Below are 72089 nucleotides of genomic sequence, written 5' to 3' on the forward strand. Positions count from 1 at the left end.
TTTGTATGGTCATGGTGATTTTGTATACTAAATTTGGCTATTATTAAAATTTTACAGCCACCACAAATCACTCTCCTACCTGGTTAGATTCCAAGAATGGGGCATTAGCTCACACATGTGGACCCTTACCTAATAAACACTAAAGAGATACTTTAATATTTATTATCTTTCACTGAAAACAATTCAAATTTCCATATATTTAATAATTAAAAATTTCAGTAGATACATGTAGAACAAATTTAAAATAAACACTCTTAACCAACATTTTATTAGTAGTATTTGGTCTATATTATAGTAATAATTGTATTCAGAAAGGTGAATGTTAGGTCCTGGGGGTTTCTGAAATTTATCCAATCAAAGGAAAGATAAGAGAGGGAGGTAGAGTAAAAGCAAGGCAGGGAGCGGGATATAGTTAGGTCAGTGTGATGATAATTATTTATTAAGCAGCGTACAAATCAGAGCTGTTAAAGGGAGACTTAAGATGTATATCAACAAAATGCAATATGTGGACCTTTTTTGATTTCTGATTCAAATAAATCAACTATAAGAAGACAGTTTTGAGACAGCTGAGGATGTTTGAGTGTGTCCTAGGTTACTAGATGATAGTAAGGAATTACTGTTGATTTTGTTAGTTGGATGATAATGTGTTACTTTCTTAAAAATGTATGTATTATAGGGAGATGGTGAAGTGTTTATGGCTTAAATATGTTGTCTGGGAATTCCTTCTCCCTTTCCTTCAAAAAACTTCGCAGGGAATGGATAAAAATATTGATAAATAAGGCAAAACATTAATAATTATTCCACATAAATTTGGGGTTCTTGCTTATTGGAAATTTTCCTTCATAAAAAAGTTTAAATAATTATAATTTATATGTAGAATTTCTAGTACCTGTAATAGGCATGGCACACAGAGAGGATACTCCATTCTCCTCTAATTGATAAGCATTTATGTTGAATTGCCTAAGAAAAAAACACTAGACCTCAAGTATTTACTATTCATAGAAATACTTTAACTCATTTTGTTCCATCTAATCTGTAGCATTCTTATATGCAGTGTCTGAAGTTGCCAGAACTGTTTATTGACTGCTCTTTGCATTATTTAGAAAGAATATTCCTTATCTCTTTAAATATTCAACCAGTGTTTCTTCGACCTAATAGGAAATGAAGTGTCTGATGAGGAGTGCTTGAAGAAAGTGGGCCTCAGCGGTGTTCCGGCTGACGCCTGTGCCGCTGCCCAGAAGGCTGTTGGATATATTTGCAAAAGCAGTGGAGGCCGTGGTGCCCTCCGAGAGTTTGCAGAGCACATTTTCCTACTCATGGAAAAGGTCATCAACTCATGCCAAAAGTAGAAAGTAGTGTTATGTTGGAAAAGAACATATGCAGCCTTCGTCAGCTGTTTTAACTTTTATTTTTGATTAACTATGATTCCATGCTGTAATGTTAACAGAGTGTGATTTAATTTGTGATCTATCTAATATCTTTTAAAGCACTCAAACTCTCACTCTGAAACCTTCTATGAAATAACTGTGCTCTACTTTTCCTCTTTATGCGGAATCATTTAGAGATTGATTACAGTCTTTCTCAGATTTTTAGTCAGTGCAAGTAAGAACATCATCAAAATTGACTTTGTATCGTACTCTGTAAAGTTGTGCATTTGTGTGCTTTTAATGATGCTGAAACTTTATTTATTTGGGGATAGTTTGTCTGGTAAGACATGCCCTTCTATTAATTAATAAAATTACATTTCACAAACTTGATGAAAACTGCCTTGTTGTTTTAGAAGAGATTTACCAAACATTGCCCCATTTCCTTTAGACACTGACAGGGCAATCGGTGTGAGAAACAAGCCACCAAATAGCAGCTGTGGAGCGCCCTGTTGTCCTCCATGGATACAGACAGCGCATACATACAAACAGAGGTGTCTGGGTAAATTTGTGTATTGTGAAGGTTATATATTGATCTGTAGTAAATCATTTGCAATTACCTCTGAGGTCATGGTGATTTTGTATACTAAATTTGGCTATTATTACAATTTTACAGCCACCACAAATCACTCTCCTACCTGGTTAGATTCCAAGAGTGGGGCGTTAGCTCACACATGTGGACCCTTAACTAATAAACACTAACCATTTCCTGTGGAACATTTTCATCTATTTCCACCATAAAAAGAGTTCAGGTAAAACTCTAGCAAGAAGCAGGCCACTCAGACTGTGCTATATAGGAAGTTGTTTCTCTGTCAGGGCTGAGTGAATCTGTATAGTCCAAAGACTGCCCTTATAGGCCAGACATAGAAAGTGAAGTCGCTCAGTCGTGTCCGACTCTTTGCAACCCCATGGACTGTAGCCTACCAAACTCCTGCCTACATGGGATCCTCCAGACAAGAGTACTAGAGTGGGTTGCCATTTCCTTCTCCAGGGGATCTTCCCAACTCAGGGATCAAACCGGGGTCTCCCACATTCCATGCAGACGCTTTAACCTCTGAGCCACCAGGGAAGCCCCATAGCGCAGACATAAGATAGAAGCAAAAAGGATCCTCTTCTACGTTAATCTCCTTTACATCTTGTCCTGGCTTTACTGCCATCTTTCTTGCTTTCCCACAGCAACTTCTTTTCTCCAGTCCCCTTAAATTTGCACATTCCCAAAGGTTCTTACCCCTATTCTTGTTCTTCCCAAAGACCACATCTCTATTCAAAATTTCAGCTATAGACTCCATGCAGATGACTCCAAAATGTAATGACTCTAAAATCTAATGTCCATTGTGAGTTCTGGTTGCATTTCAAATTCTTCATATTATAGGCCAGACACCTGTACCTTATCTCCCAAAGGTCTTTTTTTATCATTGGGACATATGATGTCCCAAACAAGCCTTCCTCAGTTTCTCCATTTCTAGTCAGACACTAAATCTTGAGCTTGACACTATAGCCCAGTGTCCTTTCAGTTTATCTAATACTATTTGCTAGGTTGATTATATATTTGCTGTTATCCTTTACAAAATGGATATCACAGAATGTGATCACACATGTCCTAGTCCAAATGTACTCTGGACATGTAATATTTCCAGCTTTGGTTCCTTCTAATCCTTATGGGTCCCCTCCACCCCAATCAAGCTATTCTATGTAATTCTCCAACAATACCTCTGTTAGCCTATTCTCAAACCCTACCTTCTAATCACCAAATGAGTTACTCGTTGCTACAGAAACTCCTGCCAAAATATCTCTCATAAATACCATGTGTGAGTATAGATGATACTGGAGTCCTTGCTTCATTTCCATTACCCAAAGCCAAATACGAGGACACCTTCAGTCCTCGTTGTGACTCTTACTTTCCGTGTGCCCAGTGGTAGGGAATCTTAGTCAAGAAGGTATATGTTCAGCACTGACATGTTAAAAAACTTAGAAGTTGCCAACCCCTTCCTTATAAGATGGGCTTCCCTGGTGGCTCAGATGGTAAAGAGTCTGCCTGCAATGCGGGTGACCTCATTCAATCCTTGGGAAGATCTCCTGGAGAAGGAAATGGCTATCCACTCCAGTATTCTTGCCTGGAGAATTCCATGGACAAAGGAGCCTGATGGGCTATAGTCCATGGGGTCGCAAAGAGTCAGACACTGAGCCACTAACACTTTCACTTCTTCATAAGACAAACTGCCCAAACAAAATCAATGCCTTTTCTTAGGCCTCTCAAGAGAACTGAGATAGGACAAACATCCAGAATCTGAAGAGGTATACACCTGATAGTGGTTTGCCTGGAGCAAAAGCGGCTGGATGCCATAAATGAACAGGAACAGTTAACTACTAATTTTGAAAGCTGTTGGAGGTTGTGTGAACCAATGTGAGACAGTAGTCATGGAGATTGTAATCATGATGGGTGGGAGTGTGGGACACACTTTCCCTGCAGAAATCACAGAACGGGCCTGAGGATTCAGGAAGAATCCCCATGTGGCCCTGATAGGAGAATAGCCATTGTGAAACCCTTTCTCCCTAGGAAAGGGCTATTCCAGTAGGAAGGACTTCTGCCCCAGAGAGCAATACTAAATGACAGGAAGAAGGGAACTCTGCTCCACTCCAACTTTTCTGTCTCATCGAAGGAGGGGAAACTCTCCCTTAGTCAACAGGGGAGATAACATCAAGGAAACGTAGTGAATGCTGCAGGCAGAAAGAAAGTAAGAGCAGGAGGAAGAAAGCTATATACCATGTAGGAGAGACAAACACTTGTGAAGGCCAAGAGAGAGAGCCAGTATTCCTGAGAGCCAACTAAAAGATCAAGACTTTGAAGATTTTTAGAATGTTCTCTGTCTTCCACACCCTATGCCACACACCAACATATTGCTAGCATAATAACAGTGGATTACACCTTTAAAAGGTACAAGACACAGACGTCCTCTGAGAAGCAATACAAAAGGAAGTCCCCAAACTAAATACAAGGATATCAGATGAATTTGAGGTCTCTGGTACCTCTTGCTACAAGAAACAGCCCAACTCCTAGCAAGATCAATGTGAATCTTCACACTAAAAACCTGTATGTATTAGCACCTATTACTCAATAACATATCTATCTTTACAAGGCATACCAAAAGATGAGAAAAAGCAGAATCTGAAGAGACAAAGCAATCATCAGATACAGACTCAGATATGACACAGATGTTAGTATTATCAGACAGGCAATTTAAATAGCTATGATTAATATGAAAGGCTGCAATGGGGAAAGGACACAATCTGAAAGACTAGCTGGGTAATGTCAGTAGAAAGATGGAAACATTAAGGGAATCAGAAAGAAATGCTAGCAATCAGTAACAGAAATGAATGAGAGTGGGTGAGTATGCTTGAAACAGATGAGGAAAGAATGGGTGAACTCTAACATTAGCCAATTTTATTTTTCTCTGTATACCTGAATTACATGTTTATTTTATTATGCTTTATGATTTTCCAGCTTTGTTGAGATTTCCTTATTGTTCAGTCACTCAGTTGTGTCCGACTCTTTGCGATCCCAAGGACTGCAGCACACCAGGTTTCCGTGTCCTCCACCATCTCCCAGAGCTTGCTCAAACTTATGTCCATTGAGTCAGTGATGCCATCCAACCATCTCATCCTCTGTCATCCCCTTCTCCCCCTGCCTTCAATCTTTCCCAGCCTCAGGGTGTTTTCGGCTCTTCACATCAAGTGACCAAATTATTGGATCTTCAGTTACAGCATCAGTCCTTCCAGTGAATATTCAGGACTGATTTCCCTTAGGATGGACTGGTTTGCTCTCCTTGCAGTCCAAAGGACTCTCAAGAGTCTTTTCCAACACCACAGTTCAAAAGCATCAATTTTTCAGTGCTCAGCCTTCTTTATGCTCCAGCTCTCATATCTGAACACGACTACCAGAAAAACCATAGCTTTGACCTGAGCTATACTTGACATATAACATTGTGTATGTTTAAGGTATTCGACATGATGATTTGAAATACGTATATATTGCAAAATGATTACCACAATAATGTTAGTCAACACATCCATTACCTCACACAGTTACCATCCTGTGTGTGTGTGTGTGTGTGTGTGTGTGTGCGCGCGTGTGTGTATGTGTGTGAATGTGTGTGTGGTGAGAACATTTAAGGCTTACTCTTTTAGCAACTTTCAAGTTTCAATACAATACAATTTCAATACAATACAGTATTGCTAACTACAGTCACCATGTTGTACATTAGGTCCCAGAAACTTAACGTATCTTATAACTAAAAGTTTGGACCCTTTGACCAACATCATCTATTTGCCTTACTCCCTAGCCCCTGGCAACCATCAATACACATTCTATTAATCCTTTTTGGTTGTTTATTTTATTTTAAGATTCCACGTGTAAGTGAAATCGTGTGGTATTTGTCTTTTTCTCTTGAGTGTATTTCATTTAGCATAATGCCGTTAAGTTTCATTCATGTGGTTGCAAATGGCAGGATTTCTTCCTACTTATGACTAAATAATATTCCACTGTATATATCTATGTAGGACTACCCCAGTGGCTCAGCAGCAAAGAACCTGCCTGTAATACAAGAGACACAGTAGGAGCCACAGGTTTGATTCCTGGGTCAGGAAGATCCCCTGCAGAAGGAATTACAACCCACTCTAGTATTCTTGCCTGGAAAATCCCATGGACAGCCCATAGAGTAGAAAAAGAATCAGACACAACTTAGTGACACACACACACACACATATACATTTTCTTCATTCATCACTGACAGGTTGTTGACATGTGTTATGAATTTGTCAAATTAACATTTATAAAGTGGATCACCTAGACATGCATGTGCATGCTCAGTCCTGTCCGACTCTTTGCAACCCCAGGGACTGTACCTCACCAGGTTCTTCTGTCTATGGGATTTTCCGAGCAAGAATAGTGGAGTGGGTTGTCATTTCCTCCTCCAGGGGATCTTCCCAACACAGTAATTGAACCTGCATCTCCAGTGTCTCCTGCATTGCAGGTGGATTCTTTACCACTGAACCACCAGGGAAGCCCATCACATAAGATGTGGAATCAACCAATATGGTAACACAAGATACTGCTGAACTCCACACAGACACAACAGATGTACAGCAATTTTCTTTAAAAGAAATTCAGAAACTATCTGAGTGATTCCTAAACATCGGACAAGTGGGAAAATACTCATGCTGAAACTGGTAGGAAAGGCTGAGACACACTTTCACTATAAACTCCACCTCCATCACAGTACCGAACAACCAAGAGGAAACTCGCAAATACCAGCTTCTTCCTGAAGAAGGAAAGGTTTGGACTTCACATTTAGCACCCCCTCTTTTAAGACTCCCGCCCAAGAAATGGGCCCCCAAAACACCCAACTCTGAGAGCCCATCGGGCTTGCATACCCAAAGACTGTAGCAAACAGAAAAGAAATTGTTAACGGGCAGGTGAGCACTTGCCAACCCCATTCCCTCAGGACCCAGTGCAGAGGAAGCTGGCAAAACAGCCTTCTCACAGTTTCTCCCTGGAAGCAGTTAAACTACTTTCTTTACCAGCTGCTGCTTGAGAGTCCAATCTTGGTAAGATATATGTTTCTAGGAATTTATCCACTTCTAGGCTATTCTATTCATTGGACTATAACTTTTCATAGCAGCTTCTTACAGTCCTTCGTATTTTTGTGGTGTCAGTTGTAATGCCTCCTATTTCATTTATAATTTTATTTGAGTCCTCTCAAATTTCTTGGTTAGTCAAAAGTTTTCCTGTTTTGCTTATTTTTTAAGAAATCAACTCCTGGTTTCACTGATATTTTCCCTGCTGTCTTTCTAGTCTCTTTCATTTATTTCTGTTTTAATATTTATTGTTTCCTTCTTTCTGTTATCTTAGGGCTTAGTTTGTTCATTTTTCTAATTCTTTGAATTTAGGTTGTTTGAGATCTTTCTCTTAATGTATATGTTTATCACTATAAAATTCCCTCTTAGAACTGCTTTTGCTATGTTCCATAAGTTTCAGTAAGTTGTGTTTCCATTTTCATTTGTCTTGACATATTTTTTATGTCCAGGGGTGTGTTAATTTCCACATATGTGTGAATTTTCCCATTTTCCTCCTGCTATTAACTTCTAGTTTTATACCACTGTGGAGAGAACAAATGCTTGACATGATATCAATATTCTTAAATTTGTTAAGGCTTGCTTTGTGACCCAGCATATCATCTCTGCTGGAGAATGTTCCATGTGTGCTTGAGAAGAATGTTTATTTTGGTGGTCTTGGGTGGAATATTCTATATTTTGTTAGGTCCATTTGGTCTACAGTGTTATTCAGGTATGCTCTTTCCTTATTGATTTTCTGTCTGATTGATCTATCTGGGGTGATTATAGCATATGGATAACTGAAATGACTGACAGCATTATCACAAGGGATGGCAAGGCTGACTTGAGAATATACTCTTATAAAGTGGAGCAGTATAGTGTTATTTGAAGGTGGACTTAGATTATTTTTAAATGTATATTATAATTCCTAGGGCAACAATGGAAAATGTGTTTTTTAAATATTGAGATCAAGAGGAAATAAAATGGAATCAATCAAAATTCTCAAACTCATGAAAATCAGAAAAAGATGGGTGGGATAACAATGAACAAATGTAATGAATAGAAAACAGTTACAAAGATGATATATTTTAATACAACTATATCAATAATCACTTTAAATATGAGTGGTCTACACACCAGTTCTGGAGAAGAAAATGGCAACCTACTCCAGTATTCTTGCCTGGGAAGCCCATGGACAGAGGGGCCTGGCAGGTTATAGTTCATGGGGTCACAAAGAGGTGGACATGACTGAGCACACATGCGCACATTTTAGTTAAAAAACAGAGACCTTCAGACTGGATTAAAGAAAACTAGACCTAACTTTATGCTGTCTACCAGAAACATACTTTAAATATGTGGTTTTTAGCAGCTAAGCCATGTCCAACACTTGTGACCCCATAGACTATAGCCCACCAAGCTCCTCTGTCCATGGGATTTCCCAGGCAAGAATACTGGAGTGGGTTGCCATTTTCTTCTCCAGGGGATCTTCCCAACCCAGGAATTGAATCCGGGTCTCCTGCATTGCAGGCGGACTCCTGCACCGTAGGCGGATTCTTTACCAACTGAGCTGCAAGGGAAGCCCCCACTCAAAATATAATGACTCAGAGAAGCTGAAAGTAATGAGATGGAAAAGAAACACCATGCTAACACTAATCTAATGATAATATCATATACTGTACCACTTGTCTATTGCTGTATTCTGAACTACTTCAAAATGTGTTTGCTTAAAGCAGCCACCATTTAATTTCTCACAGTTCTTTGGATCAGCAGCTTGAGCAGAGCACAGCATGGTTGCACTTCTGGTCTCTCCCGGGCTCACTCTTGTGGTTGCAGCCTGGTGGCTAGAATGACTGAATGATCCAAGCTAGTTTCACTCACATCTGGCTGTTGCCTAGGTCTTTCTCTTTCTGTAATCTTTCAGCTTCAAAGAGACTAACCTAGGCTTCTTAACATGGCAATCCCAGAGCAGCAAGATTGAAAGCCACAGCACCTCTCAAGGGCTCCCTTAGAAGTCATCCAATATCACTTCAGTCCCAATTCTACAGGAGAAAATGAGGCAGGTTGCTGACTACCCAGTCCAGATCAAGAAGTCAAGAGGAGAGAGTCTGTTTCCTAATGGAAGAAGTTTGATTTTTAGCCCATTATCTATGCTGATATGTTCACATTTGGGGAATTAAAGAAGCTGGAAAAAGAGAGATGTTTAAGGGCTTTTATTATAATTACTGGGTTTGTCAAAAAGTTAGGAAAAACCCAAATGATCATTTTGTCCAATTTAGTCAATTTCTATGTGCCCTACCTTCCTCTTAGAATAGTATCACCTCATAACATTGTGAAGATTAAATGAGATAGTATATTAGTAGCATCTTTACAGAAGTACCTGGTTCATGTAGGGCCCCTAAACATTGACAGTGATAATGATGATGATGGTGAGTGATGAACTGTTTTAGCAATTGTGACTTCTGGATTCTAGATTCAACTTTGGTACTAACTAGCTAGGTGGCATTTTTTAAAATCATTTGACACTCTCAAGTTAGTTTGACTACGAATTGAGGGGCTTATATAATAGACTACCTCTACAATCCCTTCTCATTCTATAGTTGCAAATGTACTGATGTTTAACTGAGAAGAAATGTTTCACATGGAAGAAATATATGCCAAATATATGGTAGGTATTTAGGGCTCTTGGATGACTGGACACAGAATTGCAGTGCAGAAGTCTTTTAAGTTTCTTTTTACAAAAATGATCCTGGAAAAGAAATACTCTTGATTAGATTCTGTGGTTCTTTGAGGGAGAGCAACTATCAGCAAAGTAACTTAATCTGTTAGGACTATTTACTTTTCTTCAATTCTACAATAGAGCATTTAACCTATTAAAGATATCGCTATAGTCCCTGAAGATAAAAAGACAAATAAGACATCAGTTCACCACCTAGGCTGGTTGATAGATACAGGAGAATGAAATGAGAGATGAGTCTGGAGTGGTAAATAAAGAGAACCAAATCATACATGGCCTTGTAAGTTACATTAAGGAATTTCTGTTTTTTTTTTTTTTTTCTAAGACTAAAGGTAGAGAGATGTCCTTAAAGATCTTGAAGTAGGAAAAACTTTTCAGGTGAAGGTGCAATTTGTCCTGGGCCTTAAAGACTATGGAAATGTATTAGATGTCAAAGGATAACATGAGAGAAATGGGATTTAGAGAAAAGAAGAGGCTCACTGTGTACATGACCTAGAGAATCTAGAAGGAAATGGTGAGAAATGAGACCAGAAATCTAGGATCAAATTGGGGGTGACCTTTAAAAGAAAATAGTTGAGGCTTGTGTTGACTTGGAAATGCCCAAAGTTATTCCAAGTCAATCTATTGTACTACCAGCTGTTTGTCTACTTAGCGCTTGTGGTTCTCTTTGTAAAAACTTACAGTGACTCAGGGGACTTCCCTGGTGGTCCAGTGGTTAAGAATCCACCCGCCAATGCAGGGGACACAGGTTTTAACTCTGGTCAGGGAAGATTCCACATGTTGAGGGGCAACTAAGCCCTTTTGCCACAACTGCTGAGCCCATGAGCTGCAGGTACTAAGCCCATGCATCCTAAGCCCATGCACTGTGCTTTGCAACAAATGAAGCCACCACAATGAGAAGCCCACGCACCACAACTAGAGAGTAACCCCACTTGCAGCAACTAGAGAAAGCCTGCACAACAACGAAGACAGAGCACAGCCAAAAATAAAAAGACTTACAGTGACTCACAGCTGCCCACAGGAATACTTCCCTGTCCAAGTGTGATAGTTCTCTATATCCTTGCTGCTCTTCTACTCTGATGCAGAATCGGCGGAGAGCCAAAATTAACCTTCCTCTCCTTACTCTACCTGTGCCCGTTATTCTCTTGAAGTTCATTCTTCCTTCATAGCCCTGAGTATTTATTTGGGTGTTCAGGGCTTCCCTGGTGGCTCAGATGGTAAAGAATCTGCCTACAATGCGGGAGACTCAGGTTTGGTTCCTGACTCAGAAAGATTCCCTGGAGAAGGAAATGGCTACCCACTCCACTATTCTTGCCTGGAGAATTCCATGAACAGAGGAGCCTGGTGGGCTCCAGTCCATGGGGTCACAAAGGGTCAGACAGGACTGAGCAACTAACAGTTATGTTTAAGGTCAGAAGGCCAATCTGTTCTGTGGGCATTGTATGATATCAGCTTGGTAATTCAGAGGATGTTGAGATGGGCCAAGCAGATCATCTTGAGAATGAAGGACTTATTGCTGGGAGTATTGTCAGCAGATGAACCTCAGTTGTCAGCCCTCTTAAGTGCTGCTTCAGCTTAAAAGAGAGTTGCTTCACCCAAGATCACCTCTTCTACAGGGTAGCCCATATCCAATGACTGGATGGACTCAGAGGATAAAAGGTCTCTCCCATCCCCCTTTCTCCAACAAAAGACAGCACTAGTGGGCCATGCTAGCTTCAGAGCTCCCTGCGGGGAAAGTGGATGTCTTTGTTGAGACTGCATAGCAGTCCATCTTCTCCCTCTGCCCAATCCTCTCAAGATCACTTCCCTGTAAGCCTCCTGGACACTCCTCTCCCTCTCAGAGCCTGCTCCTCAACTGGGACATTGGGAAATACTTCCTGAATGAGCAAATGAATGAATACACAGAAGGATAAACCCTATACCAATTAGGGAGGGGAACTAGATAGAGGGATTCCTGTTGCCCGAATTGTTAACTATTTCCTAATTATTTAAAGGGCTGTAGGTGAGTTCGATGGACAAGAACTTGGGCAAACTCCGGGAGATAATGAGGCACAGGGGGGCCTGCTGTCCTGCAGTCCATGGGGTCACAGAGTCAGACACGACTGAGCGCCTAACCAACAACAATATGAAGTCTAAATAACGCTGTTACAACTCTCCAGTGTCTGGTCTTTTATTTGTTTTCTACATACTGACCCAAATTGCTTTCTCCAAGTGGAAAAGTTTTCGTTAGGAATGTCACCTTTGATGATCTGCTGCTCTTGTTTGCCTGAACAGGTTAGAGAAGTTCTACCACTAAAAATATATGAAAGCATTCTGGTTTGTGTTCATTTCATTGATATTGTTCTGTTTTTTTTAATTGGGTAAATTTTTATTTTTTTAAAAAGTTTTATTGGAGTATAGTTGATTGATGATGTTGTGTTAGTTTCCGGTATACAGTAAAGTGAATCAGTTACACATATACGGGTATATGTGTTCAGTCACTCAGGAATATTCGACTCTTTGCAACCCTACGGACTGTAGTCCACCAGGCTCCTCTGTCCATGGGATTCTCCGGGCAAGAATACCAGAGGGGGTTGCCATTTCCTCCTCCAGGGGATGTTCCAGACCCAGGGGTAGAATCCGCACCTACTGCATTGCAGACAGATTCTTTACCGCTGAGCCACTGGGAAAGACCCACATAAACATATATCCACTCTTTTTTAGATTCTTTCCCCATATAGGTCATTACAGAGTATTGAGTAGAGTTCCCTGTGCTATACAGTAGGTCCTTATTAGTGATCTCTTTTATATATAGTAGTGTGTATATGTCAATCCCAATCTTCCAATTTATACTTCCCCCTATCCCTTGCCCCTGGTAACTATAAGATTGCTTTCTATATCTGTGACTCTATTTCTGTTTTATAAATAAGTTCATTTGTACCATTTTTTAAGATTCCACATACAAGTGATATTATTGATGATATACTTAATTCAGGATTATTTCATGCTGTATTACTAAATTTCTCCCAAAATATAAACACTAAGTAGATTCAATATTAAGTATTTGTATGCTGAGGAAACCCAATATTCAAAAAACTGAAATCACGGAACCCGGTCCCATCATTTCGTGGCAAATAGATGGAGAAACAATGGAAACAGTGACAGACTTTATTTTCTTGGGCTCCAAAACACTGCAGATGGTGACTGCAGCCATGAAATTAAAAGACGCTTACTCCTTGGAAGAAAAGTTAGACCAACCTAGACAACATTTTAAAAAGCAGAGACATTACTTTACCAACAAAGGTCCATCTAGTCAAAGCTATGGTTTTTCCAGTAGTCATGTATGGATGTGAGAGTTGGACAATAAAGAAGGCTGAGCACCGAAGAATTGATGCTTTTGAACTGTGGTGTTGGAGAAGACTCTTGAGAGTCCCTTGGACTGCAAGGAGATTCAACCAGTCCATCTTAAAGGAAATCAGTCCTGAATATTCATTGGAAGGACTGATGCTGAAGCTGAAACTCCAATACTTTGGCCACCTGATGTGAAGAACTGACTCATTGGAAAAGACCCTGATTGTAGGTGGGAGGAGAAGAGGACGACAGAGGATGAGATGGTTGGATGGTATCACCGATTCGATGGACGTGAGTTTGAGCAAGCTCTGGGAGTTGGTGATGGGCAGGGAAGCCTGGTGTGCTGCAGTGCATGGGGTCTCAAAGAGTCAGACACGACTGAGCGACTGAACTGAACTGACGCTGAGGAAAATGTACACATTTTTAAAATCTCAGTGATAGCTCAGTTGGTAAAGAATCTGCCTGTGATGCAGGAGACCTCAATTCGATTCCTGGATTGGGAAGATTCCCTGAAGAAGGGAAAGGCTGCCAACTCCAGTATTCTGGCCTGGAGAATTCAGTCCACGGAGTCGCAGAGTCAGACACGACCGAGCGACTTTCACTCACTAGTCAACATTTGGCCACTAGGTGTCATCACAGTTCTAGCTTTAAAAAAATATATTTTATATATATGATATATATGTGTGTGTGTATATATATAAATTATCTCCTTAATTTCTCTTCATGATGGTTCATTTTTAGTGTATAGAAATGCAAGAAATTTCTCTGTGTTAATTTCATATTCTGCAACTTAATCAGATTCATTTATGAGCTCTATCTAGTAGGTTTCTGGTAGCATCTTTAGGATTTTCATGTCATCTGCAAACAGGGAGAGTTGTTTTTTTTTTTTTTTTCCAACTTGGATTCCTTTTATTTCTTTGCTAGGACTTCCAAAACTATGTTGAATAAAAATCATGAGAGTGACATCTTTGTCTTGTTCCTGATCTTAAAGGAGATACTTTCAGCTTTTCACTGTTGAGTGTCATGCTAGCTGAAGGTTTGTCATATATGGACTTTATTAAGATTAAGGTAGTTTTCTTTTATGTTCACTTTCTGGAGAGTTTCTTTTTTCTTTTTATTTTTTTAGTATTATTTCTAATTATATTTGTGTTTTAAATGGATCATGTATTCAAAGGGTTCAAAATACAAAAGTTATTTAAAAGATACAGAAAGTCTCCCTCCCATTCAGTTACAAGATAATATTGTATCATTTAGCATCCTGTATTGCAAGTAAGTTTAAGGCCATTTTGATTCCTATTCCTCTGCAAATGGCTTATATATATATATATATATATTTTTTTTTTTTTCTTTCCTTTCTTTTTCTTTTCTCTCTGAAAGCTTTAGGATCTTTACTTTGTCTCTATTTTCTGGAATTTCATAATGCTATGCCTTCACGTGGGTCTATTTTCTTCCACTGTGGTAAATATTCAGTGGGCCCTTTCAATCTGGCAACTCATATCTTTCAGTACTGAGGTGTTTTCTTTTTAAGTAATTTCATTGATCATTTATCCCTTTCTGCTTTCTCTCTCATCTCTTTCAAGATCATCCACTATTCAGATTGGTCCTCAAAGTTTCTTGCCTTTTCTCTTTTTTCTTTCTACCTTTGTCTCTACTCTAATTTGGGGAAATTTCCCCCATCTTCATCTTCCAGTGCTTTTGTTGCCATTTTTCATTTCTGACTTCATATTTTTAATTTCTAAGAGGCTTTTATTTTCTTTGTATCCCCCAGTTCTTATACCATGGATGGAACATATTCTTTTTCAGCTGTGAGGATATTAATAATGCTTATTTGTTAAATCTTCTCCTTGCAGAGTTTTTGATTCTTCCAGATTAATTCTTTTCACTCCATTTTAGAGGATTTCCTCAAGTATCTGCTAATTCTTGGTTGAAAGTGAAAGTGAAGTCGCTCAGTTGTGTCCGACTCTTTGCGACCCCATGGACTGTAGCCTCCTCTGTCCATGGGATTTTCCAGGCAAAAGTACTGGAGTGGGTTGCCATTTCCTTCTCTGAGAGTTTCTTTTTTAATCCTAAATGAATGTTGAATTTTGTCAAGAGCTTTCTTCTGCATCTATTGAAATGATCATATGGTTTTTAATCCTTCAGTTTGTTGATGTGGTTACCACACTGATTGATTTGCGGATATTGAAAAGTCCTTGCATCCTTGGAATAAATCCTACTTGATCATTGCGTATGATCTTTTAAATGTATTTTTGGATTCAGGGTGCTAATTTTCATCACTTATATTGGACTGTAATTGTCTTCTTTTTGTGGTATCTTTAACTTGTTTTTATATCAGGGTGATGGTAGCCTCATAGAATAAGTATTCCTTCCTCTGAAAATTTTTGCAATAGTTTCAGAAGAATAGGTGTTAACTCTTCTCTAAATGTTTGCTAGAATTCATCTGTGAAGCCAACTCTTTCTGGACTTTTGTTGCATGGGATTTTTAAATCAAAATTTCAATTTCAGCTGTTCATATTTTCTATTTTTTCCTGGTTCAGTCTTTTACTTTTCTAGGAATTTGTCTGTTTCTTCCAGGTTATCCATTTTATTGGTATATATTTGCTTGTAGTAATTCTCTTATGAGGGCTTCCCAGGGTCTCAGTGATAAAGAATCTGCCTGCCAATGCAGGAGATGTGGATTAAATCCTGGGTCAGGAAGATCTCCTGGAGGAGGAAATGGCAACACACTCCAGTGTTCTTGCTTGGAGAATCCCATAAGCAGAGGAGCTTGGCAGACTACAGTCACGGTGTTGCAAAGAGTTGGACATAGCGACTGAGCATGCACACACTGTCTCTTATGATCCTTTGTATTTCTGTGGTGTCCATTGTAACTTCTCATTTTTCATTTCTAATTTTATGGACTTGAGCACTCTCTCCTTTTTTCTTGATCAGTCTGGCTAAATGTTTATCAATTTTGTTTATCTTTTCAAAGATAAATTGGGTTTTACATTTACATTACATTACAGTTTTACATTTTAAAAAGATGGAATTAACCAACTGACTGGAAGTAACTAATAAAGTATTTGTTCAGTTCAGTTCAGTCGCTCAGTTGTGTCCGACTCTTTGAGACCCCATGCACTGCAGCACACCAGGCTTCCCTGGCTCATCACCAACTCCCAGAGCCTGCTCAAACTCATGTCCATCGAGTCAGTGATGACATCCAACCATCTCACCCTCTGTTATCCCCTTCTCCTCCTGCCTTCAATCTTTCCCAGCATCATGGGCTTTTCCAATGAGTCAGTTCTTCACATCAAGTGGCCAAAGTAGTGGAGTTTCAGCTTCAGCATCAGTCCTTCCAATGAATATTCATGACTGATTTCCTTTAGGATTGACTGGTTAGATCACCTTGCAGTCCAAGGGGCTCTCAAGAGTCTTCTCCAGCGGCACAGTTCAAAAGCATCAATTCTTCAGTGCTCAGCTTTCTTTATTGTCCAATTCTCACATCCATATGTGACTACTAGAAAAACCATAGCTTTGACTAGACGGACCTTTGCTGGCAAAGTAATGTCTCTACTTTTTAATATGCTGTCTAGGTTGGTCTAACTTTTCTTCCAAGGGGCAAGCGTCTTTTCATTTCATGGCTGCAGTCACCAGCTGAGGTGACTTTGGAGCCCCCCCAAAATGAAGTCTCTCACTGTCTCCACTGTTTCCCCACCTATTTGCCATGAAGTGATCGGATCAGATGCCATGATCTTAGTTTTCTGAACGTTGAGCTTTAAGCCAACTTTCTCACTCTCATCTTTCACTTTCATCAAGAGGCTCTTTAGTTCTTCTTCGCTTTCTGCCATAAAGGTGGTGTCATCTGTGTATCTGAGGTTATTGATATTTCTCCCGGCAATCTTGACTCTAGTTTGTGCTTCCTCCAGCCCAGCGTTTCTCATGATGTACTCTGCATATAAGTTAAATAAGCAGGGTGACAATATGCAGCCTTGATGTACTCCTTTTCCTATTTGGAACCAGTCTGTTGTTGCATGTCCAGTTCTAACTGTTGCTTCCTGAGCTGCATACAGATTTCTCAAGAGGCAGGTCAGGTGGTCTGGTAGTCCCATCTCTGTAAGAATTTTCCAGAGTTTGTTGTGGCCCACACAGTCAAAGGCTTTGGCATAGTCAATAAACAGAAGTAGGTGTTTTTCTGGAACTCTCTTAATTAATAAGCAATTAATGTTAAATCTAATGAGTTTATTAAATCTCATGATTATTCATTTCATTAGAGATTTAATAATGTATTTTCATTGTTAAACTGTCATACATTAAGCATTAATATCAACTAGAGGAAATTCTTTGTAAAATACAATTTTAGGACATTTAGTTTTTCTTCACAGCAGATCACATGGAGAGGAAGTTTCTTCTAACCATGACTGGAGAATCTTGTGCTAAGTCACTTCAGTTGTGTCTGACTCTTTGTGACCCTATGGACCATAAGCCACCAGGCTCTGCTGTCCATGGGATTCTCCAGGCAAGAAATACTGGAGTGGGTTGCCATTTCCTTCTCCAGGGGATCTTCCTAACCTAGGGATTGAACCTACGAATCTTATGTCTCCTACCTTAGCATGTGGGTTCTTTACTACTAGTGCCACCTGGGAAGCCTTGGCAAATGGAATGGGAGGCTAAGGCTGAAAGAGGACACAAAAGCAGTTGAATTATTGCCTTTTTAGAGGCCTAGAGCCAACTATAGAGATTCCCAAGATTTGGATTTAGATATAGGATTCCCAAGAATCCCAAGGTCATTTTTATGACCTCTCTCTGTCTTAAATTCTTTTAATTCTCACAACTTCTATAAAGGAAGTACTTTTATTTCCTCCATTTTACAGATGGAGAAGCTGAGACACTGAGAGGTTAAAGCTACTCAAGATCATACATGAGCTGGCAGAACCAGAATTCAAGACAGAGCACATCCCCGAGGGTAGCATACTATATCTTTGATGAAAGCCTAGGCAGTGTTTTCAAAATGTCATGGTACCCTAATTCCTTCGTCAAAGTTGTTTATAATCTTTTTTTTTTTTTTTTAGTGAAAATCACTCAGTCAAGTCCGACCCTTTGTGACCATATGGACTGTGGCATGGACTGTAGCCTGCCAGGTTCCTCTGTCCATGGAATTCTCCAGGCAAGAATAGTGGAGTGGATAGCTGTTCCCTTCTCCAGGGGATCTTCCCAACCCAGAACCTGTGTCTCTTGCATCTCCTGCATTGGCAGGCAGGTTCTTTACCGCTGTGCCATCTAGGAAGCTCAGACAGTCTATGGGACCCCTTTAAGGACCCCATTCCTGAGCTCACACACAGAGATTCAGTCCTGCAGAGCTCTGCCACTGGGCTTTTTAATCATCACCCTCCATTTCTGGCCATAAGCACTGAAGAAGCAATATCTTCTGGCTTATTCACCTATACTTTCTAGCATAGCACCTGGAATTCATTCTAAGGGATTCTCGATCTTTCTTCCATCACCTGTAAAAATAAGAAAGCTGGAAGTAGTGGCAGGAAGAAAGCAACACAGACTGAAGTAGGAGTAAAGACACGACCGGATGTGGCTGGGGAAATGACAACACATTTCTGTCCTGCTTTTTCCACCCTCTATCCGCTGCTGGCACCCACATGCCTCATCCTTGCCATTCCTTAGGGGAGAAGGTGGGAAGAGAGAGGCCCTGAGGGGGATGGTTTAGGGCGTGAGGAAGATGCTGAGTTACATGGCCCCTCAGGGGTCTCTTTGTCTCATTTTATAGAAATAAATACCACTGCCCAAGTTCTCTTTCTTTGAATTTCAGATTTCTCATTTCATAGCAGGGACCCAGGCCTGGGCCAGACTTGAAGAGCCAACACCTCTACATCTGCATCTCTATTCCTACCCAACGGACCTGAGGACACAAAGCAGGAAGGAGACGGTGGGATGAATTGAGAGAGTCGCGCTGACATATATACACTATCGTCTGTAAAGTAGATAACTAGTGGGAAGCTGCTGCATAACACACGGAGCCCCACCCAGCTCTCTGTGACGATCTAGAGGGGTGGGGGGCAGGGGTGGGGAAGTGGTGGGGGAGGGGTGGGGGAGAGGTGGGAGGGAGGCTCAACAGGGGTGGGGGGTATATATATATATATCAGATATATATATTTATCAGCCAGAACAATATATATATACACATATGTATGATTTGTATTGTTGTACAGCAGAAATCAACTGCCCAGCTGGGCTTCCCAGGTGGCTCAGTGGGTAAAGAATTCACCTGCAATGCAGGAGGCACAAGAGACGTGGGTTTGATCCCTGGATCAGGAAAATCCCCTGGAGGAGGTCCTGGCAATCCACTCAAGTATTCTTGCCTGGAGAATCCCTTGGAGAGAGGAGTCAGACAAGCTACAGTCTGTGGGGTCACAAAGAGTCAAACAAGACTGAGCAACTAACGCGCACAGCAGAAGTCAACGCAACATTGTAAAGCAATTATCCTGGAATTTAAGAGAGAGAGAGAGCCAGCACTTCTGGCTGAAGCCAGGAGCTGAACAGTCTAGGTATCAAACAAGGCCTGGCCAGTGAGCTTGTCAGCTGTCCTTCCTGTGACCCTGGGCCCTTTGGTTTGATTGGCATCATAGAAAGAGCACTGTGACAGTCCTGTCACTGCGGCTCAGCTCCCTTGGGCCTTGATTTTATTTGCCCTCTAAAGAAGGCTCAAGGAATTCCTACATCAGCTTTGTGAACGTCAGGGTGGAAATGGTATTTTACCTATTATTGCCTACAGAAGCCTTATAACCTTAGTTGTGAAACAGAAGTTGAAATCTCACAAAACAGGATACAGTTGACCTTCACCATTTGAGAAAAAGAAGAATGAAACAAGACATTGATTGGACTGGTTTGAACTGACTTTTGGAGCAAATGTAATATTAACAGTATTGATTTGTGTGTTTACCAGATGGCTTTTAAATATTTGTCAGGAGTGAATAAACTTCTCTGTGTCATTTTTTAACTCAGCTATCTACTACCTGGTCAGATTTAGTTGCTCACATTTATTTTAGTTAAAATTTCCTTTGGGCCAATTACTTAGAAATATGCCCTCTCTCCCTAACCAGGCTGGTTATCGCAACTCTGTTCTCCCCCTCTGTGCCTGCCTGAACCTGTCATCAGGGTCCTTAGCACAGATCCTGGTGGACTATGAAATTCCACAAAATGAAGGTGCAGTCTAAATAACTGAGAACATTCAAAGACCTACATTTTCTCATTTCTATTAAATTTGATAATGTAAATTAATATAAGCCATTGAAATAAATAGCAAATCTGAATTGAGCAAAATCATACTTTTAGAAACGTATATATCCAAGTCTTTGATGTATATGCTCAGTTGCTCAGTTCAGTTCAGTTCAGTTCAGTCGCTCAGTCATGTCTGACTCTTTTCTACCCCATGGACTATAGCCTACCAGGCTACTCTGGCCATGGAATTTCTCAGACAAGAATACTGGAGTGAGTTGCCATTTCCTTCTCTAGGGGATCTTCCCAACCCAGGGATCGAACCCACATTTCCTGCATCTCCTGCTTTGGCAGGTGGATTCTTTACCTCTGTGCCACCTGGGAAACCCCACTATGATATATGATATTGATGATGAAATATCATCATCATATCTATATTCTGTAGACATAGACTGGCTCATATTTCTACTCCTGTTATTAATTACAGTTTGAGATCCTCCTTTACCATCCAGGGATAATGATCATAGAGCCAGTCAACAATTAAAGATTAGTAAACCCTCCCAGTTACATACCAACAGTCATGAAGATTTTGAACTACTAAATGATTGTATTGTAAATAAACTGGAAAAAAATGCCCAAGTTTATTTACCCAATTCTGTTATAGTGGTTATAGTGTAGATTACTTCACACTTTAGATGGGTAATAAAGAGAACTGTGCTTATCCAAATAGGACACAACCGCCAAGTAACCCTATAGGCTCTAATTAGTTTTCAGATTGGGTGCTGTTGGTGGGGAGGGGTGATTAGATGGATTGAAGACTCCTGAACTATTGATGTTTTATGTAGGTTTTCATCCAAAGTAACCACTGGGCCATTTCCTACTTCTTCCTCTGCTAACTCTTTAGAAAATTCCATCGAGGTCTGTACTTGTGCATTTAGATAAAGGATCAAGATTCTTTTAATAAATCAATGTCAATATTATAGTTAAAGGTTACAGAATTCCTCTTTGACACTGATTTTCAATTACCTGACTTTAATTGATATTTTATTAATGTGTAAAAGAGCTGCTAAAGACAAAAGTATTTCTTGTCTTACACATGACAAGGAAAAATTGCAAAAAAAAACAAGGAAATGCTAAAAGCACACACATTGTCTGTATCTCCACAGACCTCTCCAGGAGATTTAGTTACCCTGTAGGTGGTAAGCTGTTCTTATCATTTATAACTTATCTTTGTTTATTTAATGTTTGAGGGAAGATTGACAAAGTCTTTCATTGCATGCAGAATAGATTAAGAGAGACTGAAAAGCAAGAATCAATAGTATTTTTTGACTGGCTTGAGGTAGAAGGTGGTGGAAAAGCAAAGAATTAAATATGACTCTAAGCATTCATGCCTACTGCTGAGCAGGTAGATAGACAGGAATGTGTTTTCACTCCTTAAATCATTCATTCACTAATTCATTCAAACCACCCTTACTGAATAATTTCTGAGATCTACACTGCATCGGTTACTGAAGAAGCTTTTGACAAGCTCTTTGTAAGTCTACTATAAAATTGAGAAGGAAAGACTTACCTAATGTGAAACACTTAAGTAATAATTGAAGGAAATAGGTATAAACAAAATTGACTAATGCAAGCATGAAGTAATAGAAGAATACAAAAATAGGACCAAAGTGGATAACGGTACTGTAACTGAATTTCCCGGAAAATGTAAAACTAAACTGGTCCATAAACCCAATTGACAACCAACATTAGTTACACCTTTATGATGAGTGATGTCATGGGCTAGGTATGGTAGAGGATACAAAAATGGACAGGCCATGGACTCTAACTGGCAGGAACCTTATAAACTACAATATAATTTACCTAGTAATACAAAGCTTGAATTATTAAGTGTGGGGAGTAATATGTAAGTAAAGGGTCACTGAAGAGCCAATGAGGAAGAAAGCAAAAACAATGGGGCAGGAAAGGGGAATTTCAGAGAGAGTTTCTCAGAGCTGGTGTTAAACCAATAATAGAGTGAAAAGCCTTTAAGGCACAAACAAATACATGGAAATGAGACAGTGCCTCCTAATGAACCTCTTGTTGTTCAGTCGCTAGGTCATGTTCAACCCTTTGTGACCCCATGGGCTGCAGCAGGCCAGGCTTCCCTGTCCTTCACCATCTCCTGGAGCTTGCTCAAACTCATGTCCATTGAGTCAGTGATGACATCCAACTATCTCATCCTCTGTCTCCCCTTTCTCCTCCTGCCCTCTCAGTCTTTCCCAGCATCTTTCCCAGGGTCTTTTCCAATGAAACCTGAGAAAGATCATTAGGATCCAGCAGTGATGTGTTAACTACAGAGAAGAAAGGGTAGAGCAGAGAAATGGAGGAAAAAGAGAAAAAAATTAAAAACATAATAAAAGACAAAGGAATCCATAAGGGAGTAGTGGGGAGCAATTTGGATGAGGAAATGGATATAAGTTGTTTTGTCAGATTCAAGGAAGTAAAGAAGCAATGGGCTGTGGGTCAGAGTTCAGGGGGAGAGATCCAGAACTTATCTCTGAAATGGTGAAACCCCTAGTGGCAATTAGCCTACAGTCCATCTCCAGCAATATCCATCATCATGCAGACGCTCATTTACGAGATGCTCTGTATATCTTCTAAATGGGCCCAAACTTCCATGCCTCCCACCTTCTTTTTTTCTTTTTCTTTTTTTTACAATGCTTTTATTTTACAGTTTTGTCAGATAGAGCCTTTCACAAAGTATTTTGAGGGAGCGGCAGAAGAGGAGGAGGGACATGGGGGGCGCGGAAAGCTCAGCTCACTTGTCTGCTCCACTAGCACACGTTCAGTGGGACCAGGGTTTGGGTTTTATTTTCACATTCACTTAGATGGTGTATTTGAAACTGAAAGTGCTGTCACAGGACAGGCATTTGCCTTTGCATCTCCCACACAAATCTGGACGGTGGGATTTTTCCCCACCTTCTTAAATCACCCAATTGGCCCCTGGGAACAGCACCACAATCATCAGAGAGATTTTCTTTACTGTTGCTACTCAATCATGTCCAACTCATTGAGACCCCCATGGACTGCAGCATGCCAGGTTTCCCTGTCCTTCACCATCTCCCAGAGCTTGCTCAAACTCATGTCCATCGAGTCGGTTATACCATTCAACCATCTCATCCTCTGTCATCTGTTTCTCCTCCTGCCTTCAATCTTTCCCAGCATCAGGGTCTTTTCTAATGAGTCAGTTCTTTGCATCAGGTGGCCAAAGTATTGTAGCTTCAACTTCAGCATCAGTCTCTTCAATGAATATTCAGGACTGATTTTCTTTAGGATGGACAGGTTAGATTGCCTTGCAGTCCAAGGGACTCTCAAAGAGTCTTCTCCAACACCACACTTCAAAAGCATCAGTTCTTTGGTGCTCAGCCTTCTTTATGGTCCAACACTCACATCCATACATAACTACTGGAAAGACCATCGCTTTGACTAGATGGACCTTTGTCAGCAAAGTAATGTCTCTGCTTTTTAATAAGCTGTCTAGGTTTGTCATTGCTTTTCTTCCAAGGAGCAAGTGTCTTTTAATTTCATACCGTATCCTGCCAGTTACCTGGTATCTAATAGACATTTCCAATAGCATGGTCCAAGCAGAGGTCTTGATCCTTAGCTCCCCCATTGCCACCATCAAAATCATGCTGCTATCAAACCTTCATCTAAATAAAAAGTTCCTCATATACTCAGCTGGTTAGCCAAAAATCTAGGCTTCATCTTCTATTCCTTTCTTTTATTTCTATAACAGGTGAGCTATTTCAATATCCATGTTATGTCCTAAAATTGACCATATCTCACCATTCCCACTGCTACATTATCCATGAGTCCCTCTTCCCTGACCTACACCCCTACACCCCTACTAGGCGTTTGTGCCTGCCTCTTACCTTGACCCTAGTTCCATCCTCCATCTAGTCATCAGATTGATCTTGTGAAAGGGTCCATCAGGATGTTTCACTCCTCTATGGGAAATCTCCCATCTAGCACAAAATACAGTTCCCTGCCATGCCGCCAAGCCCAGGGAGCCCCACTCATCACTCGCATTGAATCTCCTACATCGCCTCCTAGGGGTCCTCAACCCAACATGCAGCTTAGGCCACTCTGCAGTTACTGTTTGCTACATTGCCTCATTTTATTGCCTTTAGAGAACATATTGGTACCTGGCATATCTCAAATGTTTACTTTTTTAAAAAAATTATATATTTATTATAACTAGAGTGTAAGCATCTTGAGAGCTTTTTCAAGTTCATCATGTGTCCCTATCATCTACAATAAGGCCTGGAACATAGAATATGCTCCAAAAACTTTTTTTTGCCTGACTGATAGTGATGAATGAATCAAGGCTCTTGGTTATAACTTTAAATAATTGATCTTAAACAATTTCCTACCAAAACTGGACTACAATGATCCCAAACATATCAAATAAAGTCCCATTTCAGTTCTTTCCATCTCAATGATGGTTTTTTTTGTTTTGTTTTGTTTTGCTTTTTTGATGTGGACCATTGTTAAAGTCTTTATTGAATTTGTTGCAATACTGCTTCTATTTTACATTTTTGTTTTTTTGGCTACAAGGCATATGGGATCTTAGCTTCCTGACCAGGGATCGAACCTGCACCTTCTGCATTGGAAGCTGAAGTCTTAATCAATGGACTTCCAGGGAAGTCCCCCAGTGACTATCTCAATGTGAGAAGATGATACAGCCTCATGGAATTTGGTGCCTTGAATACCACAGTCATTGTCTTCTCCTCTTGCCAGTCTCATTAGATTTTCTTTGCCTTATTCCGATGACTCAGTCATTCTCTGTACATTAACATCAGGGAAAAAGTTAAGTATGAATTTAGTTCCAACATGAAGATAAAGACTTGACCAAAATCATACCTGATTGCCTTTCTCATTCACTAACCTTATTTATTTAGGAAAGGGAGGTGTTGAAGTAGATTTCCGTGAGTGTTTAATTTTGAAAAAAAAAAAATCTGAATTGCATAAAGTCCAAAGGAATACATTTTATTCATAACAAGTATGTCTATAGAGAAGACTGATCAAAATCTAATGGTTACTGAATTGTGATAAACTTGCCACAAAGACTCCAAAAGTTACCAAAAATGATTAACAATACATTGAGATACACAATCAAAGTGTTTGAATTAACTAACTCAATTCCTGGCTTTGCATTTATAGCTAGTCATATACAGTACACAGTTTTGATTTTCCATTTAGCCTTGAATTAGATAATACGGCCAAGGTGTAAACAACATACCATAGATATTCAAAACTTGTCTTTTGTCATTTAGGTAATAATCCTAAAATAAGTTCACTGAAATTTCATTAGAATGTCCTCTAGGCTAAACCTACAGAATAATATTCATTACAGGAGAAAATTATGGAAATTGTATTAATGCTAGAAATGCTTCTGGGAGAAAGCCTACATATTCAAAATACTGTAAAAAATCATAAATAATTCAAGGAAACATACTTTTCAAAACTGAAAAGTAAGACATTTTGTAATTTGACTTTATTAAAGATAAAGAAAGTACTGGAATGTCAAGCCAGTGTGAATTTAAAGGTAAAGAATATTTCTTCATTCTTGATCCTCACTAATATACCAGACTATCATTTAATATAATCTATTAGGAGTTCTCTCCTTAATAAAATGATGTCTGTCATTGTATGACACTGGAGAATATTTTTACACAGACACTGGGGAATGTTGAAATAAAAAATGTTTGTCTAGAGGTCATGATGGTCTAAATAGGCAGAAAATAATTTCTTGTCAGACATTTGTTATTTTGGTTAACCCCACACCTCTTTTGCTGTACATTAATGCAGATTATAGGACACCCACAGTAATATTCTATCTCTAAATAAAAGTAATCTCCTTGTCTTATGAACAGCCTGAAAGCAGACATATAATTCAGCCATGCAAAAATTGTATGCTTCCTTTTATTAGTAATTATCTATCCCCAAATAGGCTAATAATTGTCTCTCACACATGACACTTTTTCATAAGGTGTCTGTTTTTTCACTGCAAGAAATATCTGCTTTCCACACTGGTGAAAAATATTTATGTATTCCCCAAGCACTGCCTTGCATAAAATGGAAATTGGTTTCATTTCCCATTTATATTAAGAGTAATCTCCAAAGTGTTTTGCTAGTTCACTATGCTTCATTTTCTCTGTGAATAGTTCATCAAATACTCTCTTCTGCTTTGAAGTGAAGTAGTTTATCCAATCACCCACTGCCCCTGAAAAAAATCAGAAAGAAATCAGACAAGAACCAATTTAAATGTATAGCATGTACAAAAGGAAGCTATCAGATTTACAAGAAAATGTGAATAATTTTATCTCTTGCTGCTAAGATGGTGGGGGAACTATTCTTTTCTTCACTTGCTTATCTGTTATTTCTAACTTCTTCAGTAATTGCATATTAATTTGTATAGCTTAAAAAGTTATTTTTTAGAAAGTAAAATAAAAATATATAAATATCCTAGGTTATACTATAGCAGGCAAAGAAGGATCTCACCTAAATTTAATACAAACAGAAAGCAGACAAAGTGGACACAATGATGTTTCATTTATTTTTCTACCTTTTCACCTCTGCAGTCATAACAGGGCTGATAACATACTATAGGGGTGGTTCACTGGTCTCATTTTAGGAAATTTTCTTTTACAAAATTGGTTACAGAGAGTTAAAAACACAAATACCAAGTTACTTGTATGACACCCTTACTTTCAATATAAGGTGTCCTGAAATTGAAATAAGACATACATGTCACATGGTCTTTCGGCCTATCCTGATTGTTGGAGTCACCCTCAAAGCCTTGGCCACCGCATCAACCCCATAAGACTGTCCTTCTCACCTCCATCACACACACTACACCAAACCTCCACCCTTGACCTGGTGGATCACGGTCCTTTGTCACTTTGGCCCCAGGCTTCATCCCTGGGGTCTAGTCTAGGTGCACTGGAGCTCAAAACACATCATTTTATCCCTTCATTACAGATTGTCTTGGGCTTCCCAGGTGGTGCTATTGGTAAAGAACCTGCCCGCCACTGCAGGTGAGATAAAAGACATGGGTTTGATCCCTGGGTTGGGAAGATCCCCTGGAGGAGGGCATGGAACCCACTCCAGTATTCTTGCCTGGAGAATCCCATGGACAGAGGAGCCTGGCAGGCTACAGTCCATAGGGCCACACAAACACAACTGAAGTGACTTAGCATGCCTGTACACAGACTGTCTTATACTATGCTCTATAATCTTTTCTCTCCAACTAGCTTATACACTCGGTCAAGTTAGGGACGGTAACGCACTGTCCATGTGTAATCCTGCAGTACTGATGTTGATCACATGGTGGGTGTCCAAAACCCACGGCTTGACTGAATGTCAGACAGTGTCACCTACAGCAAAGAAGCAGGTAACAACCTAAGGAATTTTTGGTGTTCTTCATTCCTGATTCAGAAGATTGAGTTTAAGAAGTAAAGCGGAACTCTTCTGTTTGGGGGAGAGGAAAAAGGAAAGAGAGTCGTATCAGAGATAGAAGATCCCAGAGTCAGGAAATGGTACTGCTTCTGAAACACATCATCAGTTGGGGCACAGGGTCAACTTCATGAGATCAAGGTGCCTGGCCCTTAGAAGAGCAGTGCTATCAATTTACTTAATATTCTTTCATCCTTCTTGGCTCTCCTTTCTGGCTTCTTATATTAATTCACCTGAACCATTATTGTCTTTCTTTTTACATTTGACCTGATTTCTGTGTGCTTAGTTTCTGATCTATTCTTTTACTCTTTCTTCTACTTTTTTAAATAAAAAATATTTAAAGAATAATATATAGGTTTCAGAAAATACATACCTATAAGCAAAAGAAGATGAAAATAAAGAAAATACACCCGCTCACATGGCTGATAGACTGGTTAGCATGCATTCTTCTAGATGCTTTTTTTGCAAACATATATAAGCATATAAACTGCATTTAAAATCATACAATTATAATCTACTTTTCTCATTATGCTTTGACCATCTTCCAATATTACTATTTGTACACCTACAATGAAAGCTTTCCTGAGTAGAAGAATACCGTTTGGATGCTAATCTTGACTCTGCCAAGCACTAGTGGTGTGATACTGGATAAGTTATTCAGATGCCTGGTGTCTCAATAAAATCACATGAACAGCATTCTAAAAGTCTGTTGCCAAGTTTTATATAAATCAAATAATGTTCCTGGCATAGAATAAGTGCTCAGTAAACACTGGCTATTCTTCATCTAGCATTTCTAGTTTTGGTGACTCCATCATAAAGCCCTCTATGAATGCAACTTAATAGATTTAAATTTTTGATTAAATATATTAAGTGCCATTTAAGTGCATCCAAGGTTTTCATTGTTATAAGCAATATTGCAACATGCATCCTGTCCATACATATTTCTATATTCCTGTAATAGTCCCCCTATGTTTTAGTTTGTATGGGCCTTTGGACTTCTGACACTTATGTGAATAACTCTGTACCCTTCCTTATCACCTTATCGCTGTGGCCACCATAGTAATTTTCTAGAATATCAGCTCCATTTCCGACTTCAAAGACAACTGCAGACACAAATTCTCCTCTGAAAAGTAAGGAATGGCTCTGTTAACCATGGAGTCTGAATCAATAACTTCAGTCATGTGGTTGAAATGATTATTTTCAGAGGATGGATTTCCCACTCACACCCACTCCATCCAGCCATTCAAGGAAAGAAGTGAGTGGTCTCTATTGACCCATCCTTGTGTATAATTCCTCATATAATCCTAGTTTACTAATTGGCCCTCAGGGGAACTAGTCTCAGAAAGGCTGTTTCCACTGTTACCTGTAGTTTTTTTTTTAGATATAAAATAAGGAAACCACTTTTAGGGAGAATTTAAAGGTGTTAGAATTACTGCTGCTAGCTACAGTTATGTTGATATGGTTTCACCTGGTGATATTTGCTAGGGTCACTAGTTGGCAAGTTAGAGATTAACTCATTAGAGTAAAATTTCTCAAGTTTTCAGGATAAGCCATGTGAATATTGAGTACTGCTAATCAGATCTCAAAGGGCAAAGATAAAAGACGTCAACAGAAGTACTGGACTAAGGATCAGAACTTCCTCATTTTTCAGCATTCTCTTTACCATGGTCCCTCCGAGTGATTTCCTGTTTCTCTCTACTCTTTTCTTCACGCATCCCTTTCTATCTTCTGTCTTCCCTTTATCATCTCTTCCTCTCTCCTTCTAACTCTTCTCCCCAACCTGCTTTGATATCTTACCAATACTGTTCTCCATTCTTCCACTTCTTAAGAGTGGTCCTTCACTTCTGCTCCTCTTGTTTAATCTCTTATTTCTTTAACCTCCACCTCAGTGTGGTTTGCATCTCCACTGCTATAGAAACTGCATTCTCAGAATTCACAAACGGTAAACAAATGGTCATGTTTGACCCTGGTTTTTCTTTCTACTAATTCTGGCTGATCTCTGTTCTTGGCTTGTCTTGGGCTGTTGATGTCAGGGTTCTTAGGATTTCCCCCTTCTACCCATTCTTCACTAGTTCCTCCCACTCACCCTGAACGATTTTTACCTAATTCCACAGTCTGGTGCTGGCTCCTAAGCTGACTTCTCAGCCGAGCAGCACCGATCAGTGGCTCACTGCCACCATCCAAATTGTGACCCTCAATGTCTCTTACCTGCACTATTACAACAACCTCTTAATTGCACTTTCTGCTTCTGCTTTCACTCTATTCTAATCAATTTACTACTCTGGTTCTATTTAATTTTCTAGCAAACAGGTCTGACTATGTCCGGTCCATCCTTAAAACAGCAAACAGACCTCATAGTGTCCATCAGAGATTTTACTCTCTGGCCATATTTCTCTCTCTCATTCTGCTTTATGTATCATCTACCACTTTAGAGTCCTTTGGACAGCAAGGAGATCAAACCAGTCAATCTTAAAGGAAATCTACCTGGAACTTTCGTTGGAAGGACTGATGCTGAAGCTGAAGCTCCAATACTTTTGCCACCTAATGCGAAGAGCCAACTCATTGGAAAAGACCCTGATGCTGGGAAAGATTGAAGGCAGAAGGAGAGGGGAATGACAGAGGATGAGATGGTTGGATGGCGTCACTGACTCAATGAACATAAGTTTGACCAAAGTCCGGGAGCAGATGAAGGACAGAGGAGTTTGGGTGCATGGGGTCGCAAAGAGAGGGACACCACTGAGCAACTGAACAACCACCCCCACTTTAGCACATGGCACTACCTGCTCCTTCTAGGAGATACCACCTAATTCCATGGTGGTTCTGAGCTTTTCTTCTGGCCATTAGCTCTTGATGCAATGTATTTCCTCCTGGCATTTTCCTCGTAAAATCTTGCATATGCTCCCAGTTTCAGATCTGATCTCTTCACCTACTCTGCTAGGCAAACACTTTCTTCTTTATCCATATAGATTCACATTTGCTGATATTTTACTAGCATAGTTGTCATTACCTTATATTACTATCTAGATTATGATCTACTGAATGACAGATCTGTATTTTATTCAATTTTTGAAACCTATTCAATTAATAAACCTAATAGTTTATTAATAAATATTGGGTAAAATTTTTAGAAAATAGTTTATTAATAAACATTTGGTAAACATTCGAACATAGTTTATAAGTAATAAATATTCCTTCCTCCTAACCCTCATTTTTGCAACTCTAAGGAAATTTTTAAATGAACCACCCAAGAGGACAAAAGTAATCTGCAAAGTTAAAACAATATCTGGTCTATCAACACATGAGTTGGCCAATATTTTCTTTGGGAGTAATTATAGGCTTGGTGGTAAAAGAATTTGCCTGCAATTCAGGAGACCCGGTTTCAATCTCTGGGTCAGGATGATCTTCTGGAGAAGGAAATGGCAACTCACTCAGTATTCTTGCCAGGGAAATCCCATGGACAGAGGAGCCTGGCAGGCTACATTCCAAGGGATTGCAAAGAGTCGGACATGACTTTAGCGACTAAACAACATACACAGTTGAGGCAAAGAACAAATAAATGTGTGTGTTTTAGTAAGAACCCTGAATATATAGATGCAAAGAATTTTGTTTTTGTAAGTTATGAAAAATATGAAAAATGTTAAAACATTTTCTTCCCAGATCTGGATTAAAACACACAAGGATTTCAAAACAATTCCATATCCAGATGTACCCAAACTGTTTCTAAGTAAAATGTTAGGAATTCACGGATGTTTATTTCTTTCTCTCTGTGTTTCTGGCTTCCCAGGTGGCTCAGTGGTAAAGAATCCACCTACCAATGCAGGAGACACAAGAGATGAGGGTTCGACTCCTGGGTCAAGGAGATCGCCTGGAGTAGAAATGGCAACCCACTCCAGTATTCTTGCCTGGAAAATTCCGTGGACAAAGGGGCCTAGTGGGCTACAGTCCATGGGGTCGCCAAGAATCAGACGCGACTGAGCGCATGTGCACTCTGTGTTTCCAGGCAGAGGAATGTCCCCAGATAATGATCCCAGCTTTTCTCTCCACCTCTTCCTTACTTCTGCAGGGCAAGTTGTTTGATTGGCGAGGTTGGAAAAATGCCCTGGCCACATCCATCAGCTCTTTTTTCTCTCCTGGAGAAAACATGTGTCCCGTACTGCTCTGTAGCACGCTCTGAGTATCCTGCACCAGCAGGGGTCAGGACTACCTTGGACTGGCTATGACTAAGTGAGCATGTTTGTAAAATTCAGGCTCCATCATGAGCAGTCACACTAGGCTGCAGACCTGAAGCACATTCTTCAAGTTGCTTTATCATTTCCATCTGTTTGACACCTATGTCTCTTTCTCTCAGTTGGTTCTTAACTGGGCCTGGGAATCTCAACATCTGGAAAGAATGTAACTCAAGAATTTCACTTAATAAACCTCCACTGAGGGATAACAATGCAAAATCCGCTGTGCAAGGTATGGGGTGAACAAAGGTGAAATGAGACATTAAAAATGGCAAAATGTAACTACTTCCAAATAGAAATCCAGGCAAAGCATCTCATCTCTGACTTACCTTTCCTAAATACCAGGTTCCTGTTAGAAGTGAGGGCGCAGATGGTGTGATTTGGATCACAGTTTTCTTTGGCTGTGTTATTTTTCATTTCAGTGAATGATGTTTTCCACACAATTTGATTAATCTCACTGTCAGTCACATTTAAACCGAGGAAAGTAGTTATTTTCTTTATGTTTTTAGAAGGATCCTGAGCAAATAGCAAATAAATAAGTATACACAAAGCGTAACTCATCAAAATATCAAATTCATTCTCTGAAATCTGAAAATGGAATTCATTGATTGATTTCCTGTTTCAATTTTACTTAAATTTTCATTGTTGAAATGGCAGAGAAGACTTACTTTCTTCATCTCTTCATAGGATATAATTAAAATGTTCTTAGCATTTTTGTGTTCTTCCCAGCTTAAAACGTGATCAAACCAGGATCCATATACAACTAGGAGAAAAGTGAGTTGTTGTGTTAATATTAAATGTGTTAAAAAGCTTTCATTAAACATTATAGCTTTGCATCCCTGAGTTCTTCTCACTTCGGTGAAGTAGTCAATGTAAGGTACACACATACTAGACTCTGGAATGAAAGAGTTTTCCTTCAGAGAGCTCAGTTTCACTATTTTAACTATTAATAAACACACTATTGTGAAATGAAGCTGGGTGGTTACCTATTTTAATTAGGCTGTGGTGTTTTTTGTTATTTCTAGTAAAAATTCTTTTATCATCAGAAGTGACAGCAGAACTAGAAAGATATTTATTTCCCCAAGAATTGTGTTCTGATACTTAATTTGGATCTTGGGAGAAATAGGGAAAAAAATGAGGATTTATCATTTTCTTCCTGTAAAGTGACATGCGTTTCATAATGATAAATTCTTAATACAAAAACTTTATAAACGTCCTCAAAAAATTCTATTCACAGTTCAAGGCTGAAAAATACAGTCTTAGGGATTTCTCTGTAGCTGATATGCTCTCTTTATTGTTTTGTTAAGTTGACAGCCTTAAAAATCTCTAAGGCTTGAAAGTAAAATATTATCATGCAAAATAAGCTCTAAGTGATGATGATTGAAAACAAACAGTGAGCAACTTTTCACCACAGAAAAGTTGACTAGCTTGACAATCTAAAGCATAAAATATAGTCATTTAAAATCCTACATATGGGACTTCCCTGGTGGTTCAGTAGTTAGCAATATGCCTTGCAATGCGGGGGGCAGGGCTTTGATCACTGGTTGGGGAACTAAGATTCCACATGCCTTGGAGCAATTAAACCTGCACACCACTCCTACTGAACCCACACTCCACCAGTAGAGAGTTTGGGTGGGGCAATGTAAGATCCTGCACGATGACACAACAAAGATTCCATGTACCTCAGCTAAACCTGATGCAGCCAAATAAATTAATAAATATTAAAAATAAGTGACTATGTGCTCAGTCATGTTCTACTCTTTGTAACCCCATGGACTGTAGCCCGCCAGGCTCCTCTCGTCCATGGACTATTTCAGGCAAGAATACTGGAGTGGATTGCCATTTCTTACTCTAGGGGATCTTCCCGACCCAGGGATAGAACCCACATCTCTTACGTCTTCTGCATTGACAAGAAGATTCTTTACTACTAGCACCACCAAATGAATATTTAAAATAAATAAATTGACAAAATACTACATATACATATTTCCATGCCTCTGATGAGATAAAATTCAGTTTTTATGACAAGACAAAAATTTTAACATAAAATGCTTTCTCTGTCCATTCGGCTCTCCTCCCTTCCCTTTAGAATATATTGTGCATATCCATTCACCCGGCCTCCTTAGGTGGTAACATTCCTTCTTAAACATAAAGGGTCACAACTCCTTAGGAAATAATTTTCCTCCTTAATCTTTTAAGGGGTTATGATGACTCATAACCCACCAGTCACGTTGTACCTGTAGATTTGGATCGTGTCAACTGTCAATAATACCTAATTTGACATATAATCCTTGATTTCAAAACTGTGCTTTGACCTCTAAGGGGCAGAATAGTCATCAGAGTTTTCTGAAATAACTGTCTCATCAGTGATAATCTTCAGGCTGGCTTGAATGAAAACTTCCACTTCTGAGATTGACTGATGATCAACATTTCATCAATATGCATGGTGTAGCTGGCAGGACACCAGAAAGTACCTGGAATCTACCTGAACCTGTACTTGGTATCGATGTGTATGCATTGAGCCCCTCTGGCTTCTTGGTACAGTTCAAACGTTCTGGTGAGAGCTATTCAGATCTCATTGCTTTTAAGTGGCAATCCTAAAAATGTTATTGGAGTTGTTTTTTGCTTCGTTGAGACTTGGAATCTTAAGGCATACCAGTGCATTTTTGGGGAAGGGACCAGAGGGGGCTTTGAGCAGGGAGCTCAGGAAAATGTAGGTGGCTGGGTTTTTGTTATATTTGATTTAAACTGATAAAAACAAAAACAAAGGTGGTGATGTATGTTTTCAACAAACCATTTGCTGGTAAAATGAGAGACAGAATTATTCAGCTCCGAAGAGCGAGGGACCTCTACTACAACCACTAAGTAAATATTACTCTTCCAGGGACACAGGACAAAAAGGTGGGTCATCTTGTAGATGGTGATTTTATACTATTGAAGAGAAAACTGAGACACATATAAAAGTTGAACTGACCCACTTTGGAGAGCTAGACTCAGAAGCAGCATGCATCCAATGCATCACACTGTCCTCAGAAAATTAACCAGATCATATGTCATAAATAAATTAGGGTATCAAGTTGATAACGGGAAATTGTGCCTCAAAAGCCAAACAGCTCCCAAATGGACAGCCACTTGTGGGGATACCAGCTTGCAAGTATTTATTTAATTGTGAGTTAAAGGAAAACCTGCCCTGAAATGGTCAAGATGGGGCTCTTTGTGTCATTCCAAAACTGAGTTTTGTGGGCACAATTAGGAAAAGCCTGTAGAACATCAGTTTTTATCATGTCAGTCAGTCTTCTGGATCCCTGCCTGCAAGGTTTACTTTCTCTTTTCTAAAAATTAGGTTAGCAGGGGGAAATATTTGTAGGGTTAGGGCTCATTTCTTGGATCCTCTGAACTGTAAAGACTTAGAGAGCTCCCATCTTATCCTTTGAATTGTAAGACCTCCCTTGGAGAAGAGCATGACAATCCACTCCTATATTCTTGCCTGGATAATCCCATAGTCTAGGATGGTCCCCTGGACAGAAGGGCCTGGCAGTCTGTAGTCCACAGGCTTGCAAAAAGTCAGACATTACTGAAGCAACTTAGCACAGAGAGCTCCCACCCTAAAATATCGCACCTATTTTAATTGATATGCAAAAGTCCCCAAAGGATTCACAATTCCAAAATAGCTTCAACTTGACATTCTTTATAAAGAGTTCTAGGAGAGTCACCTTAAAGGGACTTGTATGATCAATTACACTTATGTAAATAATCAGGCCAAGTTTATCAAAACAGACTTAGTTTGCAAATAATTGAGTCTTAATTTGGCTATGTTTGGTAGAAATGAGGTTAATTACTTTAGTAGAGATAAAAAATATCATGTTTAATGGGCCATTAATTTCTACTGTTGTTGTCATTAAGTTTTTTTTGTATTTACTACTTCTGAGATTTACTTCTCAGAGGGCTCCTTCTTGCTATATTACCATAAAGATTGTTTCTGAAACTTACTATCACAGTAATCCGTTTTAGGATGAAGAACAGATGCCCCATGACTTGTAACCAGGACATTATGCATACTGGAAAAGTCAGGTAAAGGAACATTGATAGTCATGATGGAAGGGGCCCAATCAGCCCTTCTCTCCCAAAAGAACTGCAGATCCTATTTCTGACACCTGCCTAAGACCATCACTACCAGACCAGGATGAGAAGACAACATCTGAAGTAGGCAGCTGAACCAAGATGCCACACCAGGTTGGTATACTAATTACTTTGATAGTTGTTCATACTTTTACTTATGAACCAAATATATTTCTTCCTTGGACTCAACTGTTTGCAAATTTCAAAGAAATCAATCCAGTTGCTGGGTTTGTGGCCAACTGCCTATGTCCAATACTCCTATTTACCCTGGTGGCTTTCTCTTCTCCAAGGTTCTACCTGGATGGCTCTTACAAATTTTACTTTAGGAGGAAGAGACTCTAGTACTATGCAAGCTAATGCTACTGCCAATATCACTGAGTGAGGCTCTCCTACCTGGCCAATTAATGACACTTGTTCTGAATCTGGTTGTAAGTACTCCTTTACACTAGATGTTAAATGTTGGGTAGCAGTGGATTTATGGAACACGTTTGGGCTTGGCCTTCCCCTGGTTGATTAGGAAGATGCACAGTTGATTTCCCCTGGGCTCAAGGTCACCTATAGGAAGCCTTGGAAATAGCCCCTGCCAATCTGCCTTTAATGTAAGCATGCTGGCATTAAAGCATCAGTCAGCTTTCCAATGGTATGACCATTTGGCTGTGATACTCTTTCCTTCACTTGGAAGGGAAGATATGATTAATCACATAGAGGCTTTAACGAAATTTACTCAGCAAGCTCTGAATGATAGTAATCAAATCATTAGCTTGCTCAGTTTGGAAGTTTCCACGATAAGAAAAGTGGTCTTACAGGATTGCATGGTCCTGGATATTCTAACTCCTTCTCAGGGGGAAATGTGCTATAATACTGAATATTGGGTTTATACCTGATGAGTCTTATGTGACTTGTCTTATGACACCTGAAGAATCAATTTTCCCCTATAAAAGATCCTTTTCCTGGTCTAAGGAAAATACTAGGAAAACGGTATGGTTTAGGAGGGTTTTGGCTTCAGTCTTTACTAATGACATTGTTACTCCTATTGGCAATTTTGACTACTGTTTGTGTAACTTATAAAGTTATCACCAGCTCTTATAAAGTTAATAATATCTAAACAACTTGAAACTGTTTTTCATATCTACAGCTCTTTATAAAGTAATGAACATACACATGGATGCACATGCAAGGCAAAAATTGGCATTAAGTACTATGGACAACTGGGAACTGACTATTACCCTTTGCCATTTATCTTACAAGTACAACCTCCTAAAAGGAAAAATAGGACCAGGCTATTAAGATTTGATATCAAGGGACACAGTGGACTCAGGCTAGGTAAGCAACTACCCTGGCATCAAGGGACCAAATATTTGGTCACCTAATGCTTTCTATAAAAAAATTAATGGTCAAGAGTCACAGACTTAGAGAATGAACTTATGGTGGTCAGGGGGAAGGGATAGTTAGGGAACTTGAGATGGTCACGTATACACAGCTATGTTTAAAATGGATAACCAGCAAGGGCCTACTGTATAATACATGGAACGCTGGTCTATGTTATGTGGCAGCCTGGATGGCAGGGGGTTTGGGGGAGAATGGATACATGTGTATGTATGGCTGAGTTCTCTCACTGTTCACTTCAAACTATCACAACATTAATTGGCTATATTACAAAATTTAGCAATACAAAATTTAAAAGTTCAAAGAAAAGAAAAAGATACATGTTCAGAGAATAGCCATAAAAAAATAACGATCAAAAGCAGGACATTGGTGAAATAAAGCTCATATTTTATGGTAAGACAAGAAAACTTTAAACACAAAAGTTTGCCTGTTTGGGCCTGCTCTCTCCCACTTAGAGGGTATTGTGCCTCTGTATTAACCAGACATCCTTAGGAGACACTGTTCCTTCTTAATCTCGTATGAAATCATGATGATTCATGACTCACTTTGTACATGTAGATCTGGACCATGTAAACTTTCTATTACACGTCATTTGACATATCAGTCCTTGTCTCAGAACTTATATAACTGTGCTTTGACCTCAAGCAGGTGGAACAGTCCTCAGAGCTTTCTGAAAGTCTGTCTCCTCGGATTTAATCCTCGGGTTGACTTAAGTAAAATTTTCCATTTTTTCTTAGGTAGACTATTGATTAATTTTTGTCAACATCTCCTTATCATCCAAAGATTTAAGACTAGCTCAGTCTTGGCTTCCCCAATGGCTCAGTGGGTAAAGAATCTACCTGCAATGCAGGATACACAGGAGATGCGGGTTTGATCCCTGGGTTGGGAAGATTCCCTGGAGGAGGAAATGGCAATCCACTTCAGTATTCTTGCCTGAAAAATCCCATGGACAGAGGATTCTGTGGGCTATATAGTCCATGGGGTCAAGGAGAGTCAGACATGACTGAGTGACTAAGCACGCACAATGCCTCAATCCTAAAAGAGCTATATTACTAGCAATTTCCTGAAGATTTGCTGACTGCTAATTTATTTAATCAACATTTATTAAGTTATTAGTGTCTGCCAGACATTGTGATATACATCTAGAACATTAAATCTTTGATTAAATTGAAGTACAACAAACTGTAAGCTAACTGCAATTTTTCATAGCTTCAGCTCATGAGGAAGCAAAGGGCAAAAAAAATAACTATAATCTATTTTTAAAACAAGAATTTCCAAGACTACAGTAGTATCATTAGAGTATCAGCCCAATTTTCTACTCTATGGGCCCTGAAGACTGTGTAATAATAATGGTGCTAAGAAGAGCTTCCCTGATACAATCTTCAGTTATTAGCAATCTCATTGCTATTTCAGTGACTTACATAATACTTTATCTTAGAATTACCCAAATTACCATATCAGTGATAATAGTTTATCTTCTGAGAATGGCCAACCTTTTCCTAGACACAAAACACATGTAGGAGGAAGACTGATTTTCTCTCAAACTTAGGAAGTCCCTGGAATCCTAGACTATGCTTATAGATTCAATCTGTTTCACCTCCTCTCCCCAGCAGCTACAAGCCCAGCCCTGGTGATAAATGTCACCTCCTAGAGTTGCTGGGGCTTCCCAGGTGGTTCAGAGGTTAACAATCTGCCTGCCAATGCAGGAGACATGGATTCAATCCCTGGGTCAGGAAGATCCCCTGGAGAAGGAAATGGCAACCCACTCCAGTATTCTTGCCTGGGAAATGCCATGGACAGAGGAGCCTGGCAGGCTTCAGTCTGGGGGTAGCAAAGAGTCAGACACAGTTTAGTGACTAAACAACAACAGCAGAGTTGCTGAGGCTATGAAAGCTCCCAATACTTTCAGGAGAGCCTATACTTCTATTACCAAGAAGCCGAGAAGGGACACAGACCCAGCGTCATACCCAGTGATTAGGTGTAATTGACCTTGTCCATTATGGTTTTTCTGTAGGAAGCGTATTCCAACATGCCCCAGATAGATTTAAGAATCAACTTTGCATAATAGCCTGATCATAATTTGAAAGCCAGCTATTCTACTATTGACTAATTAATTCATTCTTCACCTTGTTCCAAAAGGATGTAAGGCAGCCAAAAGAATCTAAAGAAATTGGCTGCCTGTGGCGTTGTTACTAATATAGGAAATTACAGTTTTAGTTTATATTTTAATCAGAATCCTCATTGTCTAGGTCATTAGCAGACCTCTGGCTTTAAAGAAAATACAGTTTCCAAAACACATTTGAAATCTTCCTTAATGGGAAATGTTTTTCTGCACATTCTTCACGTAATACAGAATTATTCTATCTCTTCCTGGCCTTAACATATGCCAGGATGGCACTTCTGCTATCCAAAATTACTCACTCTTCTAAAATGCTCCTGAATAGAAGTTGCTCTTTCTCAACCAATCCAAGTGTCTTAGGGTCTGGAGAGTGAGTCATAAACCTCACTGCTTCCTACCAACTTTTAGAACTTCTCTCTCCTAAAGAATCCGAGCTCCTCTGGGACTCATGTTTTTTAATATACTGTTCTTTCCATCCTTGTCTCGGTCAGAAATCAACCTTCCAATCTCTCTCCTACAGTTACTCAAGATTCTGATTTTAGAGCAAAACCTTAATGGGTAGTTTTACAATCCCCTACTCTGACCTTTTTCTTTTTCTCTTCATTTTCTTGCTTTTATTTATTCCCTCAACAACCGACTTGCCAATACCTTCAACTTTTTTGCCCCCTTACTGTTTATTTCAATCATCAAAAAACACCCAGTGTTAAAATGAAGCAATTCCTCCTATTGTCTTCTCTCTTTGCTGCTGAGTTCTGCTGGAAAATTTACACAACTCTGTTTATAGACTGCAAATTTATTTTTCCAGCCTTAAAGGCCCCAAGTTTGCCCAGCAAACCTATTTGTTCTGCATTAACACATTCTCTTATTCTTCACCCCAGCTATTTCAAACCTCCCACATTCCCGGCAAACCTTGTGCCCCACTCTCACATCCTGTTATAATGAGGCTCTTGGTTACTAGTTTCTAGAAAGCACTCTGATGACAGATAACTGTGGAAAATGAAACTTGCCTAGATGAAGTGGCCTAGGAAATATAAAGTTCTAATATAAAACTGGAGAAGGGAAAAAAAAAAAAAACTGGAGAAGGGGCTATAGCAGAAAAAAGTAAAATACTAATATTGCATTGAGATATTAATCTGTTGGGATATTGCCAGAACACAATTTATAGTTATTACATAATCTGAAAACCTAAAGCATATTTATAAACTGAAAGAGAAAATTTAATGATTAGACAAATGTGTAGTTATGTATATCTCCACTATCCTATCTGCTCATATCATGTGTATTTATATTTATGGTTTGGAGTTGGGTCCAGGGTATTTTGATGCCTCAGCTATAAATTAATCTTTCTAGGTAAATATCTACTTGTAACATTTCCACCCTAGTGTGAAACTATGTGAGTATTTGTGTGTTTAAATGTCTATGTCTAATAGAATCAGTGAATAGATTTCTACAACAAACTTTAGCCTCTAAATAATTCTACAAAATAGATAATTTTAAAAATCCTATTCTGTGTTAGGAGTCTGAACCTCAGAATAGCTAAGCTACTTGTGCAAAGTTATATATGGAATAAAATATAGTCAGGACTTGATCCCAGTTCTATTGTCTCCATAGCTTGTTTTTTCTACTACATCATGTCATTTGCAAGAGAAATAACCCTCTCCTCAAAAAGTAACTGAAGAACATCCTTGAAACTCACATACATATAACCACTGCAAAATGATAGAGATGTCGCCAAGTGAGCACTCATGTAATGGTGACAGAGGTGGAGAACCACAGTCTACAATAGTTGGAGATGAACACAGCTTTTCTTTTCTTAAAGAAATGCAGACTCAAGATCTGTTTTTCAAATATTATTTACGTATTTAAACTCTGCTTATTCCAAAAATAGAGTGGAGGCAGAGTGAGGCATGCTAACAATCTTCAAATATTTAGAGGACTATCAGGTGGAAGATAAATGAATGATCAGAGAGATAGTTTTTGTTTGTTTTTTTTTCCAGATGAGTTATGACTCAGTGGTCAGAGCAAAGATTTTTGGAGTTGACGCTTGACTTAAGTCTCTGCTCTCCTCCTTATTATTTATGCATCTGTGGGAAAGGTATTTGGCCTACCAAAGTCTTCATTCTCCTCATCTGTAAAGTGAGGGTAACAACATCTATCTCATGTTTTCTAGTGAGGATGACATGAGATTGTATTTGCAGAGTACCTAACCAAGTGTCTGCATCACATGGTATGTGCACAATCTATATCACATGGGAAAATTTTTAAAAACATCTTAGCAATACCAATATTGAATGTGCTGCTTTGGGGCCGTAGTAAGGGGTAAGAACTTATCAAGGTTAAGAAGTTCAAACTTATCCTCTACAATTTTGGGGGGTGTTGTAAAGGTGCTTCAAACATCAGGTGGGTTTTTAAACCAGATGACCTTTACTATACCTGTCATTTCTGAAATTTGATGATTCTACCAAATATGTGCCAATAGATAGGGAACAAAATAGAAAGAGTTGAAACAGTGTGAGCATAATATGTTCTTCCATAGCAATTATCACAAAACAAAATATTAAACCTTGGTGCTGGTGAGTTTCCTATGTCCTCATGTTAAGTTACTCTTGCTGTGGCCTCTCTTAAATTAACAAGCAAAAGCTTGACAATTCGCAAATAAAATTAGTAATTAAGCCAAGTGAGAGATAAGATCCTCAGGGACTATACCATTTCTAAATTGTGTCTCTTCTGGATTCTTCATCTTCTTACTATATTATTTTTGTTTAATCAAATCCCTGAGATGTTTTCAGAATAAATTACTTTCTTCCAAGTGTCAAGATGGCAAATTCTTTCACATGTATGATAGCTGGGGCGTTGGGAGTGTGTGTGTGTACTGTTTGACATGATTTATTTTCCATGCAGGTATATGTAAGGCATGTTTCAAGCTACCTGTCTAGATTTCAGCTGTAAATCACTATACTTCAATCAGTGAATAATTACTTCAGGGAACAGACTGAGGGTATATGAGGAAAAAATGCTTGATCAGAATTAATTTCTGTTTCTGAAGACATGAAAACCAGCTAATAAGTCATCGCTCATATGTTCTACCCCTTGGTAATAAGAAAAACTATGAAGAAACAAAGTGAGAAAGAATTTGCATAGAAGAAGCAGAAGAATAATCTATTCAAATATATTTCTGAAAGTAGGCTGTTAGGATTCACTTGAACTTTTGGAAAATGCTTTCATCTTGAGTGAAGATATTCTCTGTATATTATGAATAAAAATCACTGTTATATTTACCATCTCCTTTTAGGAACAGCTCAAAAAATTCATGCCAGGTTTCAGTGCTAGGGAGATTAGGGTTATCCCTGTAGTAGTGGAAGAATGAAACAGCTATATCTTTTGGATTCCTAACGATGTAGATAATCTGTTAAAAAAAAAAAAATCAATTTATTTTTGTATGGAAGTAGCCCCAAGACAAAGCATTTCCTAAAAGAAAGTAGCAGCCACACTGACCTATGCAAGTCACAACTTTTTGGTAGCTTCAGCTGATTATGAAATACAGACTTAGATACAAGAGTGTCTCAAAACTGAAGGTGCATAAAAATCATCAAGGGATCTTGTTAAAATGCAGATTCTCACTCAGAAGTTCCAGGATGAGGCCTGGCATTGTGCATTTGTAGCAAGCTCCCAGGAGATGTTGATGCTGCTGGCCCACTGACCAGACTTCTTGAATTTATGTGCCAAAATTTGATCCTATCTTTTCAGGGGTAGACTTGAGAAAGTCCTCCTCAGGTGAAGGACAAGATTAATATTTTAATATCCATGTATGGCAAAATATGATTTACATATAAGAAGATTTCTTACAAATTATCCATATTTATAGAAAGTAATGTTCTGGAATTCCTTTTTCTACAATTAAATCAGTTAAAGAGTAAGGAGTCTGAGATACCTTGCCAATTTATACAAATACTGCAACTGCACTTTAATTTGATTCAATAAATATTTATTTAATAACTGTTGTATGTCTGGCTCAGCTGGTGAAGGATCCGCCTACAATGCGGAAGACCTGGGTTTGATTCCTGGGTTGGGAAGATCCCCTGGAGGAGAGAACAGCTACCCACTCCAGTATTCCAGTCTGGAGAATTCCACGGACTGTACAGTCCATGGGGTCGCAAAGAGTCAGACACAACTGAGCAACTTTCACTATTGTATGTCAGCTAGTGTACAAAAACATTCCAGAGCCAAGGAATAGAATAATGAGCAAGACAGAAATGATTCCCGCCCTCTCAAAACTTGCAGTCAAGTGAGAGAGAGAGAGAGAGAGAGAGAGAGTGTGTGTGTGTGTGTGTGTGTGTGTGTGTTGCACACACTTGGTCATGTTTGACTCTTTGCGACCCCATGGACTGTAGCCCACCAGGCTCTTCTGTCCACAGAATTTTCCAGGCAAGAATACTGGGAGTGGGTTGCCATTTCCTCCTCTAGGGGATCTTCCTGACCCAGCCAAGTGAGGGAAACAGATAATTAAATCCACTTTTGACAGTGCAGTGTTATGAGGGTTACAATAGTGAAATACAGAGAACTATAGCAGCATATAAAAAAACCTCTGGAAGCCAATGTGAGAAGCCTGGAGATAAGAGGACTGTCCCCAGTCAAGGTCACCATTGCATGAGTGAGTACCAGATACTCTAACTTGCTTTTTAATTGAAAATCAGGGAGGACATATTTGACTTAGATAAGGAAGTGTTTACTGAGTCATTTTTTATACACAACTATCTTTCCCTACTGTGTTCATAGTCCAGGTATTGTGACCCTCATTAACAGCACCTGCTCCTCTTTACTTGAAAGATACACAAAGACCACGACAGGCAGGAATGAAGAGCCACCTTTACCCCCGCAGTTATCTTCTCTTCGTCCCAAGAGATAATCATGGAAGAACACAACAACTCAGGCTTCCTCTAACTACACAGGCTTCCCGGGCAGATTCACAGAACCCCAGGGCCCAGACACCACAGTTAAAAATTGACTGCCTTAGCAAGAAGGAATAAATGGCAGAATTTTAAGCCTTAGACATCCAGGTGGAGACTTTATTTCTTGGTAAAGAGAATAATTTTTTAGGGACTTTGGAGAACTCTTCCTTAAAGCTACATGTCAGCAGATCTAGTGGGAGGGACAGTGCAACCCATTAACACATATTTCCCCAAAAAAGATTAAAAGAAGGTGTTCATGTTCAATGAAGAATGTTAAACAGATAGTGCGGTGCATATACAAATATGAAATCACTATGTCATACATCTGAAACTAACATACTGTTATATGTCAATTACACTCAATAAACACACACACACATTATGAATGTATCCTAAGAAATTATAAAAATTATTGGGGGGGGTTAAGAAATATGAACAGAAGGTAGAATAGTACTCTGGAGAAAAAATTAAATACTAACTGAATATTTTAAAAATTAAATTTCCTTAAAAATTGAAAATCTACTTTAAAAAATTAAATATTAAGTAAATAGCATGTGACACAGTGGTAAAGAACTTGCCTGCCAATGCAGGAGACACAAGAGATGCAGGTTTGATCCCTGGTCCGACAAGATCTGTGGAGAAGGAAATGGCAACCCACTCCAGTATTCTTGCCTGGAGAATTCCAAGGACAGATGAGCCCCGGTGGGCTACAATCCATGGGGTCACAAAGAATCAGATACAGCTGAGCACACACATGGTGTGAAATGTGCTGAAAATATAAATTTCATGCAAGAAAGTTTGGAAACATTCAAAAGGAGAGTCAAATGTTAGGAAGAAAATATAGGAGGCCAAGTAAGGTTGAGAGCTGATAGAGAACAATGGGAGGAGGAACTTAACTATCTGTCCAGCCCTACAGGGGTACTTAAGACTTGCCCACCCTCCAAGCTCTTGGGGCTCAGTCATCAGCAACAGAAGACAGGTCATTGCCTTGGCATTCCAGGGACAACCAGACAGTCTCAGTCCCCATTAAAGGGTGGCAATGAAAGGATCATACCTTCAGGCTGTAGTGTTACTGTGGTGGTTTTAAATGCACCCAGTTATAATCCTGGAGAAGGGCATGGCCCCCCACTCCAGTATTCTTGCCTGGAGAATCCCATGGACAGAGGAGCTTGGCAGGCCACTGTCCATGGGGTGCAAACAGTCAGACACATCTTAAGCGACTGAGCATGCACACACACACACACACACCTTTTCTGAGTTTTGGCTTCTTTGCTTATAAGAGGAAAAATAGCTACTCTGTCACTGTTGTAACGTTTATAAAGCACAACTTAATCTCTGGTGGCATTTGTTATCAGTGTTATTGCATTGCCTTAAGGGTTGTTAAGTGTACCAGACTCCTTTTCTACCCAAATCTCTCTCTCTTAGATAGTCTGTTTGAAATGAAAATGCTCAATTCAGTCAAATTGTAATCAGCTTAGTATACTTTCACCTTTTCTGATAGATTTGCTTGGGATAAACACAAACTCCATGGCATTTACCTCTCCTTGTGTTACTTTTATTTGAACTGGAGAGTAGATGGTATACATGGAGACATTGTGGGCATAGAGTTATAATCATTGGAAGATCTGCTTTGATGTATGCACATTTGGTAGGTTTATTTATTTATTTAAGAATATGACTGACATTGTTTAAAAGGCATCATTACTGGGAAATTGTTTACAGTGGACACATGACCTTGCTTTACAAATTTTATCCTCTTTTTTTCTGATCCTGCATTTCTCCATGAAAACAAATTTTGATAAGAAATACATGAAAATAGAAAAAACCTTTTAGAATTAGAAGTAACTTAAAACAATAATGTGAGGACTTTAAAAATGGCTTGAGATAACTATTCTTCAGTGTTTTATATTACATTTTACTTTTTATTCTTTCCCATATAATCTTTTGCAAAAATGATAGATAGAATAATTAAAATAATATTATTAAGGCAGTTTTTCTTTCTCTAGACATCAATATTTAAAGAAAATGACTCCAACTAGATTCAGAACAGAATAAGACATTATCTAGCATAATTACAGTTGACATACTAATGTCATACTCAGATTTTTATGAGCCAGATACTGTGGTAATACCTATATACTCATTTTCTTGTTTAATGTTCATCACACTTTGTGAGATGAATACTATTATCCTTGTGTTAAATGAGGACACCAAAACTCAGAGAACATCAGCAATTTTCAAAGGTCACACAGCTTGAAAGTGACGCAGCAAGAATCCAAGTTCAGTTTTGTGTACTCCCGAGCCTCTGTCCGTAACCACTGAGCTTACCTTGCACTGTTTCTGTTTAATATTCATTGGTAGCATGCTGTAGCTCAAATGCGTTGGAATAACTCTCCTCTCACAGTATGTTTTTAGTTCTTCGAATTTAGAAATGTCTCCCAATTCAATAGGAGGTGTTAGGGTAAGTCTAGCATTGGGAATGTTCTCAATGACTTTTGCAATCCAGTGAGTGCCTTCATAAGAAAATAAAATGAAATGCATTTTTAATCAAATGATACTCAAAATGAATATAGAAAATGAACATGAGGTTATAAAAACAATGAATACATTAGTTTTACTATAAATAGTTATCACCTCGACACACAGATAAACCTGTTGGAACATTCGAGATGTTAGTTCCCTTTACAGGAAGAATCACATTTTAAAGATCGTGAAGAATGATGAAAACTGTATATGCTGTTTCCTCAGCCTGAAACACTCTTCCACGTTACCACTCACTTCTAGCACCTTCTCCAATTCGCAAACACGCAGATCTTTTCATTCATGATGCCTGCTGGTGCTGCAAGCTCATACATCTTGCTCTTCTAGAAACTGCCTTCTGAGTCCCCAGTTCCCTCTTCTAATTGCTCACCCTCTCTGCCTCTCAGAAGCAGCACACATCAAAATAGAGTTGCATTCATGTCTATCTCCCTAGCTCCCTGCTGAAAACAGACACGGGATCTTGTTTTTGTCTGCATGCAAATACACAGCAGTTGTGAAAACAAAACATTTGAACAATGAACGAATGCTATATCCAAACATCAAGGAGATGCAAATTTACTACCATGAAGTCTGGAAGAGATACCACTCTATCTTACCGAAAGCAAATGAGGATACGCTCCAGGGGTGTAGACTGTCGAAAACTAGAGCAGAGAGGTAAAAGTCTGGGTGGGGAGGATGTTTTGCTAATTTGAAAGCAATGTTCCAAATTGGTTTAAATGAGGCTTAGTTTCCATTTATCTCATAATTCCAGTTAAATACAAGATTAACAAATTTATAGTTCAATAAATATTTAAACAGTGCTCTAACATTATGTTTTAAATTTAAGACTACTTTAGATTATGATGTTAACAGTCTTAAATATGTATAACAGTCATATAAATGTAACTATATAGTAATGATATTTGCATTATTTTAATTAAATATACTGATTTATTCTGATAAGAAGAGAGAATACACAGTTTTGTGCTGCTGAAGGGGACCTCCTGGCAGCTAATGGGAAATGCCAATTTATAGGCAACAATAAGTCCAGGGACTTCCCTGGTGGTCCAGTGGTTAAGACTCTAGGCCCCCAGTGTAAGGGGCCCAAATTCCATCTGGAGATCTAACTCCCTCATGCTACAACTAGATCTAGCATCTGGGAACTAGATCCCTCATGCTACAACTAAAAATATTCCCTGTGCAGCAACTAAGATTCAGTGCAGCCAAATAAATACATATTTAAAAAATATGTCCAGTGGAAGTCTTATATATAGTTCTTTGTATATGGTATAAATTAGCCACTTGTTCTTATCAGCCCAGAAGAAAACAATTATTTATTTACAGATCAATCATTAAGTACAAATTGAACAAAAACTATTTATTTATCACTATGCCTGGCTCAAAGTATGAAGAGATCTTTATAATGTTACAGATATTATGCTTATTATATATTAATATCTGTAGGTCTTTGTGAATAAAGTCAAAACAAAGTGTATGAAAGCTCTAATTTCTCCAGTTGAATTTTCTCAAAGCACATTTTTTTTGACTTTCTAATATCAAATTTTTTCATGAAAATAAGCATTTAAGATACTTTAATTTCCAGTGTAAAAATTCTGAAAAGTAAATGTTTGATAAAACTTATTACATGTATTATCATTCTTGTATATCTACATTTTAAAGATACATTGAAATAAACTTTACCAGATTTTGGATAGGAAACCAGAAACACATCATCCTGTCTTGCCTCAAAAGAATCCAGGGAATTTAGAAGTTCTTCTGAAGACATAGTAGAAAAGATGACTCCCTTGAATTTATGAAGAACACTTGACTGGCTCTTGGATGACATCTTTCGTCAAATCAATTGAAAAGTATTTACTAAACACTAACTTTACACAAGGCACAGAGCAAGTGTGGTCCTTGATTTTAATCCCAGCTCACTAGCAATGTAATCACTGAGCTGACATCCCAATTAGAGGATCGTATATATACCTTTTGCAATTCTTGACAAGCGTAATTTTTAAATGATAACTGAGCCAAAGTCTACTGTGAAAATGATGTTATCGGAATGTTACTGATAACATGTGTTACAAAATATTCCCTCCAACTTGACTCAGACAGTTTACATACACAGCTACCAAGGTAAGAGTGTAATCATTACATTAAGGGACTAAGGTTCATCAAATCCTTGGGCCTAAGTAAGGTGAGACTTTTAGTGGCTATAATGGATTATATCATTGTGGTAATGTCTGGAAAAATTGAACTTCTTCTGGTTAATATTAGCACATAGTAGAGGAAGCAGCTGGTATTGCATTTCAGGAAGAAAAGAGGAATAGAGTAAGAAAATACAATTTTTTCGAGGAATTGGCAGATAAATCTGTGACGAAAGAGAAACCTTACAGGAACTATTTTACATAAAAAGTACTAAAGATACCGTGGGAATAAGGAAACCCAAGTTAAAAAAGTATCTTGAGTTTTGATGTACATAGGAAGTTTCGGTTAAACTAAATAAACTCTTGTCTGAGTCATTCTTAGCTTTTGTCACCAATATTGTTATATTCTGGATTCAGTTACACATGGCAATGAAATGCCCAGTTACTTCATTGAACCATAGTTGAATCTCTTTGCTTGTCTAAACTTTAAAAAGAAATGTACACAACAAGGAAATAATCAGCATTTTAGCTAAGCACAAAAAAAGTAGAAGTCAATTGTTGAAGAACTAATTGAAGAAGAAAGATATAAATAATAGTAGCAGAAATAAAAATTTAAATGATTATACACCTAAAAATTCCTCAAAAAAACACAAAACCTATAAATGATTAAAATGAATATGTAGGGGACTTCCCTGGTTGAGAATCCATCTTGTGATGCAAGGGGCACAGGTTAGATCCCTGGTCAGGGAACTGAGATCCCACATGCCATGGGGCAACTAAGCCCACAAGCCACAACTAAAGAAAAGGCCCACGTGCCCCAAGGAAAATCCCTGGTGCTGCAACAAAGACCCAGAACAGCCAAGATAAAAAAAAAGAAGAATATGTAAACTGATCATGCAATGCTGCTGCCGCTGCTAAGTCACTTCAGTCGTGTCCGACTCTGTGCGACCCCATAGACGGCAGCCCACCAGGCTCCCCCATCCCTGGGATTCTCCAGGCAAGAATACTGCAATACCTGGAAGCAAACTGTATTTGTGTATTGTAGCAACAACCAAGTCAAAAATAAAAACTGAAAACCAATACTATTTACAACATGAAAAACTAAATCTCTAGAAATAAATCTAATAAGACATAGAAAAGACATTGAAAACTGCAAAGCATTAATGAGACTAATTAAAGAAGACCTAAGTAAATGAAGAAATGTACAATGTCCATGGACTAGGTGACTCAATGTTATTAAAACGTCAAAATGAGGGGAGGGAGGTTCAAGAGGGAGGAGATATATATATGATTATGACGGATTTGCATTGTTGTATATACAGCAGAAACCAATACAACATTGTAAAGCAAATTTCCTCCAATTAAAAAATAAATACAATATAAAAGGTCAAAATTCTCTTAATTGGTCTATGAAGTCAATTTAGTTTGATCAAAATCCTAACAGGCTTGTGTATGTGTGTGTTTGTGTCTGTGTGTGTGTGTGTGTGCGCATGTGTGCAAAACTGACAAGCATTTGTATGGAAGTGCAAAGGGCCCAGGAAATCTCTTAAAGAACAAATCTATAAGACATATATGATTGGATTTCAAGAATTACCAGAAGACAGCACTAATGAAGATAATGTGGCCTGAGCCCAGTGCTGTAAAATAGTTCAATGGAACAAAGAGTACAGAAGATCCACACATAAATGTTCATTTGATTCATGACGAAGATGCAATTCAGTGAGGGGAAAATGGTCTTTTTTAGTGAATGGTGCTTATTCAGTGGGATCCATCTTGGGAGAAAGAATGAATCTTACCTCTTCACATATTACAAAGAAAAATTTAAGATGGATCATAGAATTAAAATGAAAAGAAAAACCTGTGAGGAAAAAAATGCAGGAGAATATCTTCATGATCTTTGGGAAGGCAGAGACTTTTTCATGACACAGAAAAGAACTATCCATTAAAGAGAAAAATTATAACTTGACTTCATTAAGAGCCTTTATGGATTATAAGTCATCATTAAGGAACTTCCTTGGTGGTCCAGTGGTTAAGAGCCCACCTTGCAATGCAGGGTACCCAGGTTCAATCCCTGGTCAGGGAACTAAGATCCCACATGCCACAGGGCAACTAAACCCAGGGCAGCACCTAAAACTTAAGAAGCCAAATAAATAAATACATAAAATTGCCACTTAGAGTGTAAAAAAGGCAAGGCTACAGACTGCAGGAAAATGTTGTTTTATATATATATATATATATATATATATTCAACACTGTACTCACTTTTAGACTCTTTAAAGAACTCCTACTAATCAATTAAAAGAAATCAAACAACTCAACAGCAAAAAGTGAGCAAAAGACCTGAATAAGCCTTTGAAAAAGCATTCAACATTATTAGTTGTTGAGGAAAAGAAAATTAAAATTAATACCAAAGGTGAGATTCACTTCCAGAATGTCAGTATGAAGGGTTTTGTGGATCCACTCCCTGAAAAAACCACCATGAATGGTGGCAATTATTTTTCAAAATAAATAAACATTTAAAATCTCTAGAAATTGCCCTAAAAGCATATAACAAATGAACAGTTATTCAAGAAAAATGCACTGAATCTTCATAAGAACAGTGAGACTTTATCACACTTGAGCAACAATCTGCTGCCTACTACCACTACCCCTTCCAGCTCAGCATCAAGGCTCTATTCCAAGGACATATGGCCAAGAGGATGGGATTTCCTCTCCCCTGGCTTCCAGGCAAGAATTTGAAAAAAATAAAATCTCTAGGTTACTTCCCAATACTTCCTTGGGATGAGCAAGCCACATTTCTCATTCTCCCCAACTCTGTTTTGCAGAGGCTAAATTCCAGATGACTGTAGCCAAGAGATTTAGGGCTTCCTTCCTCCATTCAGTTCCCACTCAGGGTGTGGAGACACTGCTGCTGGTGTGTCCGGCTAAAAGCACTGGAGCCCTGGTTGCCTTTGGCCCAGTTTGCTCCCAGGTCATAGGTTCCACATTAGGAGAAGAAAGCCAAGCAGTCCAGGGGACTTTCATTACTTACCAAGGGCCCTGCTCGCAAACACACACCCACACAAACTGTGTCACTCCAAGAGAAATGTCCTTGGAGTGTCCTCACACCCAACTCCAGATTAAATGGTTCAGATATTATTTTTGACCAGAGCATGAGCCTAGACATGAGGACAAAGAGCTCTGAAGCTCTCCCTGAAGAAACTGACTCTATTTAGGAAAGCATGAAGGGGAAATCAAGGATAAAATTGCTCTAGAAACCAATAGAGATTTTTGTGGCAAGAAACTAAGAGGAAGCTAGTAGCTCCACAAAAGCAATAAAATAAATTGTAGGCTAACTTGTTCACCTAGAGAAGACCAGAGCAAGAGGTTTAAAAATGTCTCCTGGATAACCTGGTCACATCCACAAGTGGCCCAAATTTAACTGGATTTGACTGTGGATCAATTCATATACTGAGGCACTGTTGAAAATAAACAAGCAATCAGTCCTGAAGTCTAATAGTTGGGTGTGACGCCAACAGAGGCAAAGAGCTTAACAGAAAGATCAAGAAAAGAGACAGTCAAAAAGAGCCCTTCCAAAACCACTGTCATTCCAGAGTCCACCATGCCTAAGCATGCACCCTCTGAGGAGTGACATCAGAGAATGTTCAAACAATACTATAAACCAACTTAACTAAATGCACACCTATATAGCACTTTACCCAATAACAGCAGGATACATGTTCTTCTCAAGTACACCTGGAACATCACCAGAGCAGTACAAAGTTTTCCTTATTGTAATGACAGCAAAGCAGAGTTTTCAAGTTGTCTCTTACATTTGGCAGTAGACTGGGTAGATAAATATTGAAGAAAATCTAGATGGTAGAACAACTTGTAATTCTGATGATTTTTGTTGTTTTCTCTCTGGAATGATGGGATATATTCTGATGAGACCAGAATTTCTTTGTGCACTGAGTTTAGATTTCAGTTTTATCTTTGTTGCAACCACACTGTCTTGAAAATATGAAGAATTCAGGAGCCCAGTTATATAGAGAGGGCATTTTTTAAATTACTTAGAGAAATCTGCAAGTCCATTTCATATTTTCAAAGAAAGCCAACATAGGAAGAATCTATTTTTAATTTTACAATGAATCTTACATGTTTAAAAACATAGAATATGCCTGAAAGAAAAACAACTCTTTTGTTTCCTAAATATAAGTAATATGTTTTTATCAGAGAAATTATAAAATGTTAAAAAATAAAATTATCTCATTATTTTATCACCCAAAGGTGACAGCTAAAAGTTGATGTACCCCTATGAGACTTTTTTCCTATTGATATTTGTAATATATGTATGTTTACAAAAATGTTACCATTCTTTTTTTTGGCAATCTGTTTGACCAAACTATAAATATATCACTATAAATATGAACAATATACAGCACATATAACACTATAAATATGAAAATTACAGTATCGGAGACTCAGTATTCTGTTGTATAATGATGTATTTAATCAATTCTTACTATAGAGTCTTCATTTCTAATTTTTTGTCATAACAAATTAAAAAATCTGAATAGACATTTCACAAAAGGTATACAAATGAATGATAACCACATGAAAAGTTGCTCAACATCATTAACCATCAGTGAAATACAACTCAAAAGCACAGTGAAGGATGGCTTCACACCACCAGGATGGCTATAATAAATAAGACATTAATAAATGATGACAACTTCTGGAGAGCATGGAACCCTCAGACACTGCTGGTGGGAATAAAAAATGGTAAATTGCTTTGGAAAATAGTTTGGCAGTTTTTTAAAATGGTAAACATACAGTTATTACATAATACAACAATCCCACTCCCAACTATATACCCCAAAATGAAAACATGTGTCCAAATGCAAGTTTGTAAACAAATGTTCACAGCAGCATTATCGACAATAGCCAAAAGTGAAAACCACTCAAATGCAGAGTTGTGTTTCTTTTGAGGGTTGTGGGGAGAAATTCCATTTCCTTGCCTTTTCAGCTTCTCTAGACTTAGCTCATGGCCCTGTATCTGAAACACTTTTCCCCTCTGTTTCTATTGTCACATCATTTTCTCTTTAACTTTGACCCCATAGCTTCCCTCTTATAAAGTTCCTGTGATTCTACAGGTGTACTCAGATACTTCAGAATAATTTCCTCACTTCAAGATTCATAATTTAATCATCTCTTCAGTCTCTTGTGCTACATAAGGTAATATATCCATAGGCTCTAGGGATTAGGATATGGACATCTTTGGGGGGCTATTATTCCATCTATTACATTATAAAGTGGAATGTTATTCAGCAATGAAAAGAAATTAAATACTGATACAGGCTTCACTGTGAGTAAACATTGAAAACGTTACATCAAGTGAAAGAAACCATTTGCAAAAGGCTACAGATCTTACAATTCCATTTATATAAAATGCCAATATTCAAATTTATAGAAACAAAAGTAGGTTAGTGGTTGCCTTCAATAGAACTTTAAGGGAAATGGGGAGTGACTACTAATATGTATGGGATTTCTTTTTTTGAGATGATAAAATGCTCCAAAATTGATTGTGACATGCTTGCACAACTTTGTGAATATACTATTAATATAAACTATTGAATTGTGCACTTCAATGGGTGGATTCCAGGATATGTGAGTATATAAATAAACCAGTCATATTAAGAACAACTAGTATTATAGAATCCTTCAGAATCTCTTGTCAGCAAAATATAAGAATCCTAATTGATTCATATCCTTGCCAGAATGTGATATTGTCATACTTCACTGGCAAGAGTATATAAATTGCCTATAGATACATTGGAAAAGTGTTTGGTAGTATTCCATTTGTCTATTGCTGGTAACAAACCACCATGAATTGTAGTGACATAAAAGCAACAGTCTGTTCTTTCCTAGGTCTACCGGTTGACCATGTTCAGTCACTCTCAGATGGTAGCTAAGTGCTGGATTTTTCTGAAGACCTGACTGAGCTTGACATAGAAAACAGTATGTTCACATGGCTGGCAGTTGATTCTGGCTGTCAGCTGTGAGTTTAGCTGGGGCTTTCTACCAGAGTGCTTGTATGTGGCTTTTCCATATGGTTTGGGCTTTTTACAGCATGGCAGCTGGATTTAAAGAGAGAGCATTCCAAGAGTGAGCCTTCCAAGAGACCAAAGCAGTAACTACAAGGCTTCTTATGATGGACTCTTGGGAGTCATGTGGCAGCACTTCAGCTACATTCTATAAGCTACACAGGGTCAGCCCAGACTCAGTGAGAAGAGGACCACAGGGCACTTGAATACTGGAAGACGAGCTCTTACCATCCTCTTCTGACCTCCGTGTCCATTTGAAAGCAGCAAAATGCTCTCAAAACCTCAAGATCTCCAAATCCTCATTCTATTAAGTCATCAGGGTCAAACTTGAACTCTATGATCTCATTACCTAAATCAGGTATAGACATGATTGGAGCTCTCCTGAAGGTTCTTGAGTATAGCACCTAGAACACAATTCTCACAATTCTGAAGACTTATGAATTAAAGAGACAGGTTATCTCCTTATACACACCCAACATACAGTGGAAAGACAGGGAGAACGTACCTGTAGGAGATGTTTCTACTTTAAAAGCACGTAACTGTCAGTGAGTAGAGAAATTCTGCTGAGTTTGGTACTCCTCTCTACGAGTGATTCTCTGGGGCTCTAGGCTCTGCCTTCTTCAGTTCAGTTCAGTCACTCAGTCATGTTCGACTCTTTGCGACCCCACGAACCACAGCATGCCAGGCCTCCCTGTCCATCACCAACTCCCAGAGTCCACCCAAACCCATGTCCATTGTGTCAGTGATGCCATCCAGCCATCTCATCCTCTGTCATCCCTTTCTCCTCCTGCCCCCTATCCCTCCCAGCATCAAGGTCTTTTCCAATGAGTCAACTCTTCGCATGAGGTGGCCAAAGTACTGGAGTTTCAGCTTCAGCATCAGTCCTTCCAATGAACACCCAGGACTGATCTCCTTTAGGATGGACTGGTTGGATCTCCTTGCAGTCCAAGGGATTCTCAAGAGTCTTCTCCAACACCACAGTTCAAAAGCATCAATTCTTTGGCACTCAGCTTTCTTTATAGTCCAACTCTCACATCCATACATGACCACTGGAAAAACCATAGCCTTGACTAGACAGACCTTTGTTGGCCAAGTAATGTCTCTGCTTTTTAATATGCTGTCTAGGTTGGTCATAACTTTGCTTCCAAGGAGTAAGTGTCTTTTAATTTCATGGCTGCAATCACCATCTGCGGTGATTTTGGAGCCCCCAAAAATAAAGTCTGACACTGTTTCCAGTGTTTCCCCATCTATTTGCCATGAAGTGATGGGACCAGATGCCATGATCTTAGTTTTCTGAATGTTGAATTTTAAGCCAACTTTTTCACTCTTTTCTTTCACTTTCATCAAGAGGCTCTTTAGTTCTTCTTCACTCTCTGCCATAAGGGTGGTGTCATCTGCATATCTGAGGTTATTGATATTTCTCCTGGCAATCTTGATTTCAGCTTATACTTCCTCCAGCCCAGCATTTCTCATGATGTACTCTGCATGCAAGTTAAATAAGCAGGGTGACAATATACAGCCTTGATGTACTCCTTTTCCTATTTGGAACCAGTCTGTTGTTCCATGTCACAGTTCTAACTGTTGCTTCCTGAGCTGCATACAGATTTCTCAAGAGGCAGGTCAGGTGGTCTGGTATTCCCATCTCTTTCAGAATTTCCCACAGTTTATTGTGATCCACACAGTCAAAGGCTTTGGCATAGTCAACAAAGCAGAAATAGATGTTTTTCTGGAACTCTCTTGCTTTTTTGATGATCCAGAGGATGTTGGCAATTTGATCTCTGGTTCCTCTGCCTTTTCTAAAACCAGCTTGAACATCTGGAATTTCATGGTTTATGTATTGCTGAAGCCTGGCTTGGGGAATTTTGAGCATTACTTTACTAACGTGTGAGATGAGTGCAATTGTGCAGTACTTTGAGCATTCTTTGGGATTGCCTTTCTTTGGGATTGGAATGAAAACTGACCTTTTCCAGTCCTGTGGCCACTGCTGAGTTTTCCAAATTTGCTGCCATACTGAGTGCAGCACTTTCACAGCATCATCTTTCAGGATTTGAAATAGCTTAACTGGAATTCCATCACCTCAACTAGCTTTGTTTGTAGTGATGCTTCCCAAGGCCCACTTGACTTCACACTCCAGGATGTCTGGCTCTAGGTGAGTGACCACACCATCATGATTATCTGGGTCATGAAGATCTTTTTTGTATAGTTCTTCTGTGTATTCTTTCCATCCCTTCTTAATATCTTCTGCTTCTGTTAGGTCCATACCATTTCTGTCCTTTATTGAGCCCATCTTTGCATGAAATGTTCCCTTGGTATCTCTAATTTTCTTGAAGAGATCTCTAGTCTTTCCCAATCTATTATTTTCCTCTATTTCTTTGCACTGATCACTGAGGAAGGCTTTCTTATCTCTCCTTGCTATTCTTTGGAACTCTGCATTCAAATAGGTATATCTTTCCTTTTCTCCTTTGTTTTTCCCTTCTCCTCTTTTCACAGCTATTTGTAAGGCCTCCTCAGACAGCCATTTTGCTTTTTTTGCATTTCTTTTCCATGGGGATGGTCTTGATCCCTGTCTCCTGTACAATGTCACGAACCTCTGTCCATAGTTCATCAGGCTCTCTGTCTATCAGCTCTAGTCCCATAAATCTATTTCTCACTTCCATTGTATAGTCATAAGGGATTTGATTTAGGTCATACCTGAACAGTCTAGTGGTTTTCCCTCTTTTCTTCAATTTAAGTCTGAATTTGGTGATAAGGAGTTCATGATCTTAGCCACAGTCAGCTCCTGGTATTGTTTTTGCTGACTGTATAGAGCTTCTCCATCTTTGGCTGCAAAGAATATAGTCAATCTGATTTTGGTGTTGACCATCTGGTGATGTCCATGCATAGAGTCTTCTCTTGTGTTGTTCTCAGTTCTTGGTTTTACACTCTGAGCTCTAAGAGCTGAGCATGTTTCTCAGGTTGACTCATTTTTGTAGGAGGTTGGAGGTTATAAGAGCTCTTTTTCTTTTGAACTGTCTCTGTTCCTGAAGTCCTAGTAGGTGGTTGTTTTTGTTTGTTTGTTATTTTATCTTTCCAATGCCATGCTCTTGGAAAATGGTGTAAGCTTTCTGTGATTTTTTTGTTGCTCTGCCTGTGAGACAAAAAGGCACACCCCAAAATATCTCCCAGATAGGTCACATTCTTCTTTGGAATGAGGAACGGAATGCTTTGAGATGATGTCTTTGAGATTCTTAGAAGACTTTTTATCTAGCAGATAAGGCCTGAGAGTCATGCTCTTAAGATTCACAAAAGTCCATTGTCTATGAGGTCTATGGGGCATGCAAACATTCTATCTTTCTGAGTTATCAGCAAAAGATCTTACAGTCACATCCTAGACTTCATCTTTACCCTGAGACCATATTTTGCTGATAGTGCCAAAGATGTGATCTTGTTCTGCGGTCATTTCTTATGCTGAGAACCTTTTGCTAGCTAGAAACACTGTCATGGGTCTTATTTCATAAATTCTGATTAAAAAAAAAAAAACTGGACAGTTCCTTCTTTACTTCAACTCTCTCCTGTTTTTACTATAGACACTAGAAGAAACCACTATCACTTTCAAATTTTGCCTGAAATTCTCCTTAGCAAAATTATATGTTTGTTAAGAACTCCTATTTTCCAAATTTATTCAGTGGATGGTATTCCTAGTATTTCTGCCATATATCCTCTCTCATCTGGACTCCAATAATAACTTCCTCACTGTCCCTCACAAAAGTTTGATAACTGTTTCCTTATGCTCTGTCAAGCTTCTTCTGTCTAGTCCCCAAATCAATGTTACATGTTTTAGGTGTTTGTTACAAAAACACCTCACATATAGGTATTTGTTTCTATTTCATTATATATTTCCTGACTAACAAACAACTACCAAAAAGTAGCATTTGAAAGTAACAGTGTAATCTCTCAGGGTTTTATGATGTTATGGGCTCAGCTGGGCAATTCAGATTTGGAGTCTTTCATGGAAGCTGGGACTAGAGTCACATGACGACTGAGTTGGTCATCCAAGATGGCTCCCTTACATGGGTAAGAATTAATGCTGTCTGTTGGCTGAGAGCTCATCTTAGACTGTCTACCAGATAAACTTACCTCCTTCCCACTTGCCTTCCTACTCTTGCTTCTCTTTATTTTCTTCTCTCTTTCCTTCCTTCTCCTGCCTCTCTTTTCTTTCTCTCTCTTCTTCCTTTTCTTTATTTCTTTCTTCCTTTCATTCTTTCTCCCTTCCTCTTTCTTTACTTCCTTTCTTTCTATTTGATACTTTGAGACTTTAGTCTTTTCGGTGAGGAAATCTGAGACAAGAGAGACCTCATCTTTGTGTCTTGACTAGATGTCAACAATTTGTCAGTAAATGTGTTTCTGGCCCACAGGTGCAAAGCATGGTACATCTCCCATCACTAGTAGGTTTGTGCCACATGGGGTCCCTAAAGCTTGGTTTGAGACCTAAGGCTATAAAACCACAAATAAGTGATGGGTAATTATAATCCATCAGCAAATAGCCAGAAAGAAGAAAAACAAGTAGAATACCCAGACTTGGAAGAACTTTGTGGATTAGAACTGCTGGAAGAGATAAGTGACAAATTTAGAAAATAAATAATCAGAGCATTTAAGGAGATTCTATTAAAACCTTTTTAAAAAGATCTTTAGAAATGATTCACAATCACAAAAGTTGGCAAGTGATTCAAAGGAGAGATTGGTTCTTTATGAATGCCCAACAGGTAACCTATAAGAGCCACTCAAAGGAAAATCACAAAACATAGAGCAAAACTTAAAAGAAATAAAGCAAAAATAATATAAATGGAGCATAGATACAGGGGGCATAACATTTTATTACGAGACATAAGAGAAAAAATAGACATATTTGCCTAGGTAGAAAATAAACGTTTAATGAGGAAAGATATTATAAAAATAAATCATGTAGGAAATCAATCCTGAATATTCATTGGAAGGACTGATGCCGAAGCTGAAACTCCAATACTTTGGCCACTTGATGCGAAGGACCAATTCATTGGAAAAGACTTTGATGCTGGGAAAGATTGGGGGCAGGATAAGAAGGTGGTGACAGAGGATGAGATGGTTGGATGGCATCACTACCTCAATGGACATGAGTGTTAGCAAACTCCAGGAGATAGTGAAGAACAGGGAACCCTGGCATGCTGCAGTCAGTAGGGTCGCAGAGTAGGACACAACTTAGCAAATGAACAATGACAATGGGAAAAGATATCATAAATTACATGATAAATTAAGATAATATAAACTATTTCCAACTGTAGGATGACACAACACCCCATTCCAGTATTCTTGCCTGGAGAATCCTATGGACAAAGAAGACTGGTGGGTTACAGTCCATAGGGTCACAATGAGTCAGATGTGACTGAAGTGACTCAACAAGCATGCACGCAAACTGTTTCCAAACATTATGGCAGATAGTGTTTTTATCTATAATAAAAGGACTTAAAATTGATTTTGAAAAAGAAAACTTGATAAAAATATGAGACAAACTACAGATCCAAATCAAAGTAAATATATAATAGGAGCCTTACTTTCATCAATAAGGAAATGGCTATATTAACTTGGATATAGTCATACAGTAAAAATATCATGATACCATTAAAAAGATACATCAAAGGTATAAGCATAAAAAGAAAAATCATAATATGATCCCATTTTTATAAAGCAAGCAGTTCCCCCAAAGCCTTACATTTCTATACATGTATTATGGGTGGGTACACATATGTATTTGTCTGTATATGATAATATGAGTTAGAGAAAGACACAAAAATTTATGACACATGGATGTTATGACTGCATAAGAAGAAAGAGGTAATAAAAAAGATCAAGAAGATTGTTTCTGAGAAAAACAGCAAACATGATATGGCACAAATTATGTAATTACATAGACATACACTTTGGCCACGTGATATTAAGGGCCTGATGCCGGTAAAGACTGAAGGCAAAAGGAGACATGGGAAGCAGAGGACGAGATGGTTAGACAGCATCACCGGCTCAATGGACCTGAATTTGAGCAAATTCCAGGAGATGGTGGAGGACAGGGACACCTAGCGCACCATAGTCCATGAGGTAGCAAAGAATCGGACATGACTTGGTGACTGCACAACAACAACAATAAATGTGTACCTATATGCAGAAAGATATATCTAAAAGGAGATGCATTAAATTTTATAGATAATTACCTCAGGCTGGAGGAATTTCAAGTATAATTTTCTTACATACATGTTAATAATCATTTGAATTTTATTTTTACGGACAATATCCTCACATCTTCAAAAATGTGGAGAGGAAGACTAGATAAAACTTTAATGAACACATCTGGAGATAGAAAAGGGCTGAAAGGATGTCTGGTTGACCATCAGCCAGAAATATGCTTTGATGTAGCACTGGATGGTCCTGCAAAAGAGCCTTGATAGCTCAAGAACTGAAAGTTGACTGAAAGAGATCTAATAGTATGGGAAGGAAAAGCCCTTCCAGCATCATACAGACAGGAGTGCTCTCCTCCTGCCTGAGAGAGGGTCAGGGCCCTTGTGGGTGTGACGACTGGGTATCAGTGTGTGTGACGGTGATGACCAAGAAATGACAACTGCCAATAGCAACACATGTGCAAACCCTTAACTCTGCCCTCATTCCCTCTCCTTCCTCCCATAATCCCTTGGGGCCAGAAGGGGGCAGAGCATCATCCATAGTCATCTTGTCTGGATATCTGAGGGACTTCTGAAGGAAGTCTGGGAAGGACTGGTTGGGAAAGTAAAGAAGCTAGTCTTGATAGGCTTTAAAAAAAAAAGGTGGGAGGAGAATATTAAGGAAAAGTTTACGTCTTCTTTCAAAATGATAAACTGTTCACTAGAATACATCTTAATGCATAATTCTGTTTTCAAGGTCAAATGTGGAAAATGATCTTTTATTTGCTTTCTCTTGTAACATTGCATAATTCCCTTTTCCTACCTCTAGGAATACTGAGGTAAAGTCCGTGCGCTTGGAACTTCAAAAGAGGAAAGTATAGTAATTATTTTAAAAAGTTACCAAATATTTCAAATATTTTGGTAATATTACCAAAATGTTACCCCATCACAGCAAGTTCCATTTACAGTGAACTTATTACATGTCAGACACTGCAGTGTTCTATATGCACATCCTTACAACAACACTATACAAGAAATATTGTTAAACTCAGGTATTTTCGTGAAAAGAAACAGACTCAAGGGAATTAAGTAATTTACTTAAGAACACACTTAGAATATCACAGTCAGTGGTAAATATGATTAGCTTGAAAACATCTGCTCTTAACCACACAGAATGTGTCTGTGTGTGTGCCCATGTCCTTCTGCTCTCACTTGCACGAGAGCATGTGCCTGTGTGTATGCGCACTAATGTATGAGTAAAATGTCTTCATTTGTCTGTAAATATTAGAAGTTTTTATCTGATATTTAATGTCCTAGTAAATCCCCTACATGTGAACCTTCAAATAGCAAACTTTCAAAGATGAGAATGTGCGTTTGCATGTCCAAACATGGAAGTTAAGTCATGTGTCTGGTATACACCGTCATGTGCATGCGTCCCCTCCAAGTGGTTGCACTTCTGTGTACTTCATTGTATAGTACTGTGTAGGGTACAGTAGTACAGTATCTTTATTTCAAGCCCAGGACATCTGGAAGCAGGCAAAAAATCAGTGGGGATGTAGCTGGTACCACTAAGAAGTGCCAAGTGATAACAAAATTTCAAAAGTGAAAATAATCAAAAGAGTGGATTGAGGTGAAAAGGTGGTAGAAGTCACTTGTTCTTATAACATTGAACTCCATGCTATACAGCACAGGGAACTTACTAATGAAGACCTGATGGAGTTAGAGGTCCAGAGGAAGGACAAAGAGAGACATGAAGAAGAAGAAGTAACTGAAGAACCAGAGAGATTTACAATGCAGGAAATGGCAAGGGAATTTTTCTTATTAGTTTCTTAACTAATATTTCTTATTAGTTCTTCCCTGGTGGCTCAGCTGGTAAAGAATCTGCCTGCAATGCAGGAGACCTGGATTTGACCCCTGGGTTGGGAAGATCACCGGGGAAGGGAATGGCTACCACTCCAGTATTCTTGCCTAGAGCATTCCATGGACAGAGGAGCCTGGCGGGCTACAGTCTGTGGAACTGCAGGGTTAGACACAACTGACTAACATTTTGGGCTTCCCAGGTAGTTCAATGGTAAAGAATCTGCCAGCAATGCAGATTCTTTGCAGATGTGCAATGCAGATCTTCCCAATCCAGGGTTCAATCCTGGATTGGGAAGATCCCCCGGAGAAGGAAATGGCAACCCACTGCAGTGTTCTTGCCTAGAAAATCCCACGGACAGAGAAGCCTGGCGGGCTACAGCCCATGAGGTTGCAACAAGTCAGACACGACTTAGCGACTAAACCTCCACTGTTAGGTTTTGAATCACAGGACCCGAACAAAGAATGGTACCCGAAGGTTGCATCAGCTGTTCAGAATGCAATCCAGTGCTACCATGGTACCTATGATGAGAAAAAAAGAGCTACTACCCAGGTTTCAGTGGATCATTTTTTCAAAAGGGTAGACAGAATTAAATTCAGCAAGGAACCAGAACCTGCGCCATCAACATCAGGCATGAATGAAATCAAAGTTTGCCTTTCATCTCCTTGATTCTTCAGCTCTACCATCTCCCACCTCCTCTCCCTTCTCCAGTCAGTAACTCTTCTTGCCTGTTCACTGGATGCCGGCCCGTGTATCCAGCTGTTGTACTGGAATACTGTGCTTTTCCAGCTACTGTATTATAAGATTAAAAATGCTTTATTTGTGTTTGTTTGCTTTTATGTATTATTTGTATGAAGAGTACTATAAACCTATTACAGTATAGTACTATATAGCTAATTAGTATTAGTTGGGTACCTAGGCTAAGCTTGTTGGACTTACAAATAAACTGGACCTAAGAATGTGCTCTCAGAACTCACTTTAATGTAGGGGACTTATTGTAAATAAACTCTCTTCATTCCCTCCATTTCTAAAAGCAAGATTTGCATATCTGGGGCCTTCCAGAAGCTTAGGCATAATCCTCAGTAGGGAACTAAACCCAGGAGCTGATCCAGGCTCTGTGAAGGAGAAACATGGTGCTCTGACAGCTGAGTGAAGGGAGACAGCATCTAATAAACAGTTAGTAATGGGTCCTGGAGAGGGTGGACTTTGACCAGGGCCTCAAAGATGGGAAGATTTTCACAGTGTAGGTGGGTAAAAAAAGCAGAGACATTACTTTGCCAACAAAGGTCCATCTAGTCAAAGCTATGGTTTTTCCAGTAATCATGTATGGATGTGAGAGTTGCACTACAAAGAAAGCTGAGCACCAAAGAATTGATGCTTTTGAACTGTGGTGTTGGAGAAGACTCTTGAGAGTCACCTGGACTGCAAGGAGATCCAACCAGTCCATCCTAAAGGAGATCAGTCCTGAATATCATTGGAAGGACTGATGCTGAAACTCCAATACTTTGGCCACCTGATGTGAAGGACTGATTCTTTGGAAAAGACCCTGATGCTGGGAAAGATTGAAGGCAGGAGGAGAAGGGGAAGACAGAGGATGAGATGGTTGAATGACTTCACTGACTCAATGGACATGAGTTTGAGCAAGCTCCGGGAGTTGGTGATGGATAGGGAAGCCTGGCATGCTGCAGTTCATGGGGTCTCAAAGAGTTGGACATGATTGAGTGAATGAGCTGAGCTGAACTGATGTGGGTAAGGGTTTTATTTGGAAAGGAGTTGTGGGGGCACTGAAGGAGGGAGATTTAGGCCTAGAGGACAGTAGCTGAGAAGTGCAGCTACAACAACTTGGGTTGGAGATAGAATAGGAGCAGCAGAAGATGAGGTTAAAAAGTCAGACTAGTTCTCTGCCCTGACAGTATTGGACCAAGTGAGGAGTGTGTTCTCACTCTGAAATAGGACAGGGTCACAAATTCTCACCGCAACAGAGGCCAGGCAAGTAACGTAAGTGGGTGAAGAGGGCCAAGTATAAGACACAGACATACACTTAATTTATATTAAACACTTAGAAATTATCTTTACTTCCCTAAGCAAATATGTTGCTTTTCAATTATAATTTAAACATATAGCTTCTCAGGCTATCTTTTATCTTCTTATCTTTGAAAGTTACATGAGAAAAGAGAATATTTCTCCACTCTAAGAAAAACAACAGCACAAGCACACACGTAAGTAACAAATCAGTCCCAGCATCAGGAATCAAAAAGGACAGTTGAGGACTTGGACAAACTGGAGTGGACCTGTTTTGTCTTTAGGTGGTACTCAACACTCAGCTCTTTATTGCCTCATGACAGCTTTGGCCAAGGACTTGCAGATCTTTAAGGTTTTCATGAAAAATCAGAAGTTCTGGTTTTGATGTAAAGTCATTTGATTGCTTAACAAAGGCTGAAAAATTTAAAAACTGAGTAAGCCAAATAAGCAAAATATATATTCCATCTACTTTAGAACTATAGGCTCATAATTTGCACCCTTGCTTAGGAAATAATGCTTTTTGAATAGAAGGATAACACACTTTAGGAACATATCTGCTGGTCATATATGAAATGAACTAAAGCAAAAGGAGAACTCAAAGCAGGTAACCAGTTAAGGCATCTTTCAAAAAGCTTGGCTTGAAATGAGTAGGATGCTAAGGAAATGGAAAGGTGTTTCCAGGTATAGGACTGTGAAAGAGAGTTAGGATTTGGTAGCAGGATGTGGGGAGAAAGAAAAAAGGATTTCTTTTTTTCTTCCTCCCATGATGTTGATACCAAGGGAGGGTATGACAGTGACCTCAAGACCTCAAGTGTTCCTGAACAGGAAATGTGAAGCAACAGGAACAGTAACAGACAGAAAAAAATCAGACAAGAAGATTTCAGGAAAGGTTCAGAGGTAATACAAGAAAGGAAGTAAAAAGGAGTTTGGATGTCAGTGAATACGGAGCTGCCTTGTGACACCAACTTTTTTTTTAATGTTTCCTTTTCTTTAAGGACACTTTTTTTTTTTTTTTTAATTAATAAAGCAACAGCTGCTCCAAGGCCAGAGGCAGAAAATACTCTTCTGACATATTTTACCAAGCACTTCTAATGCACTAGACAATATTCTGACTACAGTAAATAGAATCTGAATATGATTATAAAGTTTGTACTTTTGTGAAGAGATTTCTAGTTCAGGAGACAGATAATTTTTTAAAAAAACAGAAAATATCAAGTTATGGTAAGTAATATACAAAGAGAAAACCACAGTGACGCAGTACAGAATAACTAGGGGGTACTTTGATTTGGGTAGTCAGGAGAGGTTTCTCTATGAGGGGCCAGTTTCCATTTTCTACATTCAAGAGGAGGTCCTCATCTAGAATCTAAACATGTACTGTTATATGAGTAAGTGAAAAGAAAATCACCCTAAGCCAAGGAGAACAGAGCCTGAGGAATTCGCTAAGAGAGCCCTGACACTGTTAAACTGCCTTCACTGGTAGGGAAAATTCTCAGCTGAACACAGATACAGCCATTATTCCAATGCAGTATTGGCAAGTGAAAATTGGTTTTTAATTTATTTGCTTACTTCATTGTTTTATTTTTCTCTCATGGAGTGTTTTCTTGCCTTTAATATAAATTGAGAGAGGTTTCTGGCAAAGATGGAGTACCTGGGAGTTGGCTTACTTTCCAACTTGAAACAAAACAGGCATAAAAGAACAAAATAGGAGATCTAAGAAGCAATAGGGCTTCCCTGGTGGCTCAGTTGGTAAAAGAATCTGCCTGCAAAGAAGGAGACCAGGGTCTGATTCCTGGGTCAGGAAGATCCCCTGGAGAGGGAAATGGCTACCCAATCCAGTATTCTTGCCTGGAAAGTCCCATGGACAAAGGAGCCTGGCAGGCTACAGTTTACAGGGTCACAAGAGTTGGACACCAAGAAGCAACAGATTTTTAAGACATTGGAAACAGGGGATGAGTAGTTTATCCTTCCCATATTACTGCATATTTCTTATTAAATGACTAAATTTAATTGACTGAACTAGGTCTCTAGTGAGAACGTAAAATTTTGTTATTACCATGTTGTAAACAGTTTAGTCGTTTCTTAGGAAGTTAAACCTATCTGGGCTATCATGTAGCCCAGGCATCTCACACGTAGGGTATAAGAATTGAAAACAAACATCCACACAAAGATGTGTACATACAGATCATAGCAATTTGGTCTCTGATAGCCAAAGACTGAGAAACGAAGACAAAACAAAACAACACATGTCCATCAGGAAGTAAATGGAAAACATGGGCGAGCCATAGGAAGGAATAAACAATTGATACATGGGGCTTCCCAGTCAGTGGTGAGGAATCTGCCTGCTGATGCAGAAAACATGGGTTGATCTCTGGGTCGGGAAGATCCCCTGAAGTAGGAAACGGTAATCTGTTCCAGTATTCTTGCCTACCAAAATTCCATGGACAGAGAAGTCTGGTGGGCTACTGTCCATGGGGTTGCAAAGAATCAAATACAACTGAGCAACTGAGCATGCACACATACATGCAACTACATGGATAAATCTCAAAGTAGTTTTGCTAGATAAAAAGCTAGAAAACAAAGAGTATACATTGTGTGATCTTGTTTATAGAAAATTCTAAAAAATGTAAATTCTTCTATAATAACAGAATATAGATCAGTGTTTGCCAGGGGTTGGAAGGAGGTGGGGATAGGCAGGAAGCAGAAGTACAAAGGTGTGCAAGGAATCTTTCGGGTATGATCAATATACTCATTATGTTGATTGTGGTGATGTTTTTCATAGGTGTGTACATATGCCAACTGTATACTTTACATATGTGCAATTTATTATATACAAATTGTACCTCAATGAAGCTGTTAAAATTATCAAGGAAAATATTTCAATATGCAGAACCTGACAATCAAAGATTACTGCAGACTCTTTCTTATTTAATGGGTGTGTGTAGTCAATATGAGGTTGGTCTTTACCAATGCTACTGAAATTATTTGATAAATCATTTATCTTTACAAATTGTTTAGAAGTTTTTTATTTAGAAATTTGATTAGCAGTTTTAAAGTTAACAATGCCAAACTATTAGAAATATCATGTAATTGTGTTGGTGTCTTTCTTATCAGAGTTACTAGTTTTGCACAGCTAAAAATTATTTAATAAATGATGAGTATGCACTATAGTATTTCTGGGGGATAAAAGTATATCTGAAAATAAAACACAACAAATTTTTGTGGAATTTGAACCACAGTGGTTCTCTCTGGGGAAGAAATAGGAGTAAATTACATGGTTGATTTAACATATATCCCTATTGTTTTGATTTTTTTAAAAAATTAACATTGCTTTATAATCGCCAAAAAATGGATCTTTCCATTTTAAGAGAAGGCAAAAATCTTCAGGTAAAGTTCCTGACACAGTGTTTGGTACAAGATACTACTGAACTGTAGTTATAAGCTATACCTCAGGTAACTGGCATCCTACCTGAGAACCCTGGAGCATCCTCAAAGAAACCCCACTCTAGTTCTTAGGAAGGACCCAGAGACAAGAAACGATGAACAGCCATTTCTTCAACAGCTACCTTGAAGACAGAGCCTTCATAGTCTGAGCGGATGTCTTTCTCCTATTTCTACTTCAGCCCTTTTCCACAAGTTTCTGTCCTTTGCAAGCTACACTTGTCTTCTCCACCGCCCCCGCCCAAAGGCAGTTGTCATAGATATACACAACCTTTGAGGGCACAGTTTGGAGAGGCACAGGACATTTGTAAAAGTGGGACAGTGTCTCACCATAACCCACAAGGAAGTAGAACTTGTGTGGCCGGGCTCAGGTCACAGAATTCTACCTGATCTGGTTGTTGCTGTTCAGTCGCTAGGTCGTTGTCTGATTCTTTGCCAACCCATGGCCTGCAGCACGGCCAGGTTCCTCTGTCGTCCACTATCTCCCAGAGTTGAGCAAACCTGATTAGCCCTGAGCTTTAGAATAAGCTGATTGGCCAGACAGGCTGGGAAGATGCCCATCAGAAATTGGCGAAGGAAAACATCTTCCACCGTTCACTCTGCAGTGTGGTCCTCCCCATCCAAGTTACCTGTGTTCAGGGATGGCCAGTTTTCCCGGTGGGTGATGTAGCGAGGCACGTGCCTCCTCGCAGCCCACTGGCTTGTCCCTCTCTCTCTCTTGCCCACCAGAACTTGCCGCCTCGCGGTTCTTGGCGTCGGCCACGCGGGTGTGCAGGGCAGGCCAGAGACACGGCAGCTTCCACTTCCGAAACACACATGGGCGCTGCCATCTTGGGCCTTAAAGTTACTGGGTTTTTTACGTTTGTATTTTCAGTGGTTTAACATGCCCTTATTTTCTCTACCCTCCCAGCCTGCCACTCTCCCCTCCTCCCTGTGTGTCATTTTCTATCAACTTCCCTCCCCGCCCCCCAAAAGTACCATCTGAAAAGCAAAGCAAACCATAGCATCACTGACTTGAAATATCAGGGCTTTATTTCCTCATTTAGCTGTTGAATCAGAGACACACTTTATGCAGACGAGGTTCAGTTTTGGGAAGTATTTTACACCAGAACAGTGCATATTTCTTTCTGGTATTGAAGATTAATTGCTTTTCTTCTTTTGAACTCACACAGGTATTGATTCATAGCTACCAAGAAGCTTAGTTATGAATACAAGTATGGTAGGGATTGATTTCCGAGGCGGTTATCAGATGTTTCAATCAAGTGGATCTTCCTTTATTGCATCAGCTCGGTTTGTTCACCGTGCTCACCCACGTACTTAGATTGCTAAAAGCAGCACTAACACCCAGTGAAGTCAGTGCTAAATGAAGTATCAAAGATGCAAAGTTCCTTTTTTTCTCCTAAACCCCAGAAGAGACGCCTATGACACAATGAAAAGTTAAGATGGTATGGAATCAACGCTTCAATAAAATCATTAGTGCAATGTGCCCCTTGACAAACTGAGGACCTTTCGAGAAAAGACAGTTTTATAAATGAGAGCACTTATATCCCCCCTCCCCCCTCATATACCCTTGCAACACTTGTTCAGAATGCATTTATTTGGAAAGGTAGAATTAAACTCACTCTTTTTCCTTTTCCAGAAATAACCACTGATCTCAATATAGCATCCCAAGGGCAAAGAAGGTTATTTTAAATGGAAATTAATTTCTTTGGAAGATACAGAATCCTTGTCACAGAAGGTTTACAAAAAGTTATTCCAGAGTAAGGGTAGAACTTATAAAAATGATGTCTTAAGTTTCCTACAGATAGTAAAATTCTGCCATCCTTTGTAGCTTATTATATTGGTATAGTAGGAAGACCAACTAAAACATTTAGAATAGAAAGTGTATTTTATTTAAAATTAGAATAATTCAGTTTTACTTATAATCTATATATTTAAGGTCATCTAGCCTGAATTCAGTCACACTAAAAATAAATCTCATTTTCTTTGTGTAATCTACCATAGGGATACCACCAGTATTTTCTTCCTTACAGACACAAATGTGTCCATATGATTCCATTTGTGTGAAATTCTACAGTACAAAAACCTAACCTATAATGTCAGAAAGCAGACAGTGGTTTTCTGGGGCCAGTATTGGGAGAATTTACTGAAAAGGAGAACAAGAAACTTTTTAGAGTGATGGACATGTCTATCCCTTACATCATTTGCCAAAAACTCATCACACTGTGCACTTAAAATGTATTCATGTTATTCCTTTTAAATTCTACTTCAATAAAGATTTTTAAAAACTATATTAAGATACCATTTTTTTTTTTAACCTATCGCATTAGCAAAAAATTCAAAAGCTAGACAGCACACTTTTTTTGGTGAGGTTGGGTTTAATGAATACTTATATCACTTAGGGAGGAAAAAATCTTTCGGGCCCTAAGGAGAGGAATCATATGTCTCTTGATATAATATTCTCAGAATGTGTAGCATTCCGGCCAAAAAATGCATTAACAGAATCTAATCAGGTGAAGCTATCAGACAAGCCCAAACTCAGAGACTTTCTGATGACTCTGAACTCTTAAAATCTTCAATGTTAAAGACAGAGAAATAGTTCCAAATTGAAGGAGACTAAAAAGATATGACAACTAAATGCAATGTGTGATCCTAGAATGGATCTTGGAACAGGAAAAAGAAAACTAATTTTAAAGATCATAAATGGGACAATTGATAAAATATGAATAAAAATACTTATATGATACTATTACATCAATATTAAGTTTCTGAAATTATCTTTATACAGTGGTTATGTAGGAAAATGTCCTTGCTGTTAGGAGATATATGCTGAAGAATTAAATGATTAAAAGATTACGGTGTCTGGAATTTACTCTGAGATGTTTCATCAATAATAACAGTAGCAATGATTAGAGAGATAGATAAATATGGGCAAAACATTAATGATTGTTGCCTTTGAGTAAAGGTTATACGAGAGTAGGATTTTCAGAACACTTTAAATCTGATGCTTCTTTTAAATTTGGATTTTTTTAAATAAATAATTTAAATGACTCTTTAGATAGTTTCTCAATGAAGAAGGAAAGCCAAAATAAGAAAATATAGGTTTTGTTTTTTTTTTGCCCTGGGCCCCTAGAGTTGAGTAGACCTCTTGAATTCTCAGGAAAGATTTCAAAATGTCCCAAAGACTATAGCTTTGGGAGGTCTAAGAGCTCAGAAATGAAGGCCAGAATATAGCTGGGGTAGGAAGTGGGCAAAAA

The 72089-nt window shown here is 38.8% G+C and overlaps 2 protein-coding genes across 2 annotated transcripts in view; one reads left to right on the forward strand and one right to left on the reverse strand.

Annotated features, from left to right (window-relative positions):
* Positions 1–1752, forward strand: part of CMAS (cytidine monophosphate N-acetylneuraminic acid synthetase) — a 15102-nt gene extending 13350 nt beyond the window's left edge. The window contains exon 8 of the mRNA XM_061125122.1: positions 1159–1752. Within this exon, the coding sequence (XP_060981105.1) occupies positions 1159–1349 (191 nt within the window). The 3' untranslated portion in view covers positions 1350–1752. The remainder of the gene's footprint in view (positions 1–1158) is intronic.
* Positions 1753–25316: 23564 nt separating this feature from the next.
* On the reverse strand, positions 25317–49094 carry LOC133043837 (sulfotransferase 6B1-like). The gene is made up of 6 exons (XM_061125123.1): positions 48822–49094; positions 46929–47113; positions 42931–43057; positions 32696–32790; positions 32357–32543; positions 25317–26569 (listed from the first exon to the last, which is right to left on the reverse strand). Exons 1-6 carry the CDS (start codon positions 48964–48966, stop codon positions 26451–26453), a joined length of 858 nt encoding a protein of 285 aa, XP_060981106.1. The 5' UTR covers positions 48967–49094; the 3' UTR covers positions 25317–26450.
* Between the last annotated feature and the right edge of the window lie 22995 nt (positions 49095–72089).

The sequence above is a fragment of the Dama dama genome, chromosome 22 (assembly GCF_033118175.1).
Source record: "Dama dama isolate Ldn47 chromosome 22, ASM3311817v1, whole genome shotgun sequence".
Classification (NCBI taxonomy): Eukaryota; Metazoa; Chordata; class Mammalia; order Artiodactyla; family Cervidae; genus Dama; species Dama dama.

Excerpts from the sequence above, each read along its gene's own strand:
- LOC133043837 (XM_061125123.1), bottom strand. The coding sequence starts at position 48,966 with ATGTCATCCAAGAGCCAGTCAAGTGTTCTTCATAAATTCAAGGGAGTC. Across the intron at positions 32,544-32,695 it reads CCTATGAAGAGATGAAGAAA|GATCCTTCTAAAAACATAAA; the intron begins GTAAGTCTTCTC and ends CTATTTGCTCAG. Across the intron at positions 26,570-32,356 it reads GAACCTGGTATTTAGGAAAG|GGGCAGTGGGTGATTGGATA; the intron begins GTAAGTCAGAGA and ends GATTTTTTTCAG.